Below are 50982 nucleotides of genomic sequence, written 5' to 3'. Positions count from 1 at the left end.
ACGGACAATCGGCTCTGTTCTAGCTCAAACCAGGACATCTCCTTACCACCCTTAGCAACCCAGCAGCGACTGCAAAAATCATCATTGTTCTTCCTAAAATCCTATGGCAAACCTTCCCAGGGAATGGCAGACACCCACAGCCACCAGGGGCTCTGCAAGAGCAAAGGGTGCCTCAGCAGCCAGCCTTCAAAACCAGCCGTCACGAGCCACAGGGAAGCATCCCCTGCCGTACAACCCCCAGCCCTGGAAGAGCCGCAGCGCTGGCAAGGACCGAAGGCAAGCGGGAGGCTTTTGTGAACCCAACTTGCCACGTGAACAACCCTGGTACAGAGCAGCAAAGCACAGCGTGGCCACGTGGTTGCCGAGGGGACCCCCACGTACCGTGGCTCGCTGCGGAGGCAGAGGCCCTGTGGCTGCACCTCTCTGAAGGAGGAAGGGCAGGCTTCACTGCGCCGGAGGAGCCGAGAGCTGGCAGTGGGAGAGGCTGTGAGCTCCTTTCTGACATGTGCCCCGGCACAATGCAAGAAAAAGCTCACGGTGGGATAGGGATAAAAGTACTCATCTCTCTGATTTGTACCTGCTGGGAGAGCAAAAAATGCTGCAGAGGGCAACCCTGGAAATTCAGAAAAGGCTGCTGGGAAACGAGGCAGAAACAGGAACATAGCTTCCAAAGGTTAAGACATGGCGAAAGAAACCATAAAGACATGAGACATTGTGACAGGAGAAATCAAGAGGGCAGTGGCGCCCAAAGCCTGCAGAACACCCCAGACTGCTGGGTAGAGAGAAGCCAGGGTGGTGCCTGGAGATAGTCGTGGGGCAGGCAGTTTGTGCTGGTTCACAAAAAGGATTAATTCTGGACAACTACTTGCAGATCTGGATTTATTCCCATTATCACATCTCTCCATCCAAGGGAAGCAAAGCACCTTTACCCAGAGCAGCAGGAAACACTCCACTAACTCTCCTGGGCAGTCATGACCTGTATGGTACCCAGGCAGCAGGATCACAAGTCCCGAGCCGCCTGGCGCAGTCCTGGTGCTCGGCTAACACGGTAGGTAGGAGACCACCTGAGCGTTTCACCCAGGCACAGTCCTGTCCCACAGCCCCAAACGGTAAGCTCACCTGAGGCTTCCACAGGACCACGTTCCTCCTGGTCCCGCACTCCTCTGACACACACGGTGGGACCACATCCTCCAAATCCGCTGCTCGGTGTCATGCTGTGTAGGGGTCCACTCCCCAGGGAGGATTTACCCCTGCCAGTGCCTCGGCTCCACTGTTCCCACGCCTGGCCAGGCACCCACTGCCCTGGGGCACACCAGCTGCTGAGCAGACAACCTGCGAGCCCTGGGGCAAAGGAGTTCGACTGACAGCGGACCTCTGCGACTGATAATCCTAATGAGAATGGACAACTTACTTCGGCCAGCCTGTGTGATTTGCAGGGAACACAGACTCCTGAGCAACACAAGCACTAGAAATGTACGTGCGTGACAGTACAATCACAGTACCAGTACTGTCGATCGACAAGAGGTTGCCAAACTCTACAGGCAGTAAACACGGTGTACTGCACTCCTTCTCTGTCCTCAGGAGGACCTGCAACACCTGGATCTGATCTTACAGCAAGCCCAGGATCTGTCCCTGGGTAATTTTAACTCCTGACAACACGCCCCAAGGCACTGACTTACACAGTATGCCCCTCTCTCCTCCATTCCTGCGAGGCAGACCCCATCACTCTAACAACCCCGTCCTTCCCTCTTTGTCTGGCAAGGTCAGCAGCTGTCAGCCCCCTGGATGGGCGAAACGCCCCGAGCACAGCACAGCCTGCCCTCAGCCCCTCCAGCAAACCAGTGCCAGGAAACAGCACAGACTGCTCAGACCGAACCACCCCCGTGGCACCAAGGTACAAGGACGGTGTCAGTTTGAACACGCCTGTGCCCAAAACCACCCTCTCAGCTGGCACCGCGTACACAGGAGGGCTGCGGTCCCCAACGCATCAGCTCTTCACGGCCTCGCACCACCACCCGTGACACTCGATCTCCGGGTGGCGCCGCTGGAAACACGCCACTGTTTAAAACCACCAGCGTTCCCAAGTGCCACCTGCTGGTACTTTCGTTACTTACACGCAGCCGGCTCAGAACAGCGGGTAGGGAAAGCGCCCGCCTGCTTTCCAGCCGGCGGTCCCGCCAAGCCCAAAGACTCACAGCAACTTTCCCTTTTTTATTTTTTTTTTCCTTTTTGACATCATGAAAGCGGTTTATTGCATCTACACCCCAGAACACCGAATTATCATTGGGAGAGCCTGGCAAGTAATCACCAGAAGCTTTCAAGAAATGAAAGCAAATACCTTGACAGCACACGGAGGCTTCCGATGGAGCGGACAGGAGCACTTTACACTGGAATGCAGTGCTTTTCTTTCAAAACTCTCAATCACAAGTCTGTACTCAGCCTCATGATCAGGGCAGAGCAATCCTGTCTTTCTACAAAATTAAATCCAAAACTTGCCAGGTTCCCACTGGTTATGATCTAGAACGTACCTACTACACTGGACAAAAATGCTAGGGTTTATTTAAATTTACTTAACTTTTTAACACGGCAAAAGTTCAGTAATGCACTAAGACTCAGAAACAAGTCACAATAGCTCAGAGTAACTGCATTTACATTTTTCTCCTAAAAAAGAAAAAAGCTGTGAGTCTGTTCTCTGCATTTCTCCAGCAGGAAGACCTCTTTAAGTCAAAGCTATTTAGAACTTGAGGCACAACCTCAGCAACAGTGCCCACACAGCAGCTACTGCCCCGTCGGTTTAGGGAAAACCCCTCAGTAAAGGCAAAGCATCTGAGCAGAGCTAAACTGTATTTACCCAAATCTCAAAGATTATTCTTTAAATTAAAATTACTTACAAATGACAGCAACAGTTCCTGTCAATTCTGTGTGTCCCCCCCCCCCGCCTAATCTTTTCTACATTTTCTGAATTTCCAATTTTTCCTCCTCTCCCTGTTTTCTTCCCCATTTCTTCCGGCAGGACACACACAAGGCACAGCCCCGCGTTTGCTGTGAATGAATAGTCGCTTTACTAACTTGAGGCTGTCAGGTAAAAAACCCCACTTTAAGCACGAACTGTACAGCTGGTCTAAACCAGCCAACCACCCCCACCCGGATTTGATACCCTACGACAGCAACGTGGAAGCCATGGGCACACGTCTGCTGCACCCCGAAAACTTCCCAATTACATGTAACTTCCTGAAACAAGCAGAAGTTTCTAAGACGCATTTAGAGACAACACAAATTTAGTTAATGAAAATTTATTCTTTCAGTAATTCATAGCCAGCTCTTATGCGACCAGGGCAGAAGCTGTCGATGATTCACTAAAAAGAGAGAGAAAGAGATAAATATTACTTGCAGAAGCAGTTTTTGAAACCAGCTGTCAAAAATACCGCTCAATTCAAAGCTTTACCCACCAGTCCTGAGCTTATTCACTACCTGTTTAAAGTTTTTTCTGGCATAAAGATTTCACTCTTCCTTTTAAAATACAAATCCCAGGATAACAGCACAAACCCATGTATTCAAAAACCTGGCTAGCTGCACTCGAGTCTTTTCAGAAAAAGGGAAGCTAACCCTGACATCTATGGGAACGTTCCTACGTTGGCTAAATTTTCCTAGAGAAAGACTACAAATTACTTTCATTGTTGCCACAGCTACTAAGCCATTTCTCAATAAATTTTGAGAGTGACATGAACTATAAAAGTATCTGAGTGAGGACAAAGACTGCAGCTTGTACGAAGCGTTATCAAAATTACCTAGTAGACAGTGGCTTCACTCCTTCAGACAATCATTTTTTTTTAAGTGTTGTGACAGTCATTTTACCCAGCACGAGTTTCACTAATTTACCAGTTAACAGTGATAAAAACAGCTATTTGTGGCTGCCTGGTTTACCTATAGGCCTGCTCACAACGCACCCTTCACCCCCTGACTAACAGCCCCAGCGTATCGTTCACAAAACTTACGAGACTTCAGTGCAAACAGTCACACAAGACCAGACTTACTACTTCCAGTTGGGCGGCAGCACTCTCTTAGTTTTGTAGTAGCGCGCCAACCTGTGGATTCTGCTTTCAATCAGAATCAGGCGGAACTTGGCATCTTTATCCTTGAAAAGAGAGCTCCATTACAACCAAGCACTACTTGGACTTCTCCATGATGTACCATTCAGATGAGCTTTAATAAAGCACAAAATCCACAGCTACTGCTACAAACTCCACGTCACCATCACTGAAGTCTGATGAATCCAGCAAAATCAGAACAGGACCAGAAACACGTGGTTTAAGCAAAGCTTTTAAGATCCTGTTCACAGACAAAGGCCATCCTCCTTTATGAAAATGCGCCCCCAAACCCCTAAGTTTACTCAAAGGGGGTGGCTAATGTGAAGTGCACCAAGACTCTTCGCTTTGTCAAGTTGCAAATAAAGTACTCTATTATTTAAAAAAGCACACACAGAAATTTATGTACTGACATTAGCACTCACCTTTCTGTTTCTCTCAAGATGTTTGCGAACAGCAACAGCTTTCTTAATCAAGTGATAAAGATCCTCTGGAAGGTCTGGGGCCAGTCCCTTCGATTTAAGGATTCTCAAAATTTTGTTGCCAGTAACAAAGCGAACCTGGGCAACACCATGGGAATCCCTCAGGATCACACCTGAAACAAACATTTACATCTCGCACTGAAAAGAAAAACCTTACACAAACAAATCTTGTGAATCCAACCTTACAGGTACGCAATACCCAAAAAAGGTCTTCCCTAAATTAAAAACCTTTCTGGAGGAAACTGTGAAGACATGGTAGACAACGAGTGAGCAAAATACAACTTACAGAAGCTGAAACACTCCAGCAGATAGCCCTTAACAGATAACCCATCACATTTAGCCAGCTAACACATTCAGTGCTACAACACCATTGGGACATTTTCAACAGGACTCACTGAAGCTTGGTATTAAATCACCCTTTTCTCTATGGTTAACAAAGATGTCACAGCCATCTTTAGTTTAAAGAGTACTGTACCACAGAGATTGTTAATACTCTCAGGACTAAAACATCATTCACGTGGCCCATATTTACACCACATAGCTCAGGACCACATAAAGTGGTAGCATGTGTACACTTCAGCAGAGCTCTAGAGGGGTCCAAACTACTGAGAACTAGTCTATTACGCAGCTACAGCGCCTGGCTCTGTAAGCTCCTGAACGTCAGGCTGCCGATAGTTGAGATGTGATGTCAAGTTCTTCTCCAAGAAACCGGGCAGACTGAACTTCCCTGTAACATCTGTTAGTGGCCACTCCTAAGGTCAGGTTGTAAGGTTAAACAGATGCTTCACATTTTCTGCTTGGAAAAAAACCCGTAAAAGTACTCAACTACTTCACCAAATATGCTTCTTGCAAGAATGAGACATACTGTAGTTTTAGTGGTATCCGCACCATGAATACGTAAGTACGTCCACATTAGTGACAGAAAAATGTGTTTTGTCTCCGTTTAGGAGTGATTCGTAAACCTTACCGATCTGCGAGGGAGTCAGGCCCTTTTTAGCCAGCTTGTAGATCTGTTCCTTTACATCATCAGAAGTAAGTTTAAGCCACTAAAGAAAATGAGAAAAACAACCGATGAACGTTGCTTAATATAGAGGCACGGGCTACCTAAATGAAAGCTTTTTATAAATAGTACAGACAGATGCTTTGTAATGCCTGAATAAAACAACTAAGAACTGAAATTGTACTTCTAATGATATAGATTTTATTTTTTACATATTATGACTATAATGCTACTGAAATATGGTGGGGCAAGACAGAGGAGAAGGAAGAAAGTCTCTGTTTAAAACACCCCATAGCCTCCAAACAGCTGCTTTATCATCAGTTTAACTGCCACAGCAGAAGCACGACTACAAATTTACAGAGAAAAAACCATTGCCATTGGGAAGGAACTCTTTAATTGGACTTTTGATAAAAACATAAAATAGAGAACTATTTAGCCATCTTTTAGTAAAGCACCTGCAGAGATTAGTGAAAAATCAGACTTTAAGTACACAAATCAACTAAAAAATGAAACAAATGGATCTACTCAGACAGGGCTGTGCCTCTTTATTAATTCTATGTTGAACTGTGCTGATACAGCCATCGCTTCTGTGATTACGAAGGGGAAGACAACACCAACAAGGCAAGTAATCCTCGCTCTTTCAACGAGCTACAAAAGCTCCTCATTTTTTTTTTCCTTTTTAATACTGTCACAGTACGAGAGGCACAGCAAAAAATATATTTAGAAGTGCTCTATAGATTAGAATTCGAAACAGAATACAAGTAAAACTAAGACAAAAACTCACAGGGTTTTCTAAAACAACTATAGCATTTCAGCATCCTAAACATTATTAAACTTTTTAACCATCAGCAGTACTTCAAGCAGCTTCACATTATCTTATTTCAAATTGTATCTCTTTACTTTCATATTTCATGCTTTAATTTCATGTTTCTATTTCACTGTTTTCAGTACAAGCTTCTCCACAAGCACCACAAACTGAGCTTTCTGCCAACAAACAAATCAAGGCATTAGTCTTGCAAAACACGATACACCAAGCAGCTGCTCGTTTAGCTGACAGGTAAGCCTTTTAAGTGGAAGTACCCTGAATGAACTAAGAGCATGCTGAAATTACTTCAGTGCTCTGATCAGCAAATTACTGTTATAAATAGTTTACAAAACAGTCGGTTTAGTCCACAATGGCAAAGGCCAAGCTTCATATTTGACTGTGAATAGAGTAATTTAATATCTAGGAATTATCAGCATAGAGGCTAAAAACCATTGAAGTGACACTTCAATAAAATAAATGGAGATACAAAGAGGAAAAGATACTTTTTTTTCCCCAACAAATCGTCTGGCCAGGAAAGGATACCCACTACCTCAGCATCCTAAAGACCACAGTCTAAGGCAGCACCTTATCAGACCATAACTTAAAAATGATGACACGAAATATCACAGCTCTCTTTGTTTCGTTCCTTTCCGTGGGCATTGCTAAGCTGCGCTATGGGAAACGGACCCTGAGCTGACCGCCACAGGGAAGCCGCCCGGGCCCGCCGAAGGGCGCCCGGGGCAGGGAGGTTACTTACCGTCGGCACGCTGCGTCTGTAAGGTAAGGCTGACTGGGACAGGCCCTTTCTGTAGAGAAGAAGCAGATCACACGCTAATCAGAGCCGAACGAACCAGACTATTACAAGGCGGCCTACTACAGGCGTTTCGTGCAAGGCCGTAACGGGCCTGCACGGCCGAGGCCTGCGGCCTCCCTCCCCGCCTGGAGGCAGGGCCGCCACCACTACAGGCCGCACCGGAACCAGGAGCCCGGGCACCGCACGAATGCCCCTGCCCAGCGCCAGCCCAAGGAACCCGCACTTCAGCACCGGCCCGAGCCTTTCCCCACCCTGCCGCCATACGTGCACGGCCGCCAGCCTCCCACCGGCCATCCCCCCATACACGCCACACTGCTCCCGCAGCAACCTCTCCGCCCCCACACCTGCCCGCCGCACCCTTTTAGCACCCGCAACAGCCCCACGCCCCAGCCCCGGCCCCGCAGCGGCGCCTCACCCGGGAGCGTGCATGCGGCCCATGATGGCGGCGGCAGAAAAGACCGAGCGACCCGAGACAGCTCCCCTTCCCGCCTCACTTCCGCAGGAAAGGGCGTTCCCGCCCCTAGCCCCGCCCCGCGCCCGTCCGCCAGCCAATCAGAGCCGGCGGGGCTGCGCTGCGCACGCCGCCGCGCGAGGGCCCGGCTGGCACCGCGCTGCCGCCCGCCGCCCCGGGGCGAGAGGGCGCGGGGCCGGCCCCGCCCGAGGGCGGTGGCGGGGGGCGGGGGGCGGCGGGCCCCGCCCCGCCGGGCAGTGAAGACCAGCACACGGGTTTTTTTTTTCCCAGAATAGCGTTTAATGTACTTACAGGACAGTTCCGGAGTCACATTTAACCCGCTCAGTACGGGCCCGGCGGAGGGCAACATTGTACGTCTTTATTAGCGAGCTCGTTAATTAAAGCATTCGGTTCTGACAGGCATCGAGACAAAGCGAGGGGACCCGCCTGCTCCCGCGGCCTTCCGCCGGAGCTGCCCCGGCCCGAGCTACACGGACACAGCGGCCTCCCCCCCTCCCCAGCCCGCAGTCCCAGCCGGGGCCCGGAGCGCGGGAGAAGGCGGGCGGGAGAACTTCAGTGCAAAGGTCCGGGTTAACAGACAACCGGAGAGGTGGCGCAAGCTTTTACTCCGAAATACCAAAACAGGGTCCGTAGAGACAATTGCATTTCTGGCTGCATAAAAGTGTTTTTTTCGTTTCATTAAAGAAGATAGAAAAAGCTGTTAAAACTACTTTTTCAAGCTACTTCGTGTACTGGTAAATTCCACCCCAATTGAGTATTTTCCTTTTTCACATCTATCTTTTTTTTGTATGTAGAGTACATTAAAGTCTTATTGCAACAATCATTTTTTTCTTAATCGAGAGTAGTGCAAAGAGGTGCAAGCTTGGTGCTGTTCCTCTACAGGTGAGGAAAGGCCACAGCCGGATCCCCTACATAAAACAAAATCCATGACCATAAAAAGCTTCAGCCAGTGACTATTTTGAAAAGGAAGGGAAAGGCACAAAATGAGTTAAGCTATGAAGAAGATTAAATCAGAAGTCAGGACATGTGTTACAATAATACAGTACTATACAATTCTTCAGAGTCCAGACAACTGTTAAAACTGCAAATCATTTTTTAAATGATTTTAGTTTATTTGTATTTTGTGCTGTAAGACACTGTGCTTTAGTAGCAAACTGCAAAAAAGGCAGTACATATTGCTTTCATTTTATTTCACAACGGAACGTTTCACAAAAACAGTAGTCTACTTTCCTGTGTTTTAAGTGACTTGTGATTCTTATGATGGAATGGAGTAAGTCTCAAAAGCATCAAGTGAGCAGGAAATATATCTAGTTAGTTATATAGTCTATTATGTACAGGCTATATACTAAATGAAAAAATACGCAGAAGATGCCTAATAAAACTGGGATTTGTTAGCGCCCATTAGTATCAACCCCATTCCTACCATTCAAGATATTCTTAACTTTTATTGTAATAACGCCTACAAAATTGGACCATGAATATTTTAGGCACCAAGAGATTCAAGTTTACTTCTCTCTTCTGTATGGAAGGGAGACAGGGGAAGGAAAACCCAATTATGAAGCAGATTGTTAGTGTTAGATATGTAGAAGGCTTTCCCCATACTGTGACTTGGTTCATAGCTGTGCATTTTAATTTAAATCATTGCTCTCGTCCTAGTCAGTGGTGATGGTCTTGCTTCAAGATTCAGTACTGAAGAAAAGCATGCACCTTGACAGCTTTGTTTAGACCAAACAGGATCATAAAAAGGTAGAGCTGTAGTGCAGAAACACCTAATGAAGTAACCACTGGTATTAACAGGAGATAAGGACATTTGTACTCCCCCACCACAATACAGCTCAAGTCTAATGTTCCTTCGAAGAAAGTCTTTTTGGTGGAATTAATTCTTTGTGGGAGTGAGAAACAGTATTGCTGTGAACTCTTAAAAAACGAGTGACCAAGTTCCCCTCTCAAGGCTCTCAGTGCAACTAATTTCCAGCCTGCAATGCATCCAGCAGTTGTGCTTTTTAACCAGAGGCCATCCCTACCCGGAGGTATAGGTGCAAATGCCACTTTGGATTTAGTATTTGAATCTGTTCCACATTTCATCACTGCAGAAGTTAAAAGTTCTAGAAATTAAGACATTTCAAAACACTGAGAACTGGGTACTTTTCTTACAGTACCACATTCAGACAGTCTTCATTCAATTTTTGGAGATCATGGGTAGAAAAAAAAATTTAGAAGTTCCACTGACTATGAAGATCAGTATAAGTGATGTTATTTGTAAATAACACATCTCAGGAGAAGACTTCCAGTAGGACCTGCAAGGTATCAAATATGAGAACATTTCCCCTTTTTAAGGAGCTGAAAGTTAACATGTATACATATTTAAATACCAGAAATGAGGTAAAAGAGAAGCATTTGAATTATAAGGCACCATTATTTACAACTTCCACTATTGGCACTCTCCAGTGAGTCTTAGAGAAGCATGAATCTGGGATTAAATGCAACCCTAAGGAGTTTTTCCAGCCCTTCAACCTTCATTTCTACAGGTGTGTGAAGCCACCAAAATCTTACCCATGCTGCTTCTGTGATGTCTAGTTAGTAGTGGGAATGTAATCCTAAAATATGTCATTTCTTTGATGTTCTCCAGCATCATGCCACGGATGACAACACAGGTAACAAAAATTAAAAGCAAAAATGCACCATATCCACAGGCCCAATGATAAGTTATGGTTTAACCTACCAGCATGGTCAAACTGTTCATCTCACTTTCATGGATGGTTTAAAACCCCTTCCTTGATCTGCAACTCTTAAACATTTACAGTGATGCTTTGATAACATCACATAAGCACAAACCAGATTTTCTAGAAATCCTCCAAATTAGGCTACATAAACATTGGTCCAACATATCTGTTGAAATGCAGAGTCTCTTATTTTAAGATGTACAGTTATCTTCAAGTAGGAAGACGCACAAAGCACAAGTGAATACAATTGTTTTGGTCTTACTCGGGTGTAGACATGAGTTCACAGATAAGGTACAGCAGTTAGTCGATACCAGTTAACGGTCTCCTTGCTCAAGTTGAAGTCCTTCAGTGAGAGTGTAATTCCACCCAAGAAAAAGTTCTCACGTAATGATTCCGCGCTGAGCACACTTAACTGAAGTTCTCTCTGCTTCAGAGTCTCCATGCTATATCCACTGTACACAAGCTGGAAGGTAAGAAATACAGAATTTTGGGTTATGCAAATGAAGTTACAGACTGCCCGTTCTTCTTCCTGCCCAGCCACTGACAGATGCCTGAAGTACGCATTAAGCCCATTCACTATGTCTGTTTCCCAGAGGATGGGCTGAAACACATCCACGTTTTATTTTGTGCTCCCAATGTTAAATGTTTAAAAGAACCAGTGTTTTTAGATGTAAGTACTGTTTTCATGCTAAGACTTCTGAATGCATTCTTCTCTGCATTATGAACCAGTGAATCCAGGGCAAAGGGATCTTCGGTTCCAAGATTCCTTTTCTTCACCCCAACACTCCTCAGAGTCAGTCTGAGAAATTTCTGCTTACTTAGAATAGTACACTTACCTACTGAGCTGCTTTGGGATTTTGGGTTGGGTTTTTTGTCGGGTTTTTGTTGGGGTTTTTTTTGTTGTTTTGTTTGTTTTTTTTTTTTTTTTTTTTTTTTTTGGAGGGGGGTGTGTGTATGTATGTGTGTGTTTGCTTGGCTCGTGTTTTGTTTGTTCACTTGTTTTTTAACAGGGCACAGTTTTCCAAACAAGTTCCTTTTCCACTTATATATCTTTGCAGATTTGTTTTAGACAATATTTTAATTATTGCTTAGAATAAGAGACAATAGCAAAGGGAGTTAATACATAAATTTTAACTTGCCATTTCATTGAAAGTTGGATTTCTTGTCTTCCGGGATATTTTGGTTTTGCGTTTCGATGTTTTGTGCGTATCTGGAAGTAAGTATGTTTTTACATAGGGATTTGGATCTGCACCATCTTCTGTAACCTACAATTGAAAACCAAGACAAGTTAGAAAACAAGTTAGTGCATACCTATTTGCGTATTTATTTTCAAGTACCTAGACTTTGCAATCAAGCTAACCAAAAGCAGCAGTTAATTAAGTTCGCAGCTGGAAAATTTGGAGGAAGATAGATAGTTCCAACACTCCTGCATCAATCTAAGTCAAGAAGGTAATTGACAAAATGGAAACGGTTTTCAGCACTGAGCTCAGTATCTTTACTTACCAGGTCTTTAATGTGCATCACCATGATAAATAGAGTGCTATTTCTATATGATATGGATAGCTTCACTTCTCCTCCCACTTTGCCTGAGGTAGGACTTGATGGACTTGAATCTGAAAAAAAAATAGAATTATTTCCTCTGTAATATTTGTACAGTTTCATCAGTACTACACTGACTTACTATATATGGGGGAAAAAATACAAGCCTTAGACCAAATTAAGTTTCTGATCTTATTTCTAGTTCCTTAATAAGAGGGCAAAGCCATATGTTTTCAAGATTTTTGCCTTCTCTTGTAAGAACTGACTTGGAGGTTGAGAGATAAAACTTAACTAATTTAGTCAAGCCATAAGCAAGCTCAAGTGATCACATATATCGCTGCAATTTTTGTATGTTTTTATTTCCTTGAAACTGTATGCAGGCACATCTGGAAAGACAGTGATACAAAGTTTTCAATGAGGGAAAACTACAGTTAATTTAAAAAGATTTTTAAAAAAGTAATTCATATTATAAAGGTGTCATACTATAGGCATTCCAACACCCCCCAAAAACATTACCTACCTGTCGGTCTGGCTATTCCTTCTATTCCTTCCACTTTGTCGTCACGAAGTAATGGATGGAAAAAAGTATAAACAAGATCACACTAAATTTGGAAGAAACATTACACATTAGTTTAAGTTTTAACAAGCACCAGAATCTGAAAACTTGTATTGATTTGCTTATTTGAACTCACTTCTGCCACCTCCGAAGAACTGTTCATCAGACTCTGTATGTAGCTGTTGAGCTCCACTTTTCTTTTAGCTGCTACATCTTTTATATGTGTTCTTCCCAGAACCATCTTATTAGGAAAGCTACAAGGTAAGAACAAGACAGAGTTTTCAGTTAATTTCTCTGAAGTACGTACAGTTAGATTTCATTGTTATTTTCATCCTGAAGTGCTGATGTCCTTTATGTCAATCGTGAAAGGAAACACAGCATCCTAATAGGTAATGACACTACAGAAAGGCAAGAACACGTTTATAGGTAATTGTTACAAGCGATACAACACAGACTAAAGACATTGCATTGCTCCTCTGACTCTTCTTAAAACTCAGAGACAACACTTTTCTCCCTTAATAGCCAGCTTTGAGGTCTAGTTTGCCCCTCAGCAGTTCTGTCTCCATCTCATCTCTTCTTCCTCCCCTCAGCTGCAAGCAGTTTTGTTGCTTCCATTGTAACAGTGATGAGTAAGTTAGGAACATACCCTGGTAACTTCCACAGAGGAAAGAGAATGCCAAGTTTGTTGTGGAGCTCCTGGAACTCGTCAAATGTTCGGAAGACAAATGTTGGCTCAACTTGCCCTTCCCTCAAAACTCTCACTACATAGATCTGCCAACAGAAAAAAAAAACGTAGAAGTAGTAACAATATTAGAGAAGTGACTTCACAATATCGTTTTCTTAACAATTAACTCTTTCTACTATGGTGATCCTTCTCCTGCACACATATCCCAGTAACAGCGTTACAGCGTTTGCATTTTATAGTAGAGTTAGAATTCTAAATAGCCTACTGTAATGCAAAGTAACATCACATGATCTTCCCATAACATAGATTCACATCTGACAGGGGTATAAAGTTAGTTAAGGCTAAGCTGCCCGCATTCTCCCTTTTAAGCCTCATTTTAAGTTCATACTCTATATCAGGTGTACGAAATTTTAACACATCAGTGCAGGATTACAGCCAGGTAGGTTACCTGTGGGGCCAGAACTACCACAAAACTTCTCAGGTGTGGATACGGAGGAAACTAATGCCTCATTTTTTTCAATCTAATTCAAGATTCTAGAGGATTCCACCTTTACGGTGATCATTTGGTGGGCAGATACAAGTGTACTGCATTATAAAAAAGGAATTTTTAAAAATACTGGAGTACATTCCTAGGATGCAGTTACTCACATTAGTATGAAAGGGAAATGAAGGTTGAGAAACCGCACAGAAAATTAATTTCAGTGGACTCATTTTATGTATATTTAAAAAATGTGCAACTGGGAAGGGGTTTAAAAGTCCAGATAGAAGAAGACTACATCATCTTAACAGTTTCCTGGAAGGTAAGAGGCTGTTTTGGCTCAGACCAGGAGTGGTCAACTACATTTATAACATAGGGATTCAGTACAAAGCTGCCCTTCCCTTCTAGCATGATTCAGCTTTGTTCTCACTTCCCTAGCTAGTGTCCTACAGGGCAAATACAACTCTGAAATAGATGTACATTTGCACATATCAACATAGCTCACTTTTTAAGCAACTTGAGAAAAATGTAACTTGGGCTGACTATTCTAGGCCAGCAAACAGCAGCAGAGAAGTAAAAAAAAAAAGAGAATTGAAGATGGTCACACATCTGCATAGGAATATGGATATTAATACAAGTTTTAAAGAGTAACCCAGGTCTATCAGAGTCCTGAGGGCAAACTGTAATGCTTGCTGCCTCCCAGACGGCCGACTAGAGGGTAAGCGCATTAATACAGGAAATGATGCTTTTACTTAGGAGAGGCAAATCCAGCTTTAATGGAAGGTCAGAACAGAAAGTGCTTGATTCAATGACTCCATATTCAGGAGGAAGCCATTTTACAGAAGATGGCTACATTAGCACATAAACATGACTCAAGTCCCCATTTTTAAAAATAATTCCCATCAACACTACTTCCACCCTTTTTGCTTCCTTCTAGATCCTTTTCAAGAAGTGTCTTCACTTTGAGGAATATTACTGGATGCTAAAAAGACCAAGCTGTACCCTAGCACTCCTGTGGCTGGTTTACCCTGCCCAGCCGCTAAGCACCCACACAGCTGCTTGCTCACTCCTGCCCCCTCACCAACAGGACAGGGGAGAGAATAAGAGCAAAAGTGAGACTTGTGGGTTGAGATTAAGATAGTCCTTGGGAACGGGAGGTGATGCAAAGACAATCTCTCACCACCTCCCACAACCAGACCCATGCCCAGCCAGTCCCCAAGCAACAGCCACTTTGGAAGACAACATCCTCCCGCCCCCCACTTTCTTCTACCCCCAGTTTTTATTGCTGAGCATGACATTATATGCTATGGAGAATCTCTCTGGCCAGGTTGGGTCAGCTATCCCTACTGTGTCCCTTCCCAACTCCTCGCCCACTCACAGCCTACTCCCTGAAGGGGAGGCAGGGGCAAAGTGGAAGAAAAAGAGAAGGCCCTGACCCTGCACAAGCCTGTTCAGCAACAGCCAAACCAAGGGTGTGTTATCAACACAGTTTTAGTTAAACACTCAAAACACAGCACCGTGTGGGCTGCGACAAAGAAAGGTAACTCCATCCCAGCCAGAGCCAACACAATCCTATTCTTCTCCAGGAAGCAAGCAAGCAGGCCCATTCCCATCTAGATTTCAATTACAGATTTTGTTTTTACTTTCAAGTCATCCACAGCAGGACTCAGTTTTGAGTGTCAACATTGGTGTGGATTTCTAGGCTCCCATTATAGTCATTGCAGTCAGACTTCAGAAAACTCTACAGCTCATGCTAAATCTGACATTAGTGCCCAACTGAACATATAATTATCGATAGCTGTATTTACTAATTCTCTGTTAATAAAGGGGACCTAGCTGTCTACCTCAAAGCTAGCTACTGAAGGCTAAACAAGGCAAGCTTCCTCTGGACTAATTCTGTGATGAAGTACTGAACTCAAGGCAAGAAGGAGAATGTATCTTCTTGGAATAAAGTGTACAGTATCTTCACTGAGTGGAAACAGATTCCACATACTTACATAATGTTTATCTGGGTTGTATCTCTTCTGATATGTAAACACAGACACTTGTTTGATTCGGCCATCTTGTTTAAGAGAATATGTTTTAGCAGAAAATGAGAGGATGGGTTCATCATTAGAAGGCAGACCTGAGAAACGCAGCTGAGCCAGATTGTGAATGAAGAAATTGAACTTTGTGGCAACACTTCCCAGACTGGATTCAATCAACCTAGAAAAGAAAAAAAAAAGTCAAATACTACAGCACATGCCAGAAGGCCAAAAGCAGTTCTGTCAATACATCAGACTTAAGTCTAAGAAAAATAAAACCAAATTTCTTACTGGCAAAGAAACAGTTTTTAAACTAAAAGTGATCAATAGGCTACACAAATAGCATCCTATCAGCATTTAGCAGAAGATTCAACTTTGAAACAGGTTGTTATGTAAGTGAAGTCTTTCCAGAGTTGGTAAAAATATAGTTAGATGCATACTACTGCAGTTTCCCCAAAATATTTAAAATTAAGTACAACAACACATTTTGTAACACATAGCAACAACTCAGTTGCACTATACACCCCCCCCACACACACTTGCTACGCTGAAGCATCATCCCTCCCTCCCCAGTGTGCAAAACCACTTTTTGAAAAAGAGAACTTTACATGCATTACAAGGTTCCCGTCATATACACTGCTATTAAGCAATTTAGGATGCATTCAAAATGTAAGTCTCAAACAGACAAACAGAATTATCTGCTCAGTATTTCAAACAGTTTTTTGCACAACGTTACTCAAGGCAAAGAATTTTAGCACAAGCATTAATCTTGCATGAAACTGATCTTACTGATGTAGTTCACTGGTTAACCAATATTTTATGATTGTACAGCATGACTATTCAACTTCCACAGACATGTTTGTGAACATCCTTAGTACATATTTTCTCGTAGCAGAAAGCTCCCATGAAGATATTTTAGTTTTCACTTATCCAGTACCTCGTAAAGAAAATGGTAGCTTCTGCATCTGTTGTTTGGGGTTGGAGAGCATCCTGGACATACTTCAAGTCCTGAACCCCACTCAGTTCTGGTAACCCAGAAGACAGCATCTGTAGGAATTTACAGTTTTAATGCAATAAAACCCATATAATTTTACTTTGAAATGATTAAAACTTAGACCATCAACTTAATTTGAAGCTGCACTAACTTGGTAAATGCCAACAGCCATGGGCAACAATTACAATCAGCAGTTACTCCCTCCATCATTTCTGCCAAGTTGAAAGCAGTTAAAATACTTTGCAGGGTAATTTATGTTATCTTCTTATTTTTAAATTATCAGGAAACAGGTAGGTAGTAAAAAAACAACTTAAAAAGAAAAATCCAAATACAGCCTTTCTAAAAAGTACTTCTGATGTTTCTGGCTTTTAAAAGCATGCATTAAGAGTTTCTGCAGCATAAAAAGCCTAGCATTGAATACAATTCAACATGACAGACTGATCAAGTGTCAATTGATTTTAATGAAATTATTACCAAGGAAAGCAGGTTAAGGAAGAGGCTTGCGTGTTTTCTTATCAAATTGTAAGCTTGACAACAGAGATCCACAAACAACTGAAAGCGAATAGTGGGTTTTTCACCACCATTGATGACATAAGCCATATCCGACGTTAGCACAAAAGGAGCTCGATCCCTGTTCAAAAAGCACAGAATTCGTAAGTTCATTATAATGTCTATTCACTTTGTCACGTGCTTCCTCCCACCCTCTATCCCCACTCTGAGGCAATGATATTAAATAGTCTATTAATGGCATTTTACTTTTTTGGGTTGGGTTCAGCTGCTTAGCTCTATCTCAAGATTCCCAGCACATTCACATGGTACTGGACCTACAGCAGATCTCCTTGAGCAGCATTTGGAAAACAGGTTACCTTACAACGCCTTCCATCCCTCATTTCTGGAAGCCGTAACACACTAAAACAAATGTAATGACTATATTATCACCTGACAAAACCACAAGTCCTCTGTCCTGGATATAGATTATCTTCCCTTACACAAAGGTGTGGTAAATACAAACTTGCTGTTCGCTCTTTTCTATGTTTTCATTCACTACTGTTTTTGAGCCGGAGTCTGTTCTCATTTGTTTCACACTCAGATATTCAGAGGGTGTGAAGGTTCTGGCACTCCATTTCCCAGTCATTGATAAAGCTTACCTAACAAGCATGCAACACGTAATTGCATGAATGTAACTAAAAAGGTGAAACTACAATACAGTTTTATCCAATATTCCTGGAAAAGTATGACACCAAGATTTGTGTTAGGTGTAAGGCTCCCGAACAGCGTTATATTAATCTTTTCCTGTACCAAAATACTGGTCTTTCCTAACCATTGTAAAGACATTCCCATTGAGATCTCTCAAGTGTGTATAGCACGAAGCTTTTAAGGAATGAATACAGTTTGGAAGCACTGAAATTAAATGACGTTTAAAGACATCAAATTCCTTACTTCAATCTACCAGTAGCTAGAACAGTAATTTGTTTGAAAGCTATGCCTACGTGCTTTGACTTAAAACAGTTCCAGAGATCAGAATATGGAAAAAGGAAGCTGGAGCCTTTTCAAAATTAATTCTATACAGCTAAGTTCGAATGTATTCTGGAAACACTGTGGTTAAATTGGAAGATATTGGCTTCAAAATGAGAACAAGCAGATAACAAGAATTTAAAAGTTAATACTTAGAATTATAACGCTTATAAAAATACACTAAAAAAATGACTTCATTCTCTACATTGCTTAGCTACAGAAAATACCTTTTAAAGCTACCAAACATTTGCGCATGACCCAAAAATTTTCCAAAGTCAATGTGAAACATATGCCCTGTGTTTCGGAGCATTATGTTATCATTGTGGCGGTCACAAATTCCCAATACGTAAGTAGCTACACAGCATCCTGCACAAGAGTAAATGAAGTTTTCTGAAGCCTGGGAGGGAGAGAAAAAAAGTGAACTGAGACGTGAGAAAACAGCATTCATGCATTCAACAGTCAATCTTGAAAAGGGTTAAATCCAACTTAGACAAGACAGGCCCTAAAATTTGCCTTTTTCCAAACCAGTGTTCTTCAGACAGTTTTGCAAATACCTTTAGACATCACACTTTCCAGCAAAACCAATTGTTTTGGTTTTTAAATAAAATTAAAAAGAAAAGAGAAGTTGGAAGACAAATCACAAATTTTATCAGAGGAAAAAAAGGACACAAGACTTATTTTTCCAATGTGTTGTAACAGTGTTGTAGCCAAATGAAAACATTTTTTTCAAATCCCATGTGCTTGTACTAGAAGAGGCTACTGCTCCTATACCACAACTGTGATTCCTCCCTATCTTTAGTTTGACATACATTTTTTCTATATCCAGTAAAAAATTCTGACATGAATCCTGAAAACCTATCTGGCTCTGATGAGTTTTTCATTTTTTCATTGATTAGATCTCCACTTGTTCTTTTTCAAATACAGGAAATAAGTTTCCCAAAAATACAAAACAAATTTCAATGGAAGATCTGGAATAAGAATTTCATTCTTTCATAAGACTGTATTCATCCCTTTCGAATGATCTTCAAAAAACACTGAAAGAAGTTACCTTTTCATATTCCTCTTCTGTAGGATTATACTTTCGCAACCACTCCGCCAGAGGCTTGTCTTTAAAAGAACCTGTCACTCCATATTCCACTTGAATTTTTCTCAGTGTATCTGAAGCAGGAACAAGCTCTACCATGCCTTTGTATAAAATACAACAAAGTGTATTTAACCATCTCCTTAAGTTATACTGCATTTTCATTGTACAGCAGAAACTTCCTTGACAGCAATGGATTTTATAATCTTAGACCAGCTTCTTTCAAAACCCAGTTACATGCAAAAATAGCGCTATTAGTCTACTAAGCATTTCCACAGACTACAAACATACCATGAACACACATAGCAAGTCAAGTTAGGCTTACTTTACTACAATTAGTTACAGTTCTAGAATGCATATAAGTTATATTTTGAATAATTATTTTGTACTACATGAACTGGTACTGGTCTATAAGCAATAACTGCAAAATATTTTGATCTTGACATTTCTCATATACTGACACTGAAATAATCTAGTAACTTTTAACTGCTGCCAAGTGTTGAAACAGACCAGTGTTGCTCCAGAATTAAGGCTTTACATGTGGTCTTACTTTGCAGATACTATTTACTAAAAATATTTTTTAGCTAAATCGTAGATGGAAGACATTTATTTGATTACCAGAATTTTACTTCTATCTTGGCAAGAGCTACTAAAGGCAAATTTGTAATTTGCATCCTTTTTTTTTCTCCTCACTTTAATCCTTCAAGTACTTTAGGAATACTAATATTAGCAGCAACAAAACCCATGCTATGCAATCAAGTCATCGTTTAGAGTAGGAAGAAAAGCCATCTGTTTCTCTAAAAAGCAAATCTTACATAAATAGAAGCTTTTTGCTTAGTTTCGCCAACCTAAATTTCCAACATCCCTATGTATTTAAGGGTTTTCATCATGCTGTTCTAGCATCTGACTGAAGAAATACTTAAGTTATTGTTTATCCTCTTAAAGATTTTGCGGTTCCTATTGGCTAGCTCTAGGGAATTAGTGAAAAATAGCAAAAGCCATATTCGAGGTGCAGGTCGGTATTTACACTCAAACTTATCTGTGACCCAGCCTCAAACCTAGAAGGCAGTCGCTTATTCCCAAGGAACTTTCGCCAGCATATGACTCTCATTCTGGGGGATAGCATGTGTGTGGGGGTGTTCTCAATTTTTTTCTTCTTTTCGCACATTTCAGTACATGAATGACACTCCCTGACTCAACTGCAGCAGATCCCAAATAGTTTAGAATTTCACTTTTGACTTGAATTTTGATCTTTCTTTCAAGATCACTGAACTTTCAGAATCAGGATTACTATGGCACCATTACTTTCTTGTGTTGCAGTAAGGGCATCAAGAGAAGCCTTAGCTTTTATCATTATATTTACTTGTTTGCACCGCTGTTCCTTGACAGCGGAACACATAAGAAACTCAGGACTCAAGAGAAGAAACAAATTTAAATGCTACTCAGCCATCAGGAAACGCAAAACAATTTAACTCGCTATACACTCTTGAGTACTGAAGTTCCTTTCATAGAAGGCTTCTGGCCTTCCACTGTTTCTGGGCCTCCCTCTGCACACAAATTTTCAGTATCGGTGTGATACAAAATTGAAGTAGGGGAGCAAAGATTATAGGCAGCATCTGGTTTGGCACCTCGGTCTTTTCCAGTTGAGAGACACTTGAAGATAACCATCCGCAGATCCAGTCCCTCCTGCAGCCAGATCTTATCCATAATCTTAATCATTTGTAAGGCCAGCATATCTTGTCGCAGATCTTCTCCAACCTTAAGTGGAAAAAATTAAAGTTGAGACATAGCACACTTTCAGCAAAACCAAACTTCACAGATTTTAATTGCTTTACATCTTTATGAAGTGATACATTACGCTACTTAATTCCTCATAGCTATGCGCTTAAAAAGAGAAACAGGCTACAGTCAAGCTTTCACATGCAATAGACTTACTTTCACATTTCACCACCTGTTCAGACATTGGTTTCTAAATACATGGGAGCAAACTCACAAAATAACTAAGCCTACTGGCCTATGCTAAAGTTAATTGATACCAATGAAATAGTGATTATCATTCAACTTTTTTCTCCAATACACATGTAAGGCCTACCTTAAACATCACATTAATTTCTTCTCCCAGAGGGTCTGCATTTATTAGCGCAACTTTCAGTGGTACTGCATTGGAGCTGAAGAAAGAACATGCCTACAAGTAGATTTAGTGTTAATACTCAAAAAACACTATTCCTGCCAGCCCAGAAAACAAGACATTCTGACAACAAGCAGGTTGGACACACAATGTGCCTATTCAGATTTTTAACATTGCGATTGTGGCGAATATGTGCTTCCTTTGAATAAAGAGCTCTTTGGCTGCTTTTGTTGAATTCTTGTACAAAAGCCAAGTATGCACAGTGGTGTTTTATACATTTTAAAGGGAAGAGTGAATAAGACATGGATAAATATTTTATCAGCATCTTTTTTTGAAGCCCAGAAGACACTATAAAAAAAATGGGTATTAGCATGTTTCACAGTATTTTCTGTTTCATCTGCTTTCAAGAACACACTCATGATTTAATAGTTACAGTAGAGAAGGAAAGCAAGAGAAACTGTCTCTCTGCACAGGATTAAATCCAATGTTTGCAGACCTTTAGGTTCTCAGCCATTCATGATGATGCAATCAAGACTGTGGCTGAGTGGGTATTGTCAAATCTTGCAGAGTTCTGGAAAAACAATCTACCTGCTTCTCCTACATTATTACTTGGTGGACCTTCACAATAAAATAAAGCTACTGGCTGCCTCCCTGGCTTCAGCGCACTTCTTGGAAACAGCCACTAACAGGTAGTTCCAGCTATTTCACAGCATCTACTCATCGATTGAGCTTTATAGCCTTGCTTGATTTTCTCTTTTGATTACTACTGCAAACAGGTCTTTTTCATGCACTTTGAACAGTCCCCTGCTTTACTGTAACCAGAATCGTTGGTCTCAAAAGAGACAGGGTCTGAAGAAATAGTATGTTATTACAGACAAATATTTTTTTAAAAATGTAAGTACCTTCATTGGTTTTACACAAGTATTTGTATAAATTTTACTTTTCCTCAGTTAATTTCACTACCTTGTTCAATAAGAATTTTTAATTAAAACCCTCCCCACAGAGCATAAAGAGCTTTCAAGCGCTTCATTTTTTTCAATTTCCGAAAGCTTTGCCTATACGCATTTTTTACAAAAAGGTTTTGAAACTCTGAACACACAGTACCTTAATATTTAGCTCTTTTGCCACAAGACTGGGATTGAGAGGCAAACGACATTTGTTCTTCAAGAAAAATAACTGCACACGTTCCATACCATTTTGCAAGGCAGCCTGCAGACAAACAAAAAATTTCAGCTGACATTTTCTTAACTGGAGCATCTACAGAAGACTTCTAGACAAAGTTATCCTGAAGCCAATGTTTTAACTCCTCTGTGTCAAAGGAATGCTAGAAATTCTAACTGCTGTTTTAGCTATTAAAAATACATAAGCCTAGCAGTACAACAGTAATAGAACACAAGTTTGTGGGTTGTTTGGGGTTTTTTTTTGTGACTGAACCAGATAATAGCATCCCACTATCAAACAGTAAGTTTATATTCTTTGCATATAAACAGATACCCCATTCTTTTGCATAATGGGATCATCCTTCAGCAGTAATAGGTTTAAATCCAATTCCAGTTTATTGCACACAGAAGCCATCCTACTTTCTTACCCTATCACCTCACACAATGTTTCAGACCACAATGAATTTGACAAAAAACCATCAACTTCATTAAGCCACTACACTTGTTAAAATGCAGAGCAACAGACTCATAAGCCTTCATATATGTTATATATAACATTTCATTGAACTTCCACTAAAAAGGCAGTTGAGTGGACTGTTTTTAGGGTATACTCAGTCTAATCCTCCTAGAGAATATTAAAAATATACACACCTGCCGAGCAGATCCACTTGTTTGCTTTACTCTTTCTGCGACCATTCCAAAAAGCTGCACCAGTCTGGTCTGCTTCTCAAGCTCTTCCCTGAGCCTTTTTCCACAGACAGAAAGAAAAGCTCCAAGAATTTGCTCATATCTTACACCGAACTTTGTATCATACAGTGTATCCTTAAGAAGCCTGAAATGAAATATTTAAGTTAAATTTTCCTAAGGAAAATACTGCAAACAATGCAGTACTAAGACATTAAAATTTTTTATTGAATCAGTACTATATATATGCATCTCTTCAAAGTTACTGATATACAGGATATAAAAGAAGTCTGTGCCTCAGAGGCACTGTATTTTTTCATTAAAAATCAGGATCTACATTTTGTACACTCTCCATTCACAACATTCAGATTACGAACTATGATATGAAGAAAGAATTTTTTTTCTTGAAATATTAATCTTATAGTAAATGTTATGTGAACAATGGAACAAAGAACATCTTACCAATATAGGTAGTGTGCTATCTGAATGCTTCCCAGTGCCCGAGCCAAAAGAAATTTGACAAGAGCACTATCAAGGTAGGTTTCATACTTCAATGCCTAAATAGAAAGAAAATTCAATAAGTGAGGTCTGGATTTAATTTTGGATGAAGACTGAGATTTTATGACTAATGCACAGACAGAATCACCACAAATCCGTAGGACAGTCACAGAGTGATTATTTACTCAAACTGTTTTCTATACCATGCATTAAGGTTAAGTATAGAGGTGTGCAATTGCACTGCTGCTACTAGTAATCAGCAATTCCTTTGGGTTTTCAAGGGGAAAAAAAGAAAATTAATGAACTTCAGTGTAGGCAGAAAGTCTTACCTGTACAAACTGAGGGAGAAAATCTATTAATTCATCATCACTTAATGCCTCTATCCAACTCACAGCTGTATTTCGCACCTCCTGATCAGCAAACCTAGAAAGTCACCACAAATCCACATTAAGTTTATTCTGTTCATACAGGGATGATCTTTAATTTTTTTGGTATCAGCTAGACACAAGAGAACCAAGATAAAGTCTTTAATAGCTCAATAAAGGACCTACAAGTTTGACGCTCTTCATTAGCTAAGATGCAAACACAGGTGTGTGTTTAGGACAAGCACACTAATCTCAAAACTCCAGTCTTGATAGCTTGGCTGTATAGCTTGCTCTCCTGTCACAAATTAGATTTCAGAATCCTAACCACTATTGCTATTCTTTCACTACATGACCTGGTTAAGCCTACGTGAATAAAGTAAGCATATGTTCTTCACATTTTAAAGAAAATTTAGCTTTTGCTACACGTCAGCCAACAATATTTTCCACAGAATGCCATTCAGAATCTTCTACTGAAGTAAAGTCACTTAATGCACGACACACAGAGAGAACTTATTTACTTTGTTTTTCTTACTTTGAATCAAGTAGTTCCAGTGCAGCTAAAGGTGATAAAGGAGGCCACTGCTGAAGTAACGAATATATTTCTGGAAGACTTGCCCAGTCCCAGTGAGGGGCACTAACCAGTATTTTTGGTAGGCTACTAATATGGCTATGACAATAATGTCTCTTCTCCCACAAAAATTCTTTATCTTCTTTTGATAGCCTGCAGACAAAAGCATTTCAGTTTATAACACACATTACAGACCATCACCTGAATAACCCCAATGCTACTGTTCACTGTGTATGTACAGATAATTTAACACACAAACTGGAATGAAATCAAAACAGCTGTTTCCTTCACAAAAGTCAAAACAGGAAGCAAAATAAAGCCTCCAACATTATGGAAACAGCTGTTCAAAATTATAATTTGGGCAGGACAAAAATAAATTTTAGTATAATCTGAAGTTAACCAAAATGTTAATGCTAGTTTGGTGCAGATGAGTGGGAAAGCCTGCCAGAAAAGCTTCCATTGCATATAAACAGCCACAGCTGAAACTGCCATTTCTCCCTGTAACTAAAGAACTGCCAAGCAAGAATAGGCCCACATAACAGGCAGCCAAAAGGGTGGCAGTCTTGTAACAGGAGACTATTATGACACAAGCCATGGAAAGCACAAGTAAATTCATTAAGTCAGCACTATTATTTCACAAGTTTAATTCAATCTCTTGTTTAAGTCTCCACAAGTCTTCAAAATATACTGCAACCATATTACAGAAATTTAAGATTAAACAAGTATCCAACACCCTAGCCAAAAATCATCGTGTACAAAGAGACCACAGCTAGAAAGAGGTGAACATACCCAATACTGTTATCCTTCGAGAGAATGGCAAGGAGACGTTCTCTCAATGGCTTTTCCAATGTTTCTATGGAATGATGCACAGTAGTCTTCACAGCTTGAGGAATTTTATATTCAATATCAAAAGCATGGGATGGGAAGTCAATCTAAAAAAAAAGCACCCAGAGATGATGCAGGGCCTTAACAACAGTCCTGACCATGTTTTGGGACTGCTAAGCCACACCAAATAAGGTGCGTTCTCTTCCAAAAGAAATTTGGACTTCGAATTTTGAACAAGAGGTGCGAGTGTTCTTTACAGAAATTGCAATTGCTATTGTTTGGGTCTAGACAATTCCCATCTCGCCACACATTTCTACAGATTGCTTTTTGAAGATGTTCTCTCCCAGTACTGATAGTATGTACTACCAAGGCATCTCCAGTTTCTTACTTCAAGACAGTGATGCAATAACTGACTCGCATACGCCTAGGGCAGCTTTCCATTCTTTGCCCTTAGCGCTTAGTAATCGCTATTCCATACTGACTTTCAAATATGACTTCACAATATTTACGCTCTCCCCAAAACATTAATTGATCTATCACTCATGTAAGAGTTCAAAGTCACAATATTCAAACAAAACAGATAAAGTCAGAAATAAATATAACCTGCAATACTACTCTTTCCATATTTCCTTTCTTACTGGCCATCCCTGACGCATGATGTGAATGTGATGAAGTCCAGAGTTGCAAGAGCTTCGTCCCACAAGTTAACAATCTGAGGAAAAAAGCATGTGCAGGTATTAGCATTGCAGTCTGTCTACTTCAACAAAACACTAGTTATTAAAATACTATCTAAAGACCACCAATGGCCACTACAAGGAAACAACTCCAAAGTATTAGTGTGGTATAGGAGGATAGCTCAAACTGAGTATGTGTTTCTACTGCAGAGATAAAATATCTTGTGACCAGTATTTCAACACTGATGCTCAGAAAAGAACCCGGGTAACCAAACTGTACTAGCCAATACAGGCTGGAGCTTAAAAAAGGAAATTGTGATCACCAAGTGTCATATGAATTTATATCTTTCACCAGACATCTCCTGTACTTTAAGTCCTTTAAAATACTGCATACAACTTCAAGGTGGAAAAGGCAGAGGAAAGTTCAGTGCTGACACAGCTGACCCAGCTAAATTAAGTGCTCCCTATTTCTTAAGGGATAAAAGGAATACTTTTGCCTCTGAGGAATAAGCTGAGCACATGCACCTTCTTACCTTCTCAGAAAAAAAGGCATAGGCATATAAATATTACAGACATATTTGCCTGGGCTTTCCACATCACTAGATTCTACAAGTGCATATCAGATGACATTTATATTTGCCAGTTTATTGCCAATGTTAATCATGTTTCCAACTGTAGTAAGGCACAACTGAAGATACTTCATAAATCAGTTAGGTGCTGAATGTTAGATACAGAAACTTTTATCAGTCTTTAAAAATCAAAACACAGTCTCAAAAGACTGCTTGAAGGCCAAGCCTTTACTACATTTTGAAAGATGTTTTAAGGTTTATGTGCGTTTCAAAGAAAGCAGTTATTTATAGGTGTACATTCATTAACTGGGAGCTTATGATGCCAATAAAAATAACTAAGTCATGCCACTAAAGCACAACTGAACAGCTTGTTCTTTTTAATAATTCCCCAGTTTAATGTATCTTGCCACAGCCTTCTGTCTCATCCACAAGTAAAGATATTTTAAGGCACTCCATCTGAAGGGATTTTTAATTTGACTACAGATTCTTCCAAAGCACATATACGTCCTTTTATTCTTCCTATGTTTTAGTCAGCTAAAAGTTTTAGCTCCTGCCTGCTATTGATGCTATTCTCAACTGTAACTGAAATATTTGGCTAGTGTCTTTACCTAGGTCTGCATTTAATTTATGCAGACTACAAGTGGATTAGACCACTAGCATCTCTACAGCTGCCATATACAGGCCATTCAGTAAAATCTGGCACAACACATTCTATTGTAGCGCTCTGCATAAACAGAATATACAGTTTACTCTCCAAACTCTATGATAACACCATGTAGCAGGAAGGCAAGATAAATTCATAATTCAAATCAAAGTAAAAGCTATGTTTTCAATCAAATACTGTGAAATGTGATATTTAGATAGGAGACTAAAATGCAACATTTAAACAGAAGGCTGAAATAAGCATCATTTATGAAAAGAAATCAAACTTTCAGTGGCTACTGAGGGCAGCTGCAGGCCATCTCTGCAATGCAGGAAAGCCTAAACTCTTAAGCACCCTCAAGCTGTTGGATTTGTCACCGTAGGAAAGGGGAAGCAGAACAAAGAGGCACATCTAGAACCAGAGGATGCAGACCACATGGAACAGACACAAGCAATACATCGATGTAACTGTCCAGCGCAGACGTGTCTTTCTGCAGCCTTGGCTGACAATTAGGTAATTTAAGCTTCCAGTAAGACCCAGAAGTCAGAAGCACATATAAATAGGGAACTTTAAGCACAAATACAGAAGCTATTTTGCAATGGTGTGATCACTTCTGCAACATCATGCCTAATTCTGGCATCCGTGGCTCAAGCCTATTTGTTAATGTTTCATCAAATAGCTACCAAAGTGATTAGCATTCTGCAATATGGTTCGTAAGGGAAGTTTCAAGGACAAGGCAACTTGGACAAATCCAGGAACACTTAACTGAGCAAAGTTAGTCTTTTCATTCTTAGTGAAAAAAGGTGGTATAACAGAACTCAGCAGCTGTACCTGAAGGAATGACAGCTCAAACTAGAAATATGCCATAAGTTTAATGCAGTTGTTAATTATCCCTTTATTTTATTTTTTTAAATAAATACAGCTATGAATAAGAAGGAATAGTTTCAGAGTATCCTAGGATCTCTCTTACTCAGAAACAGGTTGATGGAAGAAGTGACTTTTTCCTATCTGTGAAAGTACTCCTGTATTTTAAAATATATCTAAATTTTAAAACAGTATTTTGATTCTCTTGCTGGCTTACACAGTACCACCCTAGTATCATATTTTTGAATTTTTAAAAGTATTAAAGAAAAAAATCAATATATCCAAAATTCTCCACTTTGGCTCCTGCGTACATAAACTTTTGAAACATGCAGCATTGAGTATTTTGCAGCCAAGGTAAAGATGCCTCTAAAGAATAATTGTACTTAGAAATACTGCAGACCTTAAAGATCTTCTATTCCTAAAAATTCAAGCCAACACTGTATTTCGCACTATAAACAGGATTGGGTGAAGGTAAGAACTGTTCTTTCCTATCTTAAGGCAGTTTTAAGGCAAAAGTGCTTCTTTCTCAGTGACACGATGGAAGCATAGCATCCTGTTTGCAGCAAGCCTTGGATTCAGCAGGAATAGTGTTTAGTGCAGCGCCGAACAGAACAGAACCCTGTCAGTAGGCAAACACTTTCTTTTACAAGTTGCATTCTCTATCACCATGGCTCATGAACTGGCTGAGAACTGGCTGTTTACACTTCATCTGCTAAAATATATGTGAATACTGACTGAACTGCCTCTAACCAATACAATGTACTTCTAGATCTTCTCATCTGGTATCAGCACTCATGAAATGCCACCTACCCAGACCATACTGCTTCAGCAGAAGGGAGGCTACCAGTTCCGTAGCCAGTGACACCTGTAGATACTTTAACTGCATTGTGACTTATAGGGCAACACCTGCATATCAGTGGATTCCTCAAATGACAATTAACAGTTAGACTTACATCCTCAACTGCCACATACTTCAAACAGTTGGTGCTAATGTGACCTCTTTTGGCCCCCATTACTATGAGGCTTTCCTGTAAATAAAACGGCTTTCACCCAAACAATATCCAACTTCTTCCAGCAGGTAAGTTTTTTCAGCCAGTTACATGGAAATACTACAACACAGAACTGTGTTTTGTACCCTATTTCATTTAAAATATTATGTAACAATATAGTTTACGATTCTTATCTTTATCAGGGTCTACAACATTCAGTGGCAGAGAAGCAGTTTCTATAGTTACGGGAATGGAGCAAGCTTTACACAGAGTAAATCATAGTAATAATTTTACCCATATTTTAGATACTTACCGCCTAAAATCAAAAAGAGGTAGAGAAACCTGACCCAACATTTCTGGACCCTTTCTCTGCTTATTTGAGTCAGGAGAACTCCCACTACTTTGATTTAGTATTCCAAACAATGTCAGACATAAGACTGATTCCAAAGGCAGCTGTGAAATCTGGATGGGGAAAATCACTCTGTAAAATAAAAGTATTAAAAATAAGTCAGAGGAAAGACAGTTGTTAGTAAATTACAGGCTTACCCATATAACCTGTTGACACCTCTTACTTTTAAAAAGCTAATTAACATTAAGAACAAGTGTTACATTTCCATATAATTACATTTCACTCCACTATCTCATAGAATCATAGAATGGTTTGGGTTGGAAGGGACCTTAAAGACCATCTAGTTTCAACCACCCTGCCATGGGCAGGGACACCTCCCTAGACCAGGTTGCTCCAAGCCCCATCCAACCCAGCCTTGAACAGTTCCAGGGAAGGGGCAGCCACAGCTTCTCTGAGCAACCTGTGCCAGTGTCTCACCACCCACACAGTGAAGAGTATCTTGCTAACACCTAAACCAAATCTCCCCTCTGAGTTTAAAACCGTTACTCCTCGTCCTATCACTACACTCCCTGACAAAAAGTCCCTCCCCACCTTTCCTGTAGCCCCCTTTAAGGACTGGAAGGCCGCTCTAAGGTCTCCCCAGAGCCTTCTCTTCTCCAGGCTGAACAATAGTTTGCAAAACCTGCCAAACGACACTTCGGCACTATAGCCAGATTTCGAACTACCCTTTTTAATCTTTGGCTATTAAGTCGCACTCCTTACACAGACCCACGCTGTCCAGCATAACCAGTCTTCCCACTCTACCCAGTCCAAGGACACACACAATTCCCTATTAGCCATCTCCTAATCTCTCAGATTTAGAGTCAGCTGGTGATAGTTTCCCACCCAAATGAAAGAAGCTATTAAGAACACTGAAACCTAAATTCAAATGGTACAAAGCCGGCACCCATAAAGAAAGCAGCTGAGGAGTGTACACCTCACTGAGTAATTCAAACTCAGATTTTTGTTTACACTCTTTTTATTGCTTAAAATGTTGTTTGATTTTCTATATCACACCAAAATACAATTCTAAAAGTGATCACAGCATATTACTAAGCCAGTTACACTATAAACCACTACAACTATATTAAGCAGCTTGTAAGCAATCTAACTCTTTCTAATCTAATCTTTCACTGTAATACACTAGCACTTGCTAGCAAAAGATCTGATAATTAATCCCTTGCATCATCAGAGAAAAAAAAAAGGCAGACTGAGTACTCTCTGAAGGCAGGTATTCTAGAATCTGAAACTCTCATTCCTGGTCTGAAGTAATTTGTCACTGTAGACTTTGAGGGTAGTCCTCAGGGTCTATCTCTGACCTTTAAAAACAGTCAGGAAAATAGATACAGGGCAACATGATGCTCACCTGATGGTCCAGTTATGACAGTCTACCTGATAACTATTAAGTGGAAAAGAGTAAGCTGTGCACAGATATGAAAAATATTTTGTCCTCTCAGTTATCACCTGCCATGCTCCCCTTACTTCTTCTCTGCATGCCCCTTCTTCTTCCTCTCTACCCTCTTCCCTTGCCCCATAAAGAAAAACTGAATTTTAGTTAACTCAGACCAGACATTCTCATTTGCTGTAGACAGGTACTCACTAGCACTTACGCATCTGGTCTCTTTATAGAAATAATTCTAAATTACATGTTTAAATTTAGATACAGAGTTGTTACAATGTATTTGGAACAAAAACCAAATCAGCATTAATAGTAGTAAAAGCGAGCTGCTTTTCCTCCCCATTTACCTCATCTGAGCACTGCCTATAAGCAAGCTTTACTCATCTTTAAGCAGCACACGCTGTTCCCGTTACAAGGAATGCTATGACCTTCCCAACTCCTTACGATTGTATACTACCAATGCATTAGCACAGGGCACTTGTCTTGCATTTCCATTCCCACTTTCAAAATGAATAGTGAAATACTGTTTGGAAAAATATTTCTGATTTTGGCCACTAAGTCTCACACATTGCTCTTTCAACACTTCAAATGGAGTCAGAAGCAAGAGTTGCTTGAATGACTTTATTCAGGAGCTAGCTAGGTAAGCACTAGCTAAAACAAAATATTAGAGAGTGTTTTAACATGCTAAAGTCACTTACAGTTCATCCCATTTAATCAAGTAGAAGAAGTTCTTGTATGTGCCAACTTTCTTGGACTGAACAGGTTTAAACAGATCTTTTCCATTATGGGTCAGAGAACAAATCAAGTAGTATTTTTCATAACTGGAAAAGGAAAAAAAAGTAAATTAAATGAAAAACAAACCTATAACAACAAATTTTACAATTAATAAATTACTCACTTTGATACCCAACCAGCAGAAATTCCATGTGCAGCAAATATTGTGAACTGGAGATGTTCTGTGGCAGTCCATGCCTCCTTGGTACTCTTGCTATCTTTTGGTGAAATTGCTGCAGAAGTGCTACAGAAATTCATGTGGAGTCGCAGAAGGGCCTCAACTGCTCTTGTTAACTGGTCTATGCTCACTTTCAGAGGGTTTTCAGGCTGCAGTGAAGCTAAATTATGAATTATCTTTAATGCATATCTGTTTAAAACAGCCACCTGAAAGCAGTTTTTAAATAAAATTGAAGAACTTTACTCACCAGATGAGCTCTTGCTAGTGTCATCACCACATTTTAAGGATACCTACACAGTAAAGTTACAGCAAATTTCAGTACCAAGAAACCCATAATGATTTTCCACTGCTTTTAAGTTATCTTGTACAGAAATTATGAAACATCTGAATTAGGCCCATCTTTGTGTTTCTGTAACACATCTTTTTACTCAAAGTTCCTCAAGAGTTAACTGACAGCATCACAACTTCCATATCACGCAGCAACTATTCACCAAGTTCAAAAGCTCAAGTTTCATCAAGTCACAACTACTCTGATACCCTTTATGAACTCTTAAAAGACTCAGTACGTTGGAATATTGCTCAGGATACCCTAACTTCTCTGGGCAGAGACAAAGGTCAGGGCTGTTATGGATCAAAGCAGAAGCTGTTTGCTCTATTACCCAGTAATTTAAGTCTGAACGGCTGCTTTGTTTGTGGCATTTGTTCAGGTATCTTTTGCAGGCAGAGTTACTATAAATTTACTGAATTAAAAAATGTTAAACGACTGAGATAATTGAACGGTGAGCACCGTCGCTTTGTACTATCTGCTGTGTTTGCTTCTTGGTCTGCTATAATGGAAGTCTAAACACGATACAGTATTACAGCAGTGTTTCATCTCCACAAGGACACTGTTGAAGCCCAAAGTGACAAACTAATCATGAGACTTTACTCCCTTCTAATAAGGAAGGGTTTCACGCCAAATTCAACTTCTGATATAACTAAGACTTCTAATGAAAACTAGGTTTGTGATTTCAAAATGAACCCCAGTGAATTCATAATACTTCAGAGAAAGGCTAACAAGTTTGCCACAACTGATGGACAAGAATGAAAGCTCTCCTTACACTTTTAGTATAGTAATTGAGTGTCTTGTCAACATTAATTTTTAATTACCCAAAAAAAATGACATTCTTATAAAGAAAATGCAGAAACTCAGGGGGAAAAAATAAAAATCAGAATTTTCCCCTGTCAGAAAAACCTGTCATATATTTCCACCATACTTGTCAAGTATTCCAAGTACTTTTGGATGACAGAATGCCAAACTGTTAAAACAGCACTATACATGTGATTTTCTACTTGACAATCTATTATCATCTTTTACTTTTTGGGCACTGTTTCCAACCACAAGACAATGACTTGAAAAATAAAAAAAAAGAAAATAAAATTATCTTACATAAGGTTGAGATGCAACTGGCTCCAATCTTTACAGTAATTTCATTTCTGAAAGGAATCCTTTATGCCTTCATATGCATTACTGTTTAAGCCAATGTTTGCCACAAGAGAACTGCAGGCTTTTACTGATGAAAGTAGTACCTTTTTCAAATTCTACTGAGATAGCATTATTTTTGAAGTTATTTTTACACTTCAATTATTTCTACAACTTTCTCCTATCAAAAACAAACACTGAAGAAATTTGATACGCTGTATTTTACTATGTTTTCTTAATAGGTTTCCTGCTCTTCCCTGCAAGAATTTTAGTCCTTGGGACAGTTATGTTTGGTCTGTGCATTTTGCAAGACTTTTGCTGAAGGTTACAAATATATCACTGAACTGAAGAAGCAGAAAGTGAATAGTACAGCATGTGACTCGCCACTCTAATAAGGCAGCAGAAATACCATTATAAGACTATTCAGGTTTTTTATTTCTATACTTCATTTAATGACTGCTTTTGACAACATGAATTGAGACCAATTCTGCTCAAGTGAACTGTTCATTGTAAGGCAGTTTTATCATCAAAATCAGTGCTGTTTGATTTTATTTTTGTCCCTATGCTCAGGAATGCAGGAGCACAACCTGTTAGAGTATTAAGACGCAATTGCTATTCACATAAATACTGCACAGAAAAGACACGATGTGAATTTCTCCTTTAAACATAACCGCATTGATTTTAGAGGGCATGAGCTAGCTGTCAGTTTCCCTCAGTCAGATTCAGTAGCATCTGCTGTGACTCAAGTCTGTAGTTACAGGACCAGAAAACAGTATGTTGAAACTAGTTTTTAAAAGTCACCATTTAGAACAGGAAAAGATTTCAAGAGCAAGAAATTAGCACATTAACAGCAAAGAGATGTTAAAATAAATGGAAGATATCAGGTAGGGATTAAAAGAACCCAACACACACATAACCCTGATGAACTGTTGCTGGTACCTGCAGCTACCAAAGCTTATGAAGAAGTATTTATCAGTGTTAAAAAGCAAACCTCAGAATGCAACTAGTAGCGTGAAATTTTACCTCAGCATTTTTAGTCCTTGGAAGATTAACAGCCCTCCTCAGCTTCTTTACCGATTCCGTTATTGCAGGAGTCTCTACACAATCCAATGTAGAACAGATTTTTCTGACAGTCTTAATTACGTGATCTACTGCTTTATGCTGGTTCTAACAAGGAATGTATGAGAGAACAGATTGATCTGATCAGAACTGTGAAACCCAGTATTACTTTAGGTTTTTTTGTTTTGTTTGTTGGTGTTTTTTTCTTTTTTAGAATGAATTGCGAAGAAAATTTCATTATGCGATGCATAACTCAATTACATTAAACTGTGGTGTAACAGTTTGATTAAACAAAAACCTCAGTATCGAGAACTTCCTTCTAGCTCTGTTATCAATGCCAAAAAACTTAGTACAGATTCCAGAATGGGGTTCCCAGGAAAAATTAGGAGGTTTCCAACCATTTTTCTATCAAGCTGTTGGTAGATAAGTATTTTCTAATAAGATGTTAAGCTCAAATTCCCTCATGGCATAAAAAGAAAGTGTAGTTTAAAAAAGGATATTCAATTAGTGTGAGGAAGGAATGCTAACGAAGTAGTGTTTCAATTTGAGACTTCTTAAAACAAACATACAGGTTCAAGTTACACCTACACTACAGTATAGCTTCCATAATGGAACTTTATCTTTTTACTCCACTTTAATACACTTCTAAAAAAGTTTGTTGCAACTTTTGCTTATTATTTTAAATGGTTCTTCCGGATGAAGCAACTGCAAACTGTCATCTTGTAGAAGGGAAGTAATAGAGGTTACACACTTAACAGGAATCTTTTTTTGAAAGGAATAGATCAGCTTCTTATCAGAGAATTAAAATGCTGGTCAGCTGCTACAAAACAAAGTTGAGATGCTCCTAATATTCCCTTCTTTTCTTCAAATAAAAGAAAAGCCACTTAAATCTAAATTACCCCAAGTTTCTTGCTTTTTGTTTTTAAATATAAGCAAAAATTCTTCATCCGATTTTAAAGAACAATTGTAGAAAATGAAAATATTTGCTTCAAAATAACTGTTTACTTTTTAAAGGCTTAATGTATAGGTTTCTTTCACAATCACTTATAAGCACTTACAACTAAATAAGAGGGATTAGCGTAATATCTTCTCGGCAAGATCTAAATGGATTCCCCACCCCCCAGACATTCTCATGACCTTCCTACAAATGGATATCAAAGAAGCCATTGAATCAAAAAGTTTTTGAATTGGGAGTTAGCTGGCAACAATTAACTTTGTCCTGGTAAGCAAATAACCATAGAAGTCAGAAGACATTGTAAATATTTAAGCCATACTTTCAAAGCTAACACTTTGAAGGTAACAGCTGTTTTGACAGATGAAAAGGCAAAATCTCCACTGATATTTCCCTCACAGGCTCTCAAATTAACCTCATTAAAAAAAACCCCCAACTTTTAAAGTGTCCAACAATATGAAATCAAAGGCTATGTATAAGTTATTTACGGATTGCTTTACCCTGTTTCACTTTGATTAGCAAGCTTCAGCTACTGAATATTTACAGGAATTCACTTCAGGGGGTAAAAAACTCCAAATGCAACAACTGCTGCTATTTGGACCTAATCATCATCACCTACAAGCTAAGTCTCCCATCCTCAAAAAGACCATAGCAAGAGTAGAACCTAAGTCTGAATTGAGATGGTTTGCATTCCTCCGCTCAGCCTGTGAAATCACGGTTAAACCAGCAAGCCGAAGCAGCTGCAAGAGCAAAAACCAAAACCACCACCATAGCAAGGAGCAGTAACAGCTCCCGCTTCTACAAAAGCTTGTGTTCAAAACTGCCCTTGAGAACATGGTGAATCACCACCAAGAGATTTAAGTAACAGTAAAGGAATATGCAAATAGTGGACATCAGCTTGTTCAGACCTGCATTCCTGGAGAGGCAAACAAACATAGGAGAAGTGAGAAGTATTGTACTTACGTCATCCATTTCAAGATTGTTACTTATAGAAACTGTTTAAGAAACAGTTACCTAACATTTAAGAATTTAGTCTCCAAGTTACATTAATATCAGGAGTTAAACTAAGCTTCTCCTTTTAGAAATTAGTAAAGCAGGTTACCATCTTCAGCTAGCTTTTGCAGTTGGGAAATCACTCCAAACTACTCCACATGCAAGCTGTTTTAAACTACCTATCATACACTTGAAATAGACAATGGTTTTGATGGTGTACTTTAAATTTAGTCCAATAGTGCATAACAAGATGCTACTACACTTTGTGCAAAACTTACTTGTATGTTCCAAACATGCTTCAGTTACAACTCCCACTGTACACAACCGTTAGTGCTCACTTCTTTGTAGATTTTTATCTGTTACCAATGTATCATTCCTAGCTGACAACTGCCCTAGTCAGGATTCAGACCTTTTCCCTATTCCCCACAATCAATCTCCAGCATTTTTGAGGAAAAGATTATTTTGCACCTCAGGACTTGTAAGACACATTTTTATTTGTGATGATTAGGTAATAATTAGTTTGCAAGAGAAGCAAGGAAGAAGATAGGAAAAAACCTAAAAATCCATTATTCCCAAGTTACTTTTGACAGCTTGTTCATATTTCAGTTTCCCCCAGAATACCTGTGAATCTTTTTTCCCCAACTATCTCATTAGTAAACCTTTTCATGCTACTTTTGGTTCAGCAATAATTTAAGACAACCTTACCTCATTTTTAAGAGCTATGTTAATTTGCTTGTGGTACACATCGAGAAGCTCTTCAATAGAAGACCTGCAAGAAAAAGTAGTTATTGGACACAAGCACAACAGTGTAACATAACCTTGGTCAGAAGTTTAGCAGTGGACTTGACTACCAAAATAATCACACATTACCTTATAATAGGTTCTCTGAAAGGCTTTTCTACTTTATAGAGGTGTTTGGTTAGATGTATGGGTGTTCTGTCATCATCTTCCTGCAATAAAATATTAGATATCAAGTCCAGTTCTCATCTTTCTATAATTTGTAATACTGTCTTAGAAGTTTCATTACTAATACCTGTGGAGTACAAGGGGAAAGATATAAGGTGATCTCTTCAAAGGGAAAAAGAAATAGCTGAACACCCATGAAATGTGTATACATTGGGACAGGGGGAAGAGGGACGAAAGAGTAATCAAGTGCCTAACTATGCAGATATCAAATATTCCTCCCTTCCTCTTTGATGGCTTGATACATACCTAATTAAACACAAAAACTGTCCTCAACTTTTCTTAACTCTGAAATTTTTTGCTTCTCTTTCAGGCCTCAAATTTAGTCCAAATGTTTGCATACTTTTTCTAGCTATAGTACTTGGTCTAAGACAGATTATCCATATTTATAGTTATTTGCCTTGCGAAAATTCAGTATGTACGTCACTTCCTCTTAGTATAAGGAAATACAGTTCCCAACACCAAGCAGACATACTGGTTCGCTAATAACAGAAAAAGGTTACACCTCAGATCCATCAGCTCTGATGCAAACTCCCAGCCTCTTGAAGACTTACATTCCTGCTGCAGTTCAGGAGGTACTTACTGTTCGGGCCAGATCTCTGCATATTACACTACGGGTCAACAGCTGCAGTTTGATTTCTGTATCCCACTTCCGACAGTTCTGAATATATTCATGGCTTCCTACACAGTGTTTACTGTTAAAACAAAAGAAAGCTACAGTTACACCAAAAATATGCAGCTTTTCAAAAAACTCACACGGAGTATTTAAGGCAACCTGTTGGCTCAACATAAGGCACTGGTCAATCAACCTCCACACCATACTACTTGATCTGATTTTTACTTCTGCAGAAGTTTCAGTATACTATTATAGACACCTATACTTTAGCTAAAGCTGTTAACTTCTGTGGCTAACACTGAAATGGAATATTCTAACCCAGAAAACTAATGGGAATTTGTAAACCACTGTTTTTGAAAGAAAAAAACACACGACAAAAAAAGGAAACAAAAAGCCACACCACAGATTATTTCAGATTATTAGAAATCATTAGTAATTTTTTTTTTTCCTGATTGCTGGGATTTGAAGAGCAGCTGAAAACTACAACATCAATCTACAGAAGAGCTCTAGAAAGTTGGATCTGAAAAACCTGTTTGTGTTCAGCACAACAGATGGCAGATTAGAGCGGATTTCTAGGAAGGTGTTGAGAACCTACTTTGCTGTATCCCAGAGTAACTCTAAAGACTTCTGATTTTTGTGCAAAGTGTGATTCTCTTACATTTTTAAGATTTCTGCTTTCACACACCGAATTGTTAAAGATATACTTTCCAGTAACTGTGCCATGAAAAAGCATGAAGTCAAACATTAATGAAAAAGTTTGCTTACTTCTGTAAAACTTCTTCTTGACCGCAGACTTTCAGGATATAGCTGCCAATGTCCACTTCATTCAAATCATCATGCACCCAACAAAGTGCCTGCATTATTATAAGTTCAACAGGCGAACTCACTGTTTAAAGAAATTACATCTAAAAGTTAAATATAAATCTATAGCAAGTGATATTAACCATTGTTCACTCACAAATTGTAATTATTTATACTTGTAGGGCAGACTTATGCTACTATAATCTCCCGAATTTCACTTTGAGATATTCACTTTTTTCTCGCAAAGAACAGCATCTTATGTAGTTTCCACACCGTGCAGATCAGATCTCTGGAAGCACCACGAAGCCTCTACAAAAAGCAGCTCTTAACTAACAGTACTTTCACATCAGGCTCCAAATGCTTTTTTGAAAACAGTCTTTCACTTCCATGCAGCAACTATAGAGCAAATGAAATAATCCCAGTCAAACCCAAAATCCATTGCCTCACAGCCACCAGCTGTCGCTCACAAAATACACATAAGATGTTTTAACACCCCAATTGTTTTAAGTATAAAATGCTCTCTACCACTCCTTACCTAGTTTCTGATCTTCTCCTTTAAATCACTAGCAAACAATGTCGCTAAGTGCCTCAAAATTCTGTATACAATGCTGTATGAAAGCATTTTGTTTTTTCATCAGTACCTCCAGAATGTTGGGTTGGTTTTTTTCTTTCCCCCTCCAGGGACTTCCCTAATTTTCATGAATCTTTTTTTTTAAGAAAGGAATGTTACTACTATAGTGGATACAGAGAGGTAATGCCACAACATTTTCCACAAGATAATGCAAGCGCTTCATCTCATTAACAGACAAGTAATTACTACAAGCATAGAGCTATTTGATATGAAGAATGAGTATGTGGAATTCAAGAACAAGGAACAATAAGAAGCATGAATTCAGAAACACTATTTAACTTGTTAATCTAGAGTGAAACTGCTGTACTACCTTCAGCAGATAACATGGTGGTTCATAGAGGAAAAAAGATGCAGTAACAGTTTATGGGCTATAGTCACAGGCTGCATTGGCAAAGGTCTAACAGTCTGCAAAGCCTAGGGGACTAATGCAAAAATAACATTACCACCTTTTTCCCCACCCTCCATCCTATTGAAAGACATTAATTTCTTGCTGACACACAATGAATGCTCAGACTCATACTTCCATGTGAAGTCTAATAAAAAAATGCAAAATCATTAGGTATACCCAAATAAGCTCTAAAGTTCGTCTGTTTACCCCTCCTGGGTCCTTTCTACACATTGAGTTGTCAGAACACTGAAAGGCTGCAGCTCCTCCTGAGCAGGACTGAAAGCCAACCTAAATAGTTCTAGCATTAGGATGGGAAGGTATGCAACAATCTGACCAAGAACAGAGGCAGTTAAAGGAAGATAACAACACCTATTACTAGTCACATATGAGCTCTGCATACCTATCTTTCACTAGCTACAGAAGACAAGCAGTTTAACCACGATTAGTTTCAGCATCAGAAAAGGGAAGAGAGTAGAAAGCACAAAGAATAAGATACATGGGGCTAGAATGCAAAACACATTCCGAAGTATTCACAAAACTTCTGGAAATAAAGAATTGAAGCCATAACATTTCAGTTACACTACCAAAGCCTTTTGTAGGAAAGGATTAAGTCTGTAACATTAAGAAAGTGTAATCTCAAGGATGAAAAGCAAAAACCCTTCCTAGGCTACATTTACAGTCCACCTCATTTCTTAGTGAAAGAGTATTAAAATCACAGCAGAATAACGGTAAGATCCAGCAAATTAATATAGAATGAAAACACTCAGGCACTGAGGGCTTGTTTTCCAATAGAGCAGCTAGTTTAAATGAGTAACACAACTTTGTATCTTTTGATAACAACCAACTCTAAAGCATCTCCACTGTTACAGGTAGAGAACCGAACAATTATAAATATCACAGCACAGATCCACTACCAGGTGACACAGTCCAAGAACAGGAACCCTCAAAAGGGCTAAGAGACTACAGCAGTACAGAAACTAAAAAGTAAGTTGCCTCTGAGGCAATTCATTATCAGTTATTTTATCACCAAGAACTGCCAGAAGTTGACAACACCCAGAATTATAGCCTTTAATACAAACGTGCTGTGCAGTCTTGACTGCACACAGAGTATGAGTTAATGTACAAGAACAAGGCAAACCTAAAAGTCCCACCCCAAACTAATACTCCTGGTTACCCACAAAACTGGGCCAGCTAGTTGTGGCACATGTTGACAGTATTATTTTAGTGTTTGTTCATAAGCATACATTGAGATCAAGTAATAGATAATTTCAGTGTTTATTCTTATTTCCCAACAGCAATTTGTCTGAATTTTCAGATACCCTGCAATAGTTTACTTAAGCACATGTTGGAGTGTTGAAATAAAAAAAATTAAATTAAAAGTTAAGTATCTCAGTCCTGGTGTCATCATCCCCTCAAAGTTGGTCAAACTCTCAAAAAACTTTTAACTTTCCTAGCTGTGGATAGAATAGCACTTCTGGTTTGCCTGGCTACTCATTTTTTTAAAATATGTTTCACTTTGTCAGCTTCTAAATATTTTCTGATGGAGGCACTGACCCAGAATTAGCTGATTTCTTCAGCTACCTTTTCCACATTCCCTACAAGCCATCTATGCACCTGAGATCACAAAAACTTAAAGCCATTGGCCTAACCTGAGTGTACAGGTTTAACACACCATGCTACATCTTACAAACAAACTCAAATTTAAAAAGCAGAAACATACCATCACATGTAAAAGTTACTGGTTGCTGGAATTCTTCAATTTCTATAGAAACCTTGATACTGGCACTCTCCCCACTTATATTTCTTTGCAGCATGATTGGACTCAGCACAAAACCTGGATTTGTTTGCTGATTAGCATAAGGAAACTTGGTCCTCAATCTGAAAGTAAAGAAGGTTTATGAAACATTGCAATGGGTAAGTCTAAGACTACAGCAAAATAACATGGTAATAACCACAAGCCAAAACAGTAAAGGCTACCTTTTGCACTTTACCTAAATTGTATGTACAAGACACCATTTAATTTTCTACTCTCAACGGAACACTGCCCACAATAATTATACAAGTAGTAGTTAGACAGGAAAAAAAACCCCTAGCTTGTAATTAGGCAGGTTTTCTATATAGCTTAAAATATTTAATAGGTCAATGCTTACAGGACATATCCAGTTTCTGGAGAAGCTAAGCTCTAAAATAGTTTTTAAAAAGCTAATCCATAGTATTTGCTAAAAATGAGTTTAAACAAAGTAATTTATTTTATGCACAGAAGATCACAAAACTCTTCATGTTTCAATTTTTGGAAGTCTAATCTGAATTTAGACACTATGCAGAACGTAGTTATTCCAAGCTGTACAAGTTGAGAAAGAGGTCTAAATTAAGGGAAAGGCTTTTATTTAGGACATAAACAGTAAAAACCATTCACCTAGTAATGAGTAGACAGTACTTTCATATCTGCTTTTTATTTTCAGCTATTTAACATGGATAAAATAATTTAACCTTAACGTTCTGCCAACATTAAAGTAGCACTATAGGAGATTAATAACAGAGCTCATCTGTAATGGCCATCTATTTCGTCATCTTGATTCCTGACAATAACATGAATAAAAGAAAAAAGGAACTGCTCTAGTAAGAGCTGTCCAGTCACAAGTCCACCAGCATTTTAAGCACTGGGTCTTGAAAGAACGGGCAACAATAAGATCAACTAGAAACTGTTGCAACAAGCCTATTTTATGCAAGCTTTGTCTTAATGTTGTTTATCAGTAAGTGTCACAGGTATATGACTTCTCACTGGTTTTATGGTGTTTGCTTTTCATTTGGTGAACGTTCCTGTTTTAAAAAGCAGCTGTTATCCTTCAGATTCAAACATCTCTATTTCCCCCATTATTTCTTGGATTTTGGTCTTGAGAGGAAAAAAGGTAAGACCGCTAGCTTGTCCACTCCAGGAAGAAAGCAAAAAAAAAATAAGTTTCTCATTAAGTTGTGGCAGTAAGCAAAAAAAAAAAAAAAAATAGAAGGAGCACTCTGGGATACCAAGTCCCATCTTCCTTGGTATGACCTTCAAGAAACTTCACCACCTGATTAAAGCAGGAACAAGTTTGAAGGTTTATTTGTTACAGAATTCTAGTTGTGGAAGCAATAAAAATGAGAGCATTTAAGGGTTAGAAAGCCTTTGAGCAACAGGATTTAGTGAGGTGCATCAACTAAGAAAAAAAAGACTTCAAATTATTTCAAAAGAAATTGTATTAAAAATAGATAGAAGGAGATACAGACACATGGAAACACAGAAATATAGTTTAAGGATAAAATGTATTATAAAAGCAAGGAAAAAAGTGAGAGGAAAGTCACAGGACCGAAGAATAAAGGGAGACAATAATCCAAAACCTCAATACTGAACACCTTAACAATTCTGTTGCATTATTGAGAAAAAAAAAAGAAAAAAGACAAAACCAGGAAAAGCTGGGATAAGGAAAGTGAAAAGGACACATGCTGAAATCTGCCCCATCAAGCAAAAAATGGAGGACTGGCTCTGTCAACCTGACTGAAAATGAGTTATTCAGCTTTTTTTTCCTTCTGAAAGCTAGTTTGTGTTCAGTAATTTCTTACTTTGCAACTGCTTGAGAAAAAGCTGACAGCTCTTGATTCTGCCCTTCAATTTCGCGGAGAAGCACGTTTTCTGTCAGCATGCCAGTGGTCCCATTGTCTTTCTGCAACTCAAAGATAATACAGGATTTAAATAGCTGCAAACATATTCCTGTAGCCAGCAAATCCACGTGTAGATGATAGTAAACCTCAGACTCCTGAAAATCTATTAGTTTTATATCTACTTCTTTAAGGAGGAAAATGTATATAATTACTAAGTTTAAAAGTAAAGATCCACTGGGCCAGTGACTTCTTTACTGAAGGTAATTTGTTTGACAGCATCATCAGTTAATATTAAGTTGCAAGCGTAACAGTTCCTGAGTTCTCAGCAGTGACCTGTTGCATTAGAATTTGGCTAGATTTTGCTGAACCAGAGAAGGAAAGCAGAAAAACATTTTTTCTTTCACTTCTGCGATTCAGCCTTCAGTATAGTCCCAAAAAGAACCATCATACGTCAGTTCTGCCCATGATTACCTTTTCCTACAAAGCAGGAAAAGGAGAATTGTACGCTGGAAGGTAGTAGCATTCAGAACACTAAACTCAGAACTAATCTCGTGATAACAAATTACTGCTGTTTTAATCCTTTATGCCATATGCACTTGCCAGCTCCCAGAAATATAAACTGCAAGTATCCAATCTAAAAAACAATTGCTAAAAGAAAACTGCAATCTCAGACAACAAAATCTAATACTTTTTAAAAATCCAAACACAAACAAGAACTGCAGCAGTTTTTAAACCATATCTGTTTCTGATCCAATTCACAATATAGCCATACAAATGCTAGTGTGAGCAAAAAGCAAGGAGAAGCTGAAACAACCACCAAGGATGAGGTGGAACCCAATTGTCTGCAGTCTAAGAGCCACTACTAGCCTGAAATACTCATGAAACTCCAGCCAGATACTCCCTGAAATAAGTTCATCTTGAAGAGTTTGCTCATGTCCAACCTGGGGTCATTGCGCACAGAGGATAAAGCCTCTGCCCAGTTACATTTTACATCCAGAGCTTTTACAATGCTTCCAGAAACCCTTGATCCACCCAGGGGTCCAGAAAAAAGCAGATTGCACTATAGCTTTTCAGAAAATCACAGTTTGTTCATATTTGAGATAGTGACAGACTATTTAACTAGTATGCGGGTTATTTGTTATTAGCTGACAAAGGTAACTGAGCATCTAATTTCAGAGGGTATCAGACAATATAGTCAAATTACACTGTCTCCAAAAAGGGGTCAAATTCATAACATGCAGAGCTAGGGACTGTCAGGTCTTTTCCTTTTAGCACTTTTTTTGCTCAAATTAATTTGTTTAAGCAGAACAGCATAAACCTACAAGGGATGACATATGAAATCTATAATTGCCACGTGAATTGCATTTAAACCTAGTTATTTTAGCTAAAATACTGGTTTCATGAACACTGATCAGTTCAAAGGATAAACTCTATATAATTGGGGATTAGCCATACCATGGGAAGCAATTAAAGCAGGAAGCTGTAAAGCCACAAAACCTGGAATGAGATTCAGGAGCATGCATAATACCTTAAACTTAAAAAGATTCTTCTATTCCAACATCTCAGACAAGTTCTATCACCTAAAAATACTTCTGGGCAACTGCACAAGACCTGCTGGCAAACCTGTGCAATTGTATCTAGCAGATGTATTCTTTAAGCAATTACACAACAACAAAACAAGATATCATACCAGGAAACAGGAAGGTAACATGAAAGTGAAACGTAAACACCTTTGATAGAGACTCAACTAACCGCTGGTCAGCACTTAACTCAATCATGTCAAATCAAGATGACTGCCATAAAAATGTTATATTTTCTCTATTTAGGAACTCCTTCTAAAGAAGGTAAGTAATACTACAAATAAGTACTCAAAGCACTTTGCAACTCTAACCAGAGTGTAAAGCACTACACAAGGGGATTACTTACACTGAAGACACACCATTGATACAAAACACTGCCACTTTATGCCACTATGTGACACTTTTTAATTATTTATGGCAAAATTTGCAGGTTATTCTGCTGTTAAATTCAAAGAAGTTTAGGGAGCTAAGACATTTGTGCACATGCAAGCTTAGCCAGGGTAAACGATAAATTCTAATGTAATGAATGAAGGAAGAAAAAAGTTTCTTTGGTTACCCATAGTTCACTTCAGGGTCACATTCAGCTAAGGAGAGAAATCTAAAGTTATTACAAATACGTATCGCTGGAAATTACCTCCTGGTGGAAAATTAAGAATAAATACCTCCTTGCTTTTTTAGTTTAATTTCAATACTTCCTGATCGCTATTTGGAAATTTTTAATTGCTTTTTGGATAACAATTTCAGGAGGACAAGCTTTGATAAACTAAGCAATTTATTTAAAATCCACAGGACTTGGATGACTAGGGTTTGAGCAACAAGTAGGATTTTAATTTCTTTAACTTCCAGATGAGCAAATCCAAGAGGTGCAAAAGCTATCAGTCAAACAGGAAATAACGTTTAAGAAAGGACTTCAGGCCAAACTAGAAAAAATAGTTCCTATCAGGACAGCCTGCAAAAATAGAAGTGGTCTGCAAATACAATTACTCTTAACAACAAAACCCCAAACCCCAGTAAATTACCAAAAGTCAAGTTAAATTAAATCCCACAAGTACATAAAGCCACAAGAGTCTTCAGCTCTGTGGAGAGGAAAGGTAGAGAAGACAAGACCTACAACAGGACAAAACAATGATTTTGCCCCTGCTTTCAGACAGGAGAGTGACAAACACTGAAGTATTTAGAGGGGACTACTGAATATATAGATACTTCATCAAATATGAAGTAAAATTCAAAGCAATCTCTATATGCAAGAGGTTAAGTATCATATAATAAAATCAAAATGTATGACTAGAAATTTTTACTAATGGTTTTGTTTATAGGGGCAGTGAGACTGATTTATTCAGAGGAAAAAAATGATCCAGATGAGTTAGAATGCAAGACTTCAGAATATACTTTGAAGGAAATACATACCTGGAGATAAATGGAATACAAGAGAACTGCCAAAAACAGAGGCTAAATAACTCAACTTCCTACTACACCAGACGGAAAATTATTTAAACTAGAGCATGAAGTAGAAGCACAGGACGGGTGAAAGATAAAAGCAGAAGCCACAGGTTACGTTGAAAGGTTACCCATTGGAGAGCTTTGTCTTTAAACCTATTTATCATTATCTTTAGTAACTCAGCACAAGCAGCAGAAACAACCCCACTAGTAATTTATAGTCTTGTATCAGCTAACTTTATAATACAGACTAGAACTGGAGTATTATACCAAAATAGTTAAGCACAGACTGGAGGAACACAAGTGGAAAGTAAATCTCAAGCCTTCAATTGGGCACTCACTGCATGAGTCTGCTATAAACTAAGAACTTGTTTGAAAAAGATGGTGGGTTAAGAAAATCAGATATATTAATTGACCACAGGATTGCTATTGTGCTGTTGTGATGCTACCGTGAATAAAGCAAATGCAGTAAGAGCGTACGAAGCAGGATGCCCCTACCTTGTTTATTCATGCTACTGTACAAGGCACATTGTACACTGTGCTCTTACACAGAGAACCACAATTCTCATAAGCTGTCTCCAAAAGAGAAGGTGACAGGAAAGAGAAGCTATCACACAGAGCCTGCAAAGAAAGCTGACAAAGTCACTGCCTCTTATAACATGTTGAAGTAAACATCAAAATGGTTCTTTATCTTAAATATCTGCTGTTCCATCCTGTCAAGAACATTTCCTAAGAGCTAGTTATGAATGCATTTCTGCTGAAAATCAGATGACTGATGAGGACAGTGAGGGTCTGGAACAGCCTTAAAAAGCAGCAGGAGGAAGACGCCACATGTGGAGGCAGAGATCAAGCATTTTACAAATCAGTTAACACATGATCTACAAATATGGGATTGGACATGATGAACAGGAAAGACCCTTTTAAATCCTGCATTCTTGAAAAAAACTGGAATTTATAAAACTAGAATTCGTTTGGCAACAGTCAGAAACTACTTTCTACAGACAACACCTCAACAGCACTGATCCAATATAGTCTAGCTACTCCAGTCAATAATTACATTACAGCCAACCAAACATCACTGGAAAACTGACAAACACATCACTAGATAACATGACAAACTGAAGAAGCAAACTGCTGCAGAGCCCAAATTTACATGCCTTTCCACATATGAGGAAATAACCAAGCTCACATATCGCAGCTCAACAGTGAGTGGAAAAAATAAAATGAAGTTAGACCCAAGATCTTCACACATGTAATGTTAAAAATGCAGTCTTTTGGGTTTAGGAGTTTTTTTTGGTCCTTCTCCACTGGCCTTCTATTAAACTTTTGCCAGAATACTGACAACTAGCCCAGAAAAAACAGGAAACCCTTCAAATGAGGGGCCAAAAATTTCACTTCAATGGAAATTTAGACAGCCCTTTAAGCCAAAGTCTAGAAAATATGCCTTTTTCTGAGAAAAAAACTCCCCCAGTTTGGGGGGCGGTGGTGGGTGGAATTAAGGAGAAATTTGGAAAATATCCTTGACTGATAACAGTTGTTTTCTATGGCATGTCCCTAGCCTATTAAAAACACCTAGAAAGACAATACATAAGATAGAAAACAGCTGCAATCCAAAGTCTCCAAGGCAAACAAATCTTTTACTCCCCCTTGCAACTAGTTTCTACAAATACAGCTTTTCCTTGCCAGGGCATTAACTTTTCCACTGCAGACTCCTCCTTCAGTCTCTGTACTCTCTCTACCAAAAAATAAAAATACAGAAGCATTCATTTTCATTTTATAGTGAGGTGACTAGTATTTTAAAACATAATGTCTTGGTTTGTGATGGAATTATCATAAAAAGTGTTTTTAAAGATAGGAAAAGTTAAATAATCTACAGTCATTTACTGGACCAGAAAAAAGTGTAGGGTCCACTTAGAGTGGTATAATTAACCAGATGAGACTGCTGCAGTATTGATCATCCGCTGTACAGTTTAGTTCTGACACAAACTGCATGTGCTCTGTCCAAAAACAGGAGTGTCATAGCTAAAGCCTCTGTTGATGTTTGTGTCTTAAAATTCTGATGAAACTGATCCTGATCCTAGAGCATAACACACCTTTTGCCCTGCCTGATAAAAATCAGAGATGGTTTTCCTTCTTCCAGAAGAGAAGTACAGAGTTTCTGACCCAACAGGCATCCCACCTTCCAGGATAGTATAACCAAAAGGTTCAGTTACAATCTCTCCAGCATTCCTGCACAGAAGGAAAGCTTTCTACCTATGAAAAACTGAAAGACTGCAAGTGATACTGGGAATGCAGAAAAAAAAAAGTTTTGACTATGCCACCTTTCTTGTATTTTTTTTTTTAAAAAAAGCTGACAAGTTCAAATACAAGGCAACAATTTTTTTTTTCCAAATCTGAAATAAAAGCTGTTCAAGATAAAGCTTTTGGTGTCTAACTCGCCATCTTTTTATTTTGTAGTATCACGTGAATTGCTCATTAAACATTTAACAATATGATTTAAATACTTAGTTGTTCTAAAGATTATTTCCATTTCTTTTTGTAGTGTGTTGAAAACCAGCAATTTCCTCAGTAAATGTGTAAAGATGACACAAAGCCAGAGTTATCTGGGGATTTAGTTTCGTAGTAGTGTTCAATTTTCTGAATATCACTAATACATACATATGCCAATAAAAAATTATTTGGACAGTACTCAAGTCAAGTAATATTTAACAAACAAATCCAGATCTTAAAGCATCTTCAAATACTGTGACTAAACTTTACTATTAGACTGAAGTTCAAAAAAATACGGCTTTACATACCTGTGATGTTTGGCCCTGCAACTTTGCAAGTTGAGTTGTTCGCATGTTTAAGGACTGGCTCCTTGTAACTGTTGCTCCAGAAGATTTCCCATTAACTTTTCTTTCTAGATGACAAGTTACTAATAGCTTTTCTTCTAACAACACAGCATCCCACGGATCTTCAGCAGTCATACTTGAAGCCCCCTCTCCATCATTCTCTGTCTTATTTAAATTCTCCCCACTATCCACTTTTGGTTTACTTAGCGGATCCAAATCTAACCAATCGAATTTACTAACATCCCTGCAGCTTTCTGAGGCTGGTAGGTTAGAAACTGTAGACTTTATAGCAGTCATTTTTAAGTCCGTGCTTGACTTCCCATTTTTCAGAAATTCTGAGGTGCTTGCAATTTTGTCAAATACTTTTGCCATTTCTGGTGTAATTACTGGAGGATATATAGGTAGGCTTCCTTGTGGATGGAAAGGTGTAGTAGCTGCCAATGGGTACGAAATGTATTGCGACTGCCTTGGAAGACCAAGATAAATAGGTTCTCTAGAGTGATAGGAGGACATACCTGGATGGAATCCATTCTGAAATACACCAGTCTGTTTTGTGTAAGAAGCTGAAGGGTAAATAGGAGGTAAAGTGCATGTCACAGGTGCTGGTATCCCAGGCATCCACTGTCTTCTCTGACCTGTAGGCCCAAGATAAAATTGCGAAGACAGAGATGGGCTCAAAATCGGACTTGCTGGTAACATAGGTACTTTACTAGATTCAAAACTGTCATCCAGCAGCAGTTTCTCTAGTTCAGCATGAGTAAGCTTCTCTACGTCAATGGTACTTAGTTTATCTTCCATGCTTTTGGCATCAGACTCTGGAAACACCATGAGATCATGGTCCTGTTTGTTATGAGTCTGTGCTTCTTGTCTGGTGCTCCTTAACGAATGAAAAGTTTGTTTATTACCAGCTACACCTCTTTCTTTCTGCATCTTAGCTAGCGCCTCCGCTTCCATCTGCAATGCCTCCTCTTTGTCCACATCTTTTGACCTTGTGGCTGCCAAAGAAGGTGATGAGCGTTGTTTAAATCCATTGCTACTGGATATCTGGGCCATGCCGCAAGAGCAAATGTCCATTTAAAGAACCAACACTTCCCTTGTACTCGTTGTCTATCCTTGGCTTCAGAATAGATTTAGCAGATCTGAAAAGGAAATGAAACATAAGAAATGCATTAAAAACACATACATGGAGAACTACTATGTTCACCCACTGACAAGGCTGCACACATCCTTCAGAAACCCATGTCAAAATTTTGAAGAGACCAATATTTTTTTTTTGGGGGGGGGGGGTGGGTGTCATACTTAAAAAGAGAAGCCACACAATTACATTCACAGCCTTTGAATTATGTCATATTCATTTAATGTTCTTACTAGTACTCACCAGTAGGTAGAATAAGTAATTGGTTTATTTTTGCATCACTAAACCTAAGACATAAAAGCTACATCCAGGTACCTAACTGTTCTCAGGTTTGAGCAATTCTGCACACTTCGCCAGGTTCAATCTCAGAAGTAGAAACCATTCTAAAGACTATACAAATATCCAGCATTGACAAAGCACACTATCGAGAGGACTTCCAGTTCACTTCAATATATTACAAAAATGATAGACCTATCAAACTGCTGTACTATGATTATGATGGTCATAATGATGCTGAAGGACCTCCCTTCCTTTGC

The 50982-nt window shown here is 39.1% G+C and overlaps 2 protein-coding genes across 5 annotated transcripts; both read right to left on the bottom strand.

Moving 5' to 3' along the window:
• Window positions 1-3277: 3277 nt before the first annotated feature.
• Window positions 3278-7680, bottom strand: RPS13 (ribosomal protein S13). Its single transcript, XM_086472052.1, has 6 exons — window positions 7602-7680; window positions 7130-7178; window positions 5535-5613; window positions 4511-4680; window positions 4035-4135; window positions 3278-3356 (listed from the first exon to the last, which is right to left on the bottom strand). Exons 1-6 carry the CDS (start codon window positions 7622-7624, stop codon window positions 3323-3325), a joined length of 456 nt encoding a protein of 151 aa, XP_086328178.1. The 5' UTR covers window positions 7625-7680; the 3' UTR covers window positions 3278-3322.
• Window positions 7681-10106: 2426 nt separating this feature from the next.
• Window positions 10107-50385, bottom strand: PIK3C2A (phosphatidylinositol-4-phosphate 3-kinase catalytic subunit type 2 alpha). 4 transcript variants are annotated; one of them, XM_086472427.1, is made up of 33 exons: window positions 49515-50364; window positions 49276-49433; window positions 43422-43522; window positions 41545-41702; window positions 38770-38890; window positions 37972-38083; window positions 37296-37375; window positions 37131-37194; window positions 34445-34588; window positions 32207-32249; window positions 31906-32119; window positions 31706-31828; window positions 29534-29701; window positions 26085-26193; window positions 25446-25588; window positions 24621-24809; window positions 24053-24146; window positions 23688-23782; window positions 23193-23373; window positions 22486-22590; window positions 21346-21438; window positions 20882-21011; window positions 19221-19357; window positions 18400-18569; window positions 17132-17288; window positions 16601-16710; window positions 15637-15844; window positions 13123-13247; window positions 12613-12730; window positions 12441-12522; window positions 11885-11994; window positions 11521-11646; window positions 10107-10844 (listed from the first exon to the last, which is right to left on the bottom strand). In XM_086472427.1, exons 1-33 carry the CDS (start codon window positions 50362-50364, stop codon window positions 10662-10664), a joined length of 5001 nt encoding a protein of 1666 aa, XP_086328553.1. In that variant the 3' UTR covers window positions 10107-10661. The 4 variants fall into 4 exon arrangements, with proteins under 4 accessions (XP_086328553.1, XP_086328551.1, XP_086328552.1 ...); XM_086472425.1 differs by having other exon boundaries at window positions 43422-43528; window positions 49276-50385; XM_086472426.1 differs by having other exon boundaries at window positions 49276-50364.
• Between the last annotated feature and the right edge of the window lie 597 nt (window positions 50386-50982).

The sequence above is a fragment of the Leptosomus discolor genome, chromosome 12 (genome assembly GCF_034619465.1).
Source record: "Leptosomus discolor isolate bLepDis1 chromosome 12, bLepDis1.hap2, whole genome shotgun sequence".
NCBI classification, from domain to species: domain Eukaryota; kingdom Metazoa; phylum Chordata; class Aves; order Leptosomiformes; family Leptosomidae; genus Leptosomus; species Leptosomus discolor.
This window is presented reverse-complemented; position numbering and strand designations above follow the sequence as displayed.

Excerpts from the sequence above, each read along its gene's own strand:
- RPS13 (XM_086472052.1), bottom strand. The coding sequence starts at position 7,624 with ATGGGCCGCATGCACGCTCCCGG. Across the intron at positions 7,179-7,601 it reads GGCCGCATGCACGCTCCCGG|AAAGGGCCTGTCCCAGTCAG; the intron begins GTGAGGCGCCGC and ends TCTTCTCTACAG. Across the intron at positions 5,614-7,129 it reads ACAGACGCAGCGTGCCGACG|TGGCTTAAACTTACTTCTGA; the intron begins GTAAGTAACCTC and ends CATTTTCTTTAG.
- PIK3C2A (XM_086472425.1), bottom strand. The coding sequence starts at position 50,385 with ATGGACATTTGCTCTTGCGGCATGGCCCAGATATCCAGTAGCAATGGA. Across the intron at positions 38,084-38,769 it reads CAAGAAGAAGTTTTACAGAA|TAAACACTGTGTAGGAAGCC; the intron begins GTAAGCAAACTT and ends TTGTTTTAACAG. Across the intron at positions 21,439-22,485 it reads CAAAAGAGCTAAATATTAAG|GCATGTTCTTTCTTCAGCTC; the intron begins GTACTGTGTGTT and ends ATCTACTTGTAG.